At 45.6% G+C, this 59,294-nt stretch overlaps 3 protein-coding genes across 3 annotated transcripts; all 3 read left to right on the top strand.

The window, feature by feature from the left end:
* Positions 1-2,766: 2,766 nt before the first annotated feature.
* LOC311317951 (E3 SUMO-protein ligase ZBED1-like) lies at positions 2,767-4,963 on the top strand (the record flags this gene model as incomplete). Its single annotated transcript, XM_084449107.1, has 3 exons — positions 2,767-3,882; positions 4,082-4,541; positions 4,686-4,963. 3 exons carry the CDS (start codon positions 2,767-2,769, stop codon positions 4,961-4,963), a joined length of 1,854 nt encoding a protein of 617 aa, XP_084305233.1.
* Positions 4,964-25,829: 20,866 nt separating this feature from the next.
* Positions 25,830-45,418, top strand: gpm6aa (glycoprotein M6Aa; the record flags this gene model as incomplete). The annotated part of the gene is made up of 7 exons (XM_084448798.1): positions 25,830-25,866; positions 41,181-41,373; positions 41,629-41,785; positions 42,771-42,924; positions 43,206-43,282; positions 43,548-43,613; positions 45,266-45,418. 7 exons carry the CDS (start codon positions 25,830-25,832, stop codon positions 45,416-45,418), a joined length of 837 nt encoding a protein of 278 aa, XP_084304924.1.
* Positions 45,419-49,585: 4,167 nt separating this feature from the next.
* Positions 49,586-54,235, top strand: lrit3a (info leucine-rich repeat, immunoglobulin-like and transmembrane domains 3a; the record flags this gene model as incomplete). Its single annotated transcript, XM_084449307.1, has 4 exons — positions 49,586-49,701; positions 50,420-50,886; positions 52,628-52,933; positions 53,223-54,235. The coding sequence occupies 4 exons, from the start codon at positions 49,586-49,588 to the stop codon at positions 54,233-54,235; spliced, it is 1,902 nt and encodes a 633-aa protein (XP_084305433.1).
* Between the last annotated feature and the right edge of the window lie 5,059 nt (positions 54,236-59,294).

Raw genomic sequence — 59,294 nt, 5'->3', positions numbered from 1 at the left:
AATTATGTCATTTCTAATGCAAAGTTGACATTATTTCAGATTTCTTTGTTGTGACAACTTGACATTAAAGCTCAGTGAGATCACTTTTTTATAGTTCAATATTCACCTTGCGATTAGTTTATGAATTGGCCTTAGCAAGACCCCAAAAATAATTTTCGTGACATGAGACTGCATGAGACCCTGTGGATTTATTATCTTAGAATTTTGGTGTACTGGCTAGTACACTGGCGGGAATCTTGTGGTGGAAACAGAAGTGACGTGTTCTGCGTGTCACAATATCAGGAAGACAACACTTCGCCCAGCAAAACGAAATCTACAAGCACATAAAATAAAGAAGACAAATATTTACCTGCATTGAAGCCATCCTTCCAGAAAGTCCATTGAAGTAGCCTAGCTACAACGTCCAATCCAGTCTGCTCCACACGCGTTATCATATCTTTTTCCCCATAATTATAGCGAGTGAGTGGGGGTTTGCTGGAAGTGTGGTTCTTAAAATGCAGTGCCGATTTTATCACGACCAGAGGGCCATAGTGCTGAGTTAATTCACAGTAGCTTTAACCCAGACGACATGTCAATGTCTTTGTTATGACAACTTGACATTAACCAAGACAACATAACCTGTCATAAATGTGGTCTACTGTAGCAGGCCTAATTATCAAAAAGGGGTGTCCATAAGACATTCAGTAGTCTTTATGAATGTTAATGACTGTTAAGACAGTTGTGTCAATCAGTCAATGATGTCATTTCTAATGCAAAGTTGGCACTGTTTTAGATGTTTGTTATGATAATTTTTAACAACCATGAACGTGACATAGCAGGCCTAATGGTAACGCTTTACCATTAATTTGTTCAACATTTAAAACATGACAAATTTTTACAACATTTATACATTTTACTAAGCTATTTATAAATTAGTATTTATGTACAGTATTTAGAAACATGTTTCAAATTATTTTCTAATGGTGCATACAATAATTTATAAGGTATGTGATAATGGTCTGCTCACATTTAATTAATAATTTATAAATGAAATAACTAAACCAATTTTAAATGATTTACTAATGATTTGTATAAGGTATGTGATATTGGTCTGCTCAACATTTATGGGTCACTATGACCTTAAAGGAGTAGTAAAGGGAAAATGCATGTTTAGCCCTGTTTTGAGGTTACTTATGATCATATACAATGGTTCAGATCAAAACGTTGACAAAACTAGCACTTTTGAGAAAGTCTGATAATTGCTCTACCACCGTTTTGGTCATAGAATGGATGTGGGTGGGCACCTTGAAAACCCTCACCGAGGGGGAAGAAGCTGTTGCTATAGCTACAATTATCACAACAATATGAACATTCAGTTGAACGTTTTCCATCCACCCATCCATCACTGGATGAGGAATAAGCACCGCAAAGCGATCAATTCTCACGCAAGCAGGAGCCAGGCTGTTCAGTGCATTTCTCCGATCCGGTGTTGCGACCCAGTCTCTAGAAATGTTTTGGACGAGTTGCCGACAGTTTGCGCGTCCAGCCAATCAGCAGCCTGCCTATGCCGTAGCCTCAGACGTGCACCTCGTAGCTAACGTTACCGGCTATAGCCAGCCAGTGGAACTGTCGTGTTCAGACGGCTCTAGCTCAAAAAGTATTTATGTCAGCTTAGATATTTAGATGGCTAGAATCAAGACAAATAGACGAACAGTTTGATGTATAATATGTCCCATAATACTTTCGGATGTATTATATTATGGAGCTACGAACACACAAAAAGTCTCCAATGGCACAGGGAAGAGAAACACAGACATCAACGCCGACTCAATCGGCCTTCACTGTGGTAAATCTGGAATCTGGAATATGATTGGACTAACAAAATGTCAATATCTGAATCCTGTTCAGACAGGGCCGGAGTACTGTCCTCCCTTGCGGTAATTTTTCAGCGTTTTGGCCAATCACAAATTAGCAAGAAAAAAGGCATTACATTGATTTAAGAGAAAAGAACCCGCCCTAAGGGAGGCTAGCCTCCCTTCCATAGATATCTATGGGTCCTCCAGCTGCATGTTATAGATGTCACTGTTGGAGCTTTAGAATTTCAATAATGGGTTTTTATCCATAGGGAAAACCTGCTTTATGAACAGAACTGAGATAATATTAATTATAAATAAATAAATTCATATATTTATATTTTAATCCCTCTCTTCTCTCCAAAAACTGAGGAGGACTGTCCTCCCCTACCTCAATGGACGAGCCTCCACTGGCAGCTATATACATATATTCCATAGATCGATATATTAGGGACTTTATGGGGGGCGTGGGGCGGCTGTAGCTCAGTTGGTAGAGCGGGTCGTTCAGTGATCGAAGGGTCAGTGGTTCGAATCCCAGCTCCGACTGTCCACATGTCGAAGTGTCCTTGAGCGAGACGCCTAACCCCAAATTGCTCCCAATGAGCAGGTTAGCACCTTGTACGGCAGCTACCGCCATTGGTGTGTGAATGTGTGTGTGAATTAGGGCTGGGAGTCCGAACTTCGGGATTCTAATATAATTTGAATATTGACAGAAATACTGGTATTCGAACGAATATTAGGCAGCCCTTAATATTCGAACCTGTTATAGGCATAATTTTTTGTAAATGTGTTGGCTAGCAAACGTTGCTTTTGATTCAGATTCAGAGGGTTTTTCACGCCTGGTGAAGTTGCAATCGCGAGCTCATTAGCAAGGCTATTGGACACCTGGGCTCCTGTAGGAGGTGACGTTAGTTAGCACTTAGTTAGCAGAACAATGGCCTCGCCAACGCCCACAACCACGCTGGAGGAGATCGAAATCTTTACCCCTGACAATTTGAAGAGCGACGTGTGGCCTTACTTTGGGTTCCCCAAGAAAAGAGGAAAAATAACTAGCAAGGACAAAGCAATATGTAAAATATGTAAGGCCGAATTTAAATATCACACGACGACCAGCAACTTGAGGGCCCACCTGTTAACATTACATCCCGGCAAGCTAGAAGAGGAGGAGGGAGAGGGATCTGGGGCGAAGCAGCCCAGAATCGACTCCATGCTGCCTCGCTCTGATTCACGAGGCTTCCCGGCTGCCCGTCAAAGAAGAGCGACAGAGATGCTGGCACGGGCCATTTGCAAAGATATGAGGCCTATTAGCCTGGTGGAGGGGAAGGGGTTTGCAGCTTTCATCCACGAGCTAGAGCCTAGATACAAGATCCCCTGCCACAAGACCATTTCCGACAAAATAGCGAAGCTGTACGACACAACCAAAGAAGGAATAAGAGAAATGATGCGTGGAGAAAAAATTGCGCTGACCACTGATGGGTGGACGTCTCTAGCTACTGAGTCCTATGTGACGGTCACAGCCCATTTCATAGACGAGGACTGGGAAATGAGAAATGTCGTTCTCGACACGTCTGAGCTTCAAACCGTTCACACAGCAGAGAATGTCTCCACGTGTATCGACCGTATTCTACGAGACTACAACGTGGACCGGGAGTCTGTGCTTGCCATCACAACAGACAACGCGACCAACTATGTCAACGCTGTAGAGAGGCACCTGGAGATCACCGATATCCCCTGCATGGCTCACACAATCAACTTAGCAGTGAAGAAAGGGCTTGCAGAGCGTGCCATTGCAACACCAATTAGTCGCCTGAAGGCTGCTGCTCAGCATTTCAAGCACTCTGCTACAGACAACTACCTCCTCGAATCCAAGCAGAAGCTCCTTGGTCTCAAACCTGTCCAGCTCATCAACGACTGCCCCACCCGCTGGAACAGTACCTACGACATGATCTGTCGGGCAGCAGATCAACAAGCCTCTGTTGCAGCGGTGATAATGGAGAAGAAACTCAGCCGTCTGGAGCTCAGCAGTGTGGAGTGGAGCCTGATGGAGAAGGTCAGTAGAGCCTAATGATGTTGGGTCTAATAATATACTTGCCTATTATGAGCCTAATGTTAACGTTACTGTTTACAAACATAGCACGTTACAGTTTGTGTTTTGTTTACGTGGCTGATAGTACTGCGCTTACTAGCAGCATAGCTAGCTAGCTAGTGGCGCTAGGATTAGTTATCCTAATTGTATGTTTGTCCCGCAGGTGAAAGACGTGCTGAAGCCGTTCAAAGTAGCCACCGTGGCGTTATCAACCGAAAACTACCCAACAGCATCAGCGGTCCTCCCCCTGCAGTACGTTCTTCTGTCACAACTACAGCCATCCACCGATGACCCGACAGGACTGAGGGAGATGAAAAAAATAATGTCAAGTGATCTAAAGGTGCGATATGGCCCCGGAAAAGATGCCTTCTTGCTACTTAACACCGCCAGCTACCTCGACCCGCGTTTTCACCGGCTGGTTCATTTGAAACGAGAGCAGCAGCAGGCAGTGCGAGAGGTGGTTCGTGAGGAGCTAGCAAAGCTCAACGAGGAGACACACGAGGAAGGCCAAGAGGAGAACGCAGTGACTAGAACGGATGAGCCACAGCAGCGCCAGAGGAAGAATGCTCTTAGCGCCATGGGGGACCTCTTTGGCGATGTGTATTGCCAAAAGTCACCAGGAGGTAATAATAATTACAAAAACATTTAAAGCAAATTTTATTGAGTGCCTTTCATAACTCAAACTCACTATAGCCCTACTTGGAAATATAAAAAGTGCATTATGAAACTTAAACAGCACAATAACACTACTATTTTCTTTTAAACAGTTACTAAGCCAAATGAAGATGTGCTCCAAAGAGAGATGATGGTGTACGAGAGTGAGACCCCGCACCCGTCTGACAGCAACCCGCTGTCCTGGTGGGAGGAGAAAAGCCTCAAGTACCCCCACCTCGCCCAGCTGGCACGGCGCTACCTGGCAATATGTGGGACCTCCGTGAGGGCGGAACGAGTGTTTTCCACAGCGGGGAACATAGTAACAAAGAAGCGCTCTTCTCTAGAACCAGAAAGTGTGAATCACCTTGTCTTTTTGGCCAACAACCTGTAGATGGTTGAGGAGGGTTGTTGAGTCTTACATACTGCAGCCAGATAGCCCATAATGGCAAGTTCTGATTTAGCCTAGGCTACATGTTTGATTAATGGGATATACATCCTACTACCTTTTATTTGTCTTTCAGTACCTAGCCTGACTGGATTATATTTTTTATTTATTTTTGTCAAACAGTGAAAACCTACTGTTCAAGCCAGGGTCTGACATAAATTAAAAGAACGGTTGTTGACATTGTGTGTTGTATTTGCTTCTGAAAACATCATTGCTTATCAATATTGCCTATGATACAATGCCCACTAGTGGACAGAATGTGCACAACTTTATTTTAATACCTAGGTAGGTCTTTCTGTAAGAATTTAATGGTAAAAATATTATTAATAATAATTCAAATATATTCGAATATTATTATTAACAAATAAACGAACTTCGAATATGATTTTGCAAAAGTCCCAGCCCTAGTGTGAATGGGTGAATGAGAGGCCATTGTAAAGCGCTTTGAGTGCCGCTAAGGTGGAAAAGTGCAGTCATATATAAGTGCAGTCCATTTACCATTTAAGCAGCGGCGGTTTGGCGGACGGCTACGGCGTTCGAGAACTACTTTTGCGCGTCCCTGAGATCCTAAGAATTCTGTGCCGTTGCAGCCCAACTACTAGTCTACTACAGAGAACAGCTGACCTGCCTTAGTCCCTAATACATCTCAGCATTTCCAGGTAAATATCTAATTCTATTGTATTTTAGACAGTATTTTTGTTTAGATTATGTTCTACTAGTAATAGCCGTATCGATTATAAGTGTATTTGATAGATATACCCGCAAATTTGACCGATTTCCTTGTTTGTTTTACAGAATAACGTTACCACTCCAGCTAACGTTAGCCGCACACAGTAAGTAATGGTAGCTATCTTAAGTTAGCTAACTAACGTTAGCTAGTAACGCCTACTGTGTATGTGTAGGCTATTCATACATCGATTAGAAATATGATTAGGTAAGACAGCTAGCTGACATTTAGCTAACGTTAGCTGTAGCAACTAACTAGTAGTTGCCCATGCACTGTATCTCTATAGGGGCCCCATGGAGTGGACAGGGTGACATGCCGCTATGCTGGCTAGGGAGATACTGGTGTCAGAGCCCTTCAGGCACAAAAAGGGTAGCATTGAGAAGGGAAAGGCTTGGTCGGTGGTAGCAGAGAACCTAAATAGTTCAGAGGAGCTGAAGATCAGGGTGTCCCAGCGCTCTGTGAGGGAGAGGTTCGCTCTTATACAAGAGAGGTACAATAGGAAGAACAGTCAGGATGAGAGGAGTAGTGGCACAGCAGTGGAACCTTATAGAGGAGATCACAGAAAAGGAGAAGGCAGCCGAAGAGAAAGGGTGGGATGACAGATTCATGACAGATGACAGATGACTGCTGATTCGTACAATGTAAGTATACATCTAAGCTGTGTGACTTATAGTTTTCGCTGTATGACGATTTGTTCGGCAACTGTGCTCCCCATTGAAACGTATGGCGAGTGAGTCAGTGAATTCTGTGTGTTCTGTGCTTTGGTGCTGTAGAGCTGTGCAGCTGCGCTGTGGTTGCTATGGTGACAGTTCACAGGAGAGAGCTTGAAGGTATCTTAAAGAGATTTGCGTTATGACCATTTGTTTGACGACCATGCTCACCATTCAAACTAATGGCACTCCACTCTAGCTTTTGAGTTGCTCATTCTGAATTCGTACCTGTTTTCTAACCTGTCACCACTCCTACAGTTTTTAAGATACATTAAATTACATGTACATTACAGTCATTCAGCAGACGCTTTTATCCAAAGCGACTAACAATAATTGCATTTAACGTAGGAAAAGCCAATGTACTACTACTTGCCAGAACTCACAAGTGCATCTTCTTTCTAAAACTAGTGACTAAGAACATAATCTAGTGCTGAAGGCAAAGTGCAAGAATAGCAATCTAAAGTACAGTGCAATACAATACAATACAATAAGTGCTTAGGAGGGAGGATTGTTGTAGTACTTCTTGAAGAGATGAGTTTTGAGCCTGGGCCGAAAGATGGGCAGCGACTCTGCTGTCCTGACATCAGTGGGCAGTTCATTCCACCACTGCGGGGCCAGGACAGAGAAGAGCCGTGACCGTGTCGATCGACCGCAGTCGGAGTGACGGGGCAACCAGTCGCCCCGAAGTAGCAGAGCTTAGCGGTCGGGAGGGGGTGTAGGGTTTGACCATGGCCTGGAGGTAGGAGGGGGCTGTTCCTTTCATTGCCCTGTAGGTTAGCGCCAGAGTTTTAAACTGGATGCGAGCCGCTACAGGCAGCCAGTGTAGGGAACGGAGGAGGGAAGTTGTGTGGGAGAACTTGGGGTGGTTGAACACCAGGCGAGCAGCAGCTTTCTGGACAAGTTCCAGGGGTTTAATGGCTGACACTGGGGCCCCAGCGAGGAGGGAGTTGCAGTAGTCCAGGCGGGAGATGACCAGGGCCTGGATGAGTACCTGCGCCGTTTCATCAATGAGGAAAGGGCGAATCCTCCTGATCTTGTAGAGCATGAATCTGCAGGAGCGTGTGATGGATGTGACATGTGCGGAAAACGACAGTTGGTCATCCAGGGTCACACCCAGATTCCTCGCAGTCCGAGTCGGGGTCATCACTGTGTCTTCAATGGTGATGGCCAGGTCCCGGTGCGGCAGCCCTTCCCCGGGAGGAACAGCAGCTAAATGGACATATTATATCTCAAAATGTTCAGCTGGTTCCCAGGATTCCTATGGTGTAAACATCTAAGCTGTGACATTTATACTTTTTGAGCTGGAGCTGTCTGAAGCTGGTCATGCTTTCCCATGCAAACAATTGATGGGATGTCAGTTGTGATTTGAATTCGAGTGCATGCCTCCTCTTAAAGGTACAGACACCCTTCTATGACTACTGTAGCATTATATTCCTACCTTCAGATGAATGATACAGATTAGATGTAACTCTTAACAATCTGGAGCTCAGGGCTCTCAAGACAGTGGAGATGATTGGAAAAAAACAGCCACCCCGCACCACACGCACGCACACACACACACACACACACGCACGCACGCACGCACGCACGCACACACACACACACACACACACACACACACACACACACACACACACACCTTAGTATTCTAAACAATCTGGGAATTAGTCTCACCACACACAGTCTTCACTGGTGAGCGCAGGTGGGTAGCCCGGAGAGGGGTACACTGTCCCCGTCCTGCTATGACATGAAGGGACCAGTTTCGCCATCACGCCACTAACCACGCCACGGACCCCTCAACTCAGCCCCTGAGTGGCCTAGAGACACACAGTCTTCACCGGTGGGGGCAGGTGGTTGGCCCAGAGAGGGGTACACTGTCCCCGACTGGCTCTGACCTGAGGGGGCGGAGTCTCCCCACCACGCCACTATCCGCGCCACGGAACCCACAACTAAGCCCCTGAGTGGGCTAGAGACACACGGTCTTCGCTGGTGGGTGCATGGAGATTGCCTGGAGGTCATTGCACTGCCCCCAACCGGCTCTTACCTGAGGGGGCAGAGTCTCACCACCTGAGTGGGCGAGAGACATGCGGTCTTCACCGGTGGGGGCGGGTAGGTGGCCCGGAGAGGGGTACACTGTCCCCAACTGGCTCTGACCTGAGGGGGCGGAGTCTCGCCACCACGCCACTGTCTACGCCATGGACCCCACAAATCAGCCCCTGAGTGGGCTAGAGACACACAGTCTTCGCCGGTGGGTGCATGGAGATTGCCCGATCCATAGTAGTACTAGCAGTAGTTGTTACACACAGCTGCTGCAGCTAGCCCACCTCACATTTTCTCCAGGAAATGTACTTTCTAGTTCTTGGAAGAAAGACAACATTTTCATGACATGGTAGGGTTAGTGACATTTTTCTGAATTATATCTCAAAAACAATTTTTGACAGTATTTTGAATTCTGTACTCATCCTGTCCCCCTGCAACTATTGCTCTCATATGGAAAAAAATACACTACCCATAATCCTATAGTGTAACAGCCCGAGCTCCCCCAATCAGAGATGTCGCTGTTGTCAACCTCGCCCAGCCCCCGCCTAGGACTACATCCGGCCAAATTGATTGATTGGCCACTGATTGAGCACAGCCGCAGTTAATCTGGAATTAACAAGACAAAAAACCTTTCAAAACCGTTTGTCACGCATGAAGCAGATAGATAGATAGATAGATAGATAGATTGATTGAACGAACATACATACATACATACATACATACATACATACATACATACATACATACATACATACATACATACATACATACATACATACATACATGCATAGAGGCAGTTGGGATTTGAATTTGTCGCAGTGAATTTGTGACACCAGTTTGAAGGCTGCCACATGTCTCATGTGATTTACGTTTGTTTGAGAACTGTCTTTTGTAGAACCTAATAAGTTTTATCAAGCAAAGGCCAAACTGTCAGCTTCTCACTTTGCAGGTAGGGTAGCTCAGCAAGAACATGACCTTCCCTTTTTGTCTAAGGTTGTGAGTTCAAGGCCTGGGTGATGCAGGATAAACCTGCTAACGCCGACTCAGGCATTACAGTGTGGATCTCAGACACATTATTTTGAAGATATTTTTAATTTAAGAAGTTTTAAATAATTATGGTCTGGGCAGAGACCCTCATGTATTTGTCATTTGTCTCCTCCTTTTCCTCCTTCTTCCTCTTCCTCCGCAAAATCAGTTTCGGGTCCTGACTGAGATCTTCAACCTGTCTCTAGCCCAAGCAAAAGTTCCCACATGCTTCAAAACCACCTCCATGGTTCCCGTCCCTAAACACGCCTCTCCAGCGAGCCTCAATGACTACCGACCCGTGGCACTTACCTCCACCATCATGAAGAGCTTCGAGAGGCTAGTCCTGGCTCATCTCAAATCCTGCCTCCCACCCATACTTGACCCCTACCAGTTTGCCTACCGCCAGAACAGGAGTACGGACGATACCATCTCCGCAGCACTACACCCTACCCTCTTCCATCTGGACCACAGGGCCTCTTCTCTACTCCTTCTTCACCCACAACTGTAAACCAGTGCATAGCTCAAACTCCATTGTCAAGTTTGCAGACGACACCACTGTGGTGGGGCTCGTCAACAACAACGATGAGTCGGCCTACAGAGAAGAGGTCCAGCACCTGGCTGAGTGGTGGGCCAACACACCCTTTCATCACATCAGTCTACGAGAAGCGATGCTTATGGAGAGCACGGGACATCATCAGAGACGCTTGTCACCCCTCCAACGTGGTACTCGCTCTGGGGAACGCTACCGCAGCCTCCCCGGCAGAACCACTAACAGCTTCTTCCCCTCCAACGTGGTACTCGCTCTGGGGAATGCTACAGCAGCCTCCCCGGCAGAACCACACTTCTGCTTCCCCTCAGCTGTCAGACTATTGACTCAAAACTCTGCTCCATCTCACTCTGATCCCACACAGTTGCAGTTGTGCTTGTGTGAAGATCATGCTGTTCTACTGTAACCTACTGTACATATGATCAGAATCAGAATCCTTTTATTGCCATTTGTACTTGACATACATAGGGATTTTTTTACGACATTGTGGAGCCAACACAACACAACAATGTACCAGTGTATAATCAGGACAGTGCAAAATACACGGTGTACAAAATACATAGTGCAAGACTAGCAGTGCATTTGGCCTGGATGGAACCAGGTGGTGATGGAGAAGGTGAGGATGGAACCAGGTGGTGATGGAGGAGGTGAGGATGGAACCAGGTGGTGATGGAGGAGGTGAGGATTGAGGAGGTGAGGATGGAACCAGGTGGTGATGGAGAAGGTGAGGATGGAACCAGGTGGTGATGGAGAAGGTGAGGATGGAACCAGGTGGTGATGGAGGAGGTGAGGATGGAACCAGGTGGTGATGGAGGAGGTGAGGATGGAGGAGGTGAGGATGGAACCAGGTGGTGATGGAGAAGGTGAGGATGGAGAAGGTGAGGATGGAACCAGGTGGTGATGGAGGAGGTGAGGATGGAACCAGGTGGTGATGGAGGAGGTGAGGATGGAACCAGGTGGTGATGGAGGAGGTGAGGATGGAACCAGGTGCTGATGGAGGAAGTGAGGATGGAACCAGGTGGTGATAGAGAAGGTGAGGATGGAACCAGGTGGTGATGGAGGAGGTGGTGATGGAACCAGGTGGTGATGGAGGAGGTGAGGATGGAACCAGGTGGTGATAGAGAAGGTGAGGATGGAACCAGGTGGTGATGGAGGAGGTGAGGATGGAACCAGGTGGTGATGGAGGAGGTGAGGATGGAACCAGGTGGTGATGGAGGAGGTGAGGATGGAACCAGGTGGTGAAGGAGGAGGTGAGGATGGAACCAGGTGGTGATGGAGGAGGTGAGGATGGAACCAGGTGGTGAAGGAGGAGGTGAGGATGGAACCAGGTGGTGATGGAGGAGGTGAGGATGGAACCAGGTGGTGATGGAGAAGGTGAGGATGGAACCAGGTGGTGATGGAGGAGGTGAGGATGTAGGAGTAGAATCGTACCATCATGGTCCATGGCAGGTTGAATTTCTTAAGCTCATCATAGTGTACATAGCCCATCCCTGTGGATCATAGCCCAGGCATAGATAGTAGCCCAGATAGATAGTAAAATGTATATAATGTATATCATCTCACTATATATAACCATTGCACATATATAACCAGTTACTTTATATTGCCATTGCACATTGCGCTACCATTGCACCTTACTGTATAGATTGTTGTGAATAATGCTTCCTTATCATTGCAATATAATTGCTGTTTGTTGCACTTCTGGCTTGACACACGTAATTTTGTTGCACTGTGTTGTGCTGTGTAATGACAATAAAGTGAATCTGATCTAATCTAAAGAATCCATCCATCCATCCATCTTCATCCGCTTATCCGGGGTCGGGTCGCGGAGGCAGCAGTTCCAGCAGGGGGCCTCAGACATCCCTTTCCCTGGCAGCATCAACCAGCTCTGCCTGGGGAATATTTAGCCGCTCCCAGGCCAGTGCGGAGATGTAATCCCGCCACCTAGTCCTGGGTCTACCCCGCGGCCTCCTCCCAGCCGTACACGCCTGGAACACCTCCCTAAGGAGGCGCCCAGGAGGCATCCTCACTAGATGCCCGAACCACCTCAACTGGCTCCTTTCGACGCAAAGGAGCAGCGGCTCTACTCCGAGTCTCTCCCGGATGACTGAACTTCTCACCCGATCTCTCAGGGAGACCCCAGCCACCCTCCGGAGAAAAGTCATTTCGGCCGCTTGTATCCGTGATCTCGTTCTTTCGGTCATGACCCATCCTTCATGACCATAGGTGAGGGTGGGGATGAAGATAGACTGGTAGATCGAGAGCTTTGCCTTTTGGCTCAGCTCTCTTTTCGTCACAACAGTGCGGTAAAGCGACTGCAGAACCGCACCAGCTGCTCAGATTCTCCGGCCAAACTCCCTCTCCATGGTTCCCTCACTCGTGAACAAGACCCCCAGATACTTGAACTCCTTCACTTGGGGTAAGGACTCATTTCCTACTCAGAGCGGACAGACCACCGGTTTCTTGCTGAGAACCATGGCCTCAGACTTAGAAGTGCTGATTCTCATCCCGGCCGCTTCACACTCAGTTGTGAACCTATCCAGAGAGTGCTGGAGGTCGCAGGCAGATGATGCCATCAGGACCACATCATCTGCAAATAGCAGCGACGTGATCCCTAGCTCACCGAACTGCAAACCCACCTCCGCACGACTACGGCTCGATATCCTGTCCATGAAAATCACAAACAGGATTGGTGACAAAGTGCAGCCCTAGCGGAGGCCAACTCCCACCGGAAACGAAGACGACTTACTGCCGAGGACACGGACACAGCTCTTGCTCTGGGTGTACAGGGATTGGATGGCCCTAAGTAGGGATCCCCTCACCCCATACTCCCGCATAACCCTCCACAAGACCTCTCGTGGGACCCGGTTGTAAGCCTTCTCCAAGTCCACAAAACACATGTAGACAGGTTAGGCAAACTCCCAAGCCCCCTCCAAGATCCTTGCGAGAGTGAAGAGCTGGTCGGTGGTTCCACGACCAGGACGGAATCCGCATTGTTCCTCTTCGATCTTAGGTTCGACTATCGGCCGGACCCTCCTTTCCAGCACCTTGGAGTACACTTTCCCTGGGAGGCTGAGTAATGTGATGCCTCTATAATTGGCACACACCCTCTGGTCCGCTTTTTTGAATATTGGGACCACCACCCCAGTCTGACACTCCTTTGGCACTGACCCGGACTTCCACGCAATGTTAAAGAGGCGTGTCAAGCCCCTCAACACCCAGTGCCTTCAGCATTTCTGGACGGATCTCATCAGTCCCTGGGGCTTTGCCACTGTGGAGTTGTTTGACTACCTCAGTGACCTCCTCCTGGGAAATTGACGATGACCCGCCATCATCTTCCGGCTCTGCCTCGATCGTAGAGGGTGGATTAGTCGGGTTCAGGAGTTCCTCAAAGTGCTCCTTCCAACGCTCAACAACCTCCTCAGTTGAGGTCAGCAGTGTCCCTTCCTTGCTGTATACAGCTTGGATGGTCCCCCGCTTTCCCTTCCTGAGGTGTCTGATGGTCTTTCAGAAACACTTTGGTGCCAACCGAAAGTCCTTCTCCATGGTTTCTCCGAACTCCTCCCACACCCGCTGCTTTGCCTTGGTCACGGCCGAAGCCGCCGCCTGTCGATACCATGCAACTGCTTCTGGAGTCCCCCGGGCTAACATATCCTGGAAGGCCTCCTTCTTCAGTCGGACAGCTTCCCTGACCACCGCTGTCCAGCACGGTGTCCTAGGGTTACCACCCCTTGAGGTACCTATGGCCCTCAGGCCGCAGCTCCCAGCCGCAGCTTCAGCAATGGAGGCTTTGAACACCGACCACTCATGCACGATGTCCCCAACCTCCACAGAGATGCCAGAGAAGCTCCGCCGGAGGTGGCAATTGAAATCTCTCCAGACAGGCTCTTCCTCCAGATGTTCCCAGTTCACCCTCACTACACGCTTGGGTTTTCCAGGTCTATCCAGAGGTTTCCCCCGCCATCGAAACCAGCTCACCACCAGATGGTGATCAGTGGACAGCTCTGCCCCTCTCTTTATCCGAGTGTCCAAAACACATGGCCTCAGATCAGATGATACAATAACAAAATCTATCATCGACCTTCGGCCTAAGGTGTTCTGATGCCAGGTGTACTTGTGGGCATCCTTGTGTTCGAACATGGTGTTTGTTATGGCCAAACTGTGACTAGCACAGAAGTCCAACAACAAAACACCACTCAGGTTCAGATCGTGGTGACCATGCCTCCCAATCACGCCCCTCCAAGTTTCTCCATCATTGCCCACGTGTGCATTGAAGTCCCCCAATAGGACAGTGGAGTCCCCTGCAAGATCCCAGGCGCAGGGAGGCGACCCTCTCGTCCACTGGGGTGAACTCCAGCACAGAGGCGCTCAGCTGGGGGCTAGCTAGTATAGCCACACCTGCCTTACGCCTCATACCGTGAGCAACTCCGGGGAAGAACAGGGTCCAACCCCTATCCAGGAGTTTGGTTCCGGCGCCGGTGCTGTGCGTGGAGGTTAGCCCCACCAGGTGTAATTGGTATCGCTCCACCTCCCTCACAAGCTCCGTCTCCTTCCCCCCCAGCGAGGTCACGTTCCATGTCCCCAGAGCCAGCCTTTGCCGCCCGGGTCCGGTCTGTCGGTGCCCACCGCTTTCACTGCCACCTAGTTGGCAGCGCACCAGACCCCGACAGTTCCTCCCGCGGGTGGTGGGTCCACAGGACGGAGGAGATGGTGTTTCCACGTAGCTCTTTCGGGATGGGCCCGGCCGGGCTCCGTGGTAAGCCCGGCCACCAGGCGCCCGCAGGCGGGCCCGCCGTCTGGGCCTGGCTCCAGACGGGGGCCCCGGACTTCCTCCGGGCCGGGTCTCTCTTCCTCTTATTTTGTACTCCATCAGGGTTTTGCCTGTAACCCCAGGTAGGGGGGCTAGGGGGTACTACCACTTGCCCAAGGTGGACCCCCAGACTAGTGGAGGGAAGGAGGCGTCTTACTTCTCCATTCTAGTTTGCACTGAAACTAGCCACTGCCCTAATCTAAAGAATAATCAGCCTAATTTGGAGGCCTGAAGAAAAAAAAGATGCCTCTAAGTCGACCAAGATATTATTGGTTGAAGACAGCCCTACTGATGTGAGCAGTGAAACAGGCTAGTGATGAAGCAATAGGATATACACTGTATGACAAATAAATATGTTTGTTTGTTGTTGTCTATATTAAGCAGAAGCAAATAGCATATTGCCTATTCAATTCAATTGAATGTAGGCCCAATTGCTGCTAGGCCTAGTTTTGACTTGTTTGTTGTCTTGTTTTCATTTTCAGTAATTGTGTCATCATCAGTCTGAGACAGGTGTCTTTTTCAGCACCCCTCCTGCGTGCAAAAAATAAAAATAAAAAATAATATTAAAATGATATAGGAAATAATTTTCCTTTGGGGAAGAATACATGAATAAAATGTGTTTGTTACTTCTTAATGATCACAGGCATGGCAATCTTGCTACGGGTTCACACCGGCGTCACTACAGAAGTTGTTACAAATTCAGTTGCAAATGCAGCAAGAGTTGGCTAACGCAGTGATTTTCAACCCTTTTTGAGCCGCGGCACATTTTTTACATTTACAAAATCCTGGGGCACACCACCAACAAAAATGACACAAAATGACACTCTAACACAGTACATATAATACAATATAGTTTCTAAATGTATTTATACTCACTTAGTGTGAAACCTGGGCCTGTTTCGATGAACACAAAATGGATATCCTGGCAGGAATGGTAGAAAGACACACACAAAGCTCTTCCTCAACAGCTCTCAGTCTCTCTCTGTTTTTAGTTTTTATCGCAGTCAAGCTTGAGAAGCTCAGCTCACACAGATATGTGGTGAAAACGGGAGCAATGTCAAAATAGCTTTGTTGGCCAGAATGGGGAACTCCTTGGCAACAGATAACCAAAAACTGTCCAAAGGAAGATCAGCAAAGTTTAGCTTTAAACCACGATCTTGTTTCAGTTCAATGAGTTCCTCTTGCTCCTTTAAAGTCATGTCCTTTCCAGCAATGGATGCTGAGCTGTATGGGTCCCTTACCCAGTCAAGGCATTCTGTGAAAGCTGAAGAGAAATAAAATGACAACTTCTCCTCAAGAGTTTTCAAATGTGTGCCAATCACCTCGCACATTGCAGCAGTGTTGCCATCATGCAGTTTCTCGGTGAGTGGGAACATCTCAAGGTTGCCACGCTGCACATGTTGCCAGAGCTGCACCTTTAAACGGAATCCGTTCATTTTATCAGTGCTTGTAAGCAGGTTTTCATTTCAGCCTTGCATCCGTGTGTTCAGTTAATTCAGATGATGAAATATATCAGCCAGGTATGCCAGCTTTGCACACCACTCATCACTTGCAAGCAGCTTTGAGTAATCGGTCCTCTCGTTTGTCAGAAATACTTTAAGTTCCTCTCGCAGCTCATACACACGGGCCAGCACTTTGCCGCGCGACAGCCACCGGACCTCCGTGTGGAGCAAAAAGACTTTATGTTCCGCTCCCATTTCCTCACACAAAGACGCAAATAAGCGACATTTCAAAGGTCGCGTCTTCACAAAGTTCACTATGCGCACAACATCATCCAACACAGGAGCTAGATCTGCTGGTAAGGTCTTTGCAACGAGGGCCTCACGGTGCAAAAAACAGTGCGTAACAATAACATCTGGGTTTCTTTCTTTGACCCTACTTACGAAGCCTTTGATGCGCCCGACCATGGCTGCGGATCCATCAGTGCAGACACTTGTGCAGTTTTCCCACGTAAGACCGCTTTTGTCAAGATATTCCGACGTGACCCGAAATATTTCCTCTCCTGTTGATTTTTCTGGCAGTGCTTTGCAAAATAGGAAGTTTTCTCTAATGGCTTCTCCATCCACAAAACGCATGTTGGCCAAGAGCTGACAATGTCCACTAATATCCGTCGACTCATCAAGTTCCAAGGCAAATTTCTTACTGATGCGCATCTTTTCCAAAACAACAGTTTCGATGTCCGCAGACATGTCATCAATACGTCTGGCAATTGTGTTATCTGAGAGAGGCACTTTAGCTATCTCTTTGGCCGCGTCAGGGCCGAGCATCTCATTTACAATGGCTTTACAAGCTGGCAGTATTAATGTTTCTGCCACAGTGTGGGACTTTTTTGATTTAGCTACGAGTTAAGCAACAAGGTAGCTAGCTTTGAGGGCTCTCTCGTTTACCTTTGTGGTTTTTCTCAAAAAAGTTGCCTGTTCCTCATTGTTTGTACGTAAGCGTAAAAAATAGTCCATCGGCTTGTTTTGAACGGAAGGGTGTTTCGTTTGTAGATGGCGTTTAAGCTTGCTTGGCACCATGGCGCTATTGGATAGCGTCTCACCACACACCAAGCACAGCGGAGTCGGTGCCGTTGCATCCCCGGTGAAAGTAAATCCAAATGAAAGATAGCTTTCGCTGTATTGCCTCGAGCTCACCGTCTTGTCTTTTTTCTTTTGTCGACCACTCATACTAGGGCCTTCATCTGGGTCAGAATTTTGTCCAGGGCTCTGTTCGGCATTTGCATTTTCCCTTCTCAAAAACTTCTCCATCACTGTCACTTGCTCGTCTTGCTGTGATCCCAAACTGTCACTGTCACGTGTCGCGCAGCACTAACTCTATTGTCTTTACAGAGTGCTGCCACCCACTGAAATAGAAGAGTATTACATTATCTGCCACACTTTATTACAGCACAGACACCCGACAATGGTTAATTAGGTGATATTAGATAATTTCCCACGGCACACCTGACGATCTCTCACTCGGCACACTGGTTGAAAATCACTGGGCTAACGGATGAAGTAGCCTCACCTACAACATGACACAAAAATGCATCTCAGATTGGTTCATTGCCAAAAATGCTAAAACAGCCAGGACCATCTAGTGCCCGCCACCGACCAGGCTGTAGGAGCCTGCAGACCGTGTAGCTAGTGAGTTTTAGCTAGCGAGTTGGTGATTGCTGCCGCCGTGCAGAATGTGTGTAATGGTCAATATCATGTTTGTAGTAGGCTATGTATTTAGCCAGGAATTGGCAATGCTATGAGCTGATCGACATACTTTAATGACAATAATAGTAGGAAGGGCAATTTCCCATTGATAATGCACCAGTTGATGTGTTCTATCCATTAATGGCAGGTTTCAGGCTAGTAGTGCTGTGAAAAAGAGTGTTGTGTGCGTAACCGATCAGGCCTATTCAAACCTTTTGGTGTGTCATGATGTAGGGGCATGTGTGTGTGTCATTTGATTGAGTGTCTAGCTGATTAGCCTACATTACTGCATGCAGAGTGCTAGCAACAAATGTTACTTCTGATGTGTACATCTGTTTACATTAGCCTACTGCATGCGTTAGTTCTGATGTATTGATGTCAAGGGAAATATTAATGACATGATTATAATGATCTCATGACAGCCAATGTCAAACCCAACCAGACAGTTAATCACAAGAGTTATAAACATTCATAAATATTTCTTCCTGTGTCATGTCATTGTACAGCATCATGTCAGTCATATGCACACCCCTTTTTATAAATAGGCTTGCTAGGTCATGTTTATGATAGGTTATGTTGTCTTGGCTAATGTCAAGTTGTCATAACAAAGATATCTCAAGTAATGTCAACTTTGCATTAGAAATGACATAATTGACTGAATGACACTTAATGACAACATTCATAAAGATTATTAATGTGTCATGTCATTGTTATGACAGTGTCATGATAGCATCATGGCAGTGCCATGTCAGTTTAATGCACACCCGTTCAAATAAAGTGTTTAGCAAAAGTTCCTCAATCTTCTCCATGCAGGTATTACAGTGAGATGTTTATATTGCTCTGACTGGCATGGCAGTAGTAAGATTAAACGTAACTGAAAGGCAGTCCCACTATACTTCGATTGGGACAGCTCTTGTATACTGAAATCTATTTGCCACCCTTGGTGCTCAATTTACAATTGAGCTGTACACTTACTGTAAAAGGATGACAGGATAAGTGTTTGTGGCTGCCTGCCAGACTGCCCAGGTGGTCTAAAAGCTGGAGGTTTAGCTGATACAACAATGATGTGTTGATATGACTTCCCCTGGGCTCTCAGAAACCTCTCCAGCCAGAGATGATCAGTTTATCACTAACACTTAGCTCTAAGTAGCCTCATGTGAAGTAGTAGTACTTAGTAGTAGTAGAGTAGTAGAGCCCTCTATTTGAATCTTCCAACAGGGTCAGTCACAGAACATTAACATACTTGTTAATTCTGTTAGCCTACAGTAAGTCATTTTAACTGTTATAAGAAGACGATAAGATAAGATACTATGTTGTACACTAGGCTGTGATAAATCAGTAATACAATATCACAATAGAGGTATCCCCAAGAACCATTCAGAACCATTATTTTACTGCTTCAAAATGTGTATTGTGCAATGGAATACTTTATCAGGCATGTTTATCAGTGTGTTTCCAGCATTCCCGTTTGGTTATATTATATCAATCTCATAAATTATTTCAGTTAAAAACTAAATAAACCATCCACAAATCACATTCAGTCTCAACATTTCACTTGATTCGCAGCAAAAATGACTCATAGATATCTTCATCATCTTCCCATCCATGTTTTGTGAGTGTCTTTTTCTTTCAGAGATATGGTTCCAGTCAAAGTACCACCTCTTGTTACCAAGGATGTCCAAAAGAATTGAAGGCCTATTTAAGCATTTACTTCTCTCTCACTGGTGTGCTGTAAAGTTTGACCTCCTGAATCTTTCAGTGTCTGTTGATTCGTCTCAGCTTGACTGGGTGTGAACACACATTAGCACTCACCACCAAACACTCTTCTTTTCAAGTTGCCTGGTGAGTTGTATTGGAATTTGGATTTGTGTGGTTGAGCTGTGTGCAGTCGGGGTTCACACTGTGAGTAAATAATGACTGTCACTGTGTAAATGTACTGTACAATCAAACATATATGAATACACAAACAGTGTTTTTTATTTATTTATAGTAATATCCAGCAGAGATTCCCACAGCACAATAACCTATATAAACAATGTTATTTAATTTATTTGTTTAACATGAAAATGAAGTCAGTTTATGAATAAGGACTGATCTGTTTGTGTGTGGTTGTGTCTGGGGTCAGAAAGCTGGTGTTTATTCCATATCTGTCCACCTTTTCTATTGAACAATATCTGGGGGTAGGTAGGTGGGTTGCTATGGCAACTAGCGAGCGGCGCACACTGGCGAGAGACCGGGAGACGAGCTTCCTCTGAGCTTCTTCATTGGCTTCTCTTGATAATGAGAAAAGGCGCTGGTAATATAATTTCATACACACACACACACACACACACACACATACTCTTACACATTGGTTCATGGGTTCTCAGATGCTAGCCAAATGAGGAGAGATGCACACTGGCTAGATGCTCTCACAGAGGGTTTTACCATCTGCCGTTTCCCCCCCTCTGTGGGTACCCTCTTTGCTTAACAGGAGGGATTATGGGGGTGGGGGGGGGGGTTATTGAAAGCAGCGCAGACAGGAACACGACGAGCCAGGGGATATTCTGTGGCTTGGGTGAGCTAAGGATTCCCCAGAAGAAGAAAAAAAACAACAACCCCCAACAGCAAATCTCCCACCCCCATTAACAAAGCCTGTCAAGGCTGACGGAGCGCCGTGTTATCCAGGCCAAGGGTGGGGCGCTCTGTGCTAGTGTGTGTGTGTGTGTGTGTGTGCGTGTGTGTGTGTGTGCGTGTGTGCGTGCATGCGTGTGTTTTGAGTACCGTGGCGTCCTTTATAGCAGATGCAACAGAGTGCTACAGTATTATTTACTCAAACATCAATAATGAGCTGCTCTTGTTCATTTGCATATTTTATTAAATTGAATATTATTTTTATTTTACCTCATGATTAATTGATTGGTACCCTAATTTCTAATTTTGCAGTTATCCTGAAATGCCATGTGAAGTATCACTACAGATATGAATATTAACTGTACAGTATGTATAAATATTGTGAAAGTTATCTTTCTACCCAGACACCATCCAGCCTGGAGACCAGAGAATCAGTGTTATATTTACTATCACTACAATACTTTACCTAACACATGCAGGTGGTGTTGTTATCTCATGTATTCAATACAGATCCTGAGGTACATGACTCATAAAGCAGCAGCAGTACTTGTTAAATGAGACTTTGTAGAGTCAGCAGATAAAAACAATTGCAAACTCACATGTTGTGGCTCTGTGCGCCAAAACTGAATGGTCCATGCTACACCCTTCCAAGGTTTTGTGAAAATTGGTCTAGTAGTTTTCGCGTAATCCTGCTAACAAACAAACACACAAACATACGCCATGAACACACGCCACCGAAAACATTACTGCGTGTTTGCTGTGGCGGAGGTAATGATATTCACAATTACAATTATCTGATGACAATTTGGTACAGTAGGCCTACATAGTGGAATGAAGAGCAGATGATCTTCTAAGACTGTCAGTGACTGGATCACCACTCTGTCACTGTTGCCCCTGTGTTTAATTTCAGATAACTTGATGTTAATGACTTTGTGATTGTTTTAGCACTATTATTATTATTATTTTTATTATTATTATTGTTGTTGTTATTATTATTATTATTATTATTATTAGGTGGGCTAGCTTGTAGAAGCTAGCCCAACTTGTGATATTCCCACTATTTCTTTCTTTCTTTCTTTCTTTCTTTCTTTCTTTCTTTCTTTCTTTCTTTCTTTCTTTCTTTCTTTCTTTCTTTCTTTCTTTATTATACTGTAGTTCTCCACAGTTTTTTGGCCCTTTATAACTTCTTCATACTTTGTGCTATAAACTTCATTCAAACTTTAAAATGTTCATCGTCTTTAGCTGTTTCCCGGATGTATTCAGATTTTTTTTTTTTTTTTTTTTAAATAGTTTTTTAGTAATTTAACTTAAATTTTTGTGCCATTGAAACTGCTGGGGGAATGTTCAGTATCATGTTTTTAGAGTGGTGGCAGCTGTTACACATTTTGTAAACTGCTGGCACTCCTACAGTTTTGAAAGCTCACACACTTATTATACATCAAAACATTCACACAACTGTGCTGATTCGTACAATGTAAGTATCTAAGCTGTGTGACTTATAGTTTTCACGGTATGACGATTTGTTCACCAACTGCACTCCCCATTGAAACGTATGATGCCGCACTAACTTTTGAGCTGCTAATTTTGCATTTTTACCCTTTTTCTAACTTGTCGCCATGCCTATAGTTTTAACAGCTCATACATATATTATACCTAGAAATGTTCTGCAAGTTCTCAGGATTTCTATGGTGTCAATATATAAGCTGTAACATTTATAGTTTTTGCGATAGAGCTGTCTGAAGCAGACCATGTCTAGTATCAGAGTGTCAGTTGGGATTAGAGTGGTGGCAGCTGTTGCTTTGAATTTGTGTGCATGTGCAGCCTCTCTTAAAGGTACAGGCACACTTTTATAACTAATGTGGTAGCACAGAACTCAGCCAAAGTGGAATAGAGACACATGATCTTCACTGGTGAGGGCTGGTGGGTAGCCCAGAGAGGAGTACACCTTCCCTGACTGGCTATGACTAAAAGGGGTGGAGCCTTGCCACCACGCCACTATTCACGCCACAGAACCCACTTTTCAGCCCCTGAGTGGGCTAGAGACACACAGTCTTTAATGGTGGATGCATTAAAATTGCCCGGAGGTCACTGTACTGTCCCCGACTAGCTGTGACCCAAGGGGGCGGAGCCTAACCAGCACGCCACTATCCACGCCATAGGCCCCACAACTCTGAGTAGGCTAGAGACACGGTCTTCACCGGTGGAGTCAGGTAGGTGGCCCGGAGAGGGGTACACTGTCCCTGACTGGCTCTGACCTGAGGGGGCGGAGTCTCACCACCACGGCACTATCCATGCCATGGGCCCCACAACTCCTGAGTGGGCTAGAGACACATGGTCTTCACCGGTGCGGGCGGGTAGGTGGCTCGGAGAGGGGTACACTGTCCCCGACCAGCTCTGACCTGAGGGGGCGGAGTCTCGCCTCCACACCACAGACCCCACAACTCAGCCCCTGAGTGGGCTAGAGACGCACGGTCTTCGCCGGTGGGTGCATGGAGATTGCCTGGTCCGTAGTAGTTCTAGCAGTAGCTGTTACATACAGCTGCAGCAGCTAGCCCACCTCACATTTTCTCCAGGAAATGTACTTTCTAGTTATTATTATTATTATTTATTTTATTTTTTATTATAAATTATTAATTAATATAAATGATTTATACATTTTATTACACTCATTGTGATGTCACAATCATTCCATTGGGAAGTCACACTCATTGAGATGTCACAATCATTCCATTGTGATGTCACATTCATTCCATTGTGATGTCACATCCATTGTGATGTTACAGTCATTCCATTGTGATGTCATAATCTTCCTATGGTGATGTATCATTGTTATATCAAAATCATCCCATTGTGATCTCACAATCATTCCATTGTGAAAGCCCTCCACATAACGAACACAGCAATACCTAAACATGTCACACTCAAAGCCAAAACAAACCTTTGAGCACAGTCATCCCATTGTGATGTCATAATCATTCTGTTGTGATGTCACATTCTTTATGTTGTCACTGTAGCATTCAATTATGAAGTCACATTAATTGTGATGTCATATAATCATTATATTGTGATGTCACATTCATTGTGATGTCATAATCTTTTCCAGTGTGATGTCATAATCATCCATTGTAGTGTCACAATCATTAAATTGTGTTGTCACATTTATTGTGATGTCACACGCATTGAGATGTCATAATCATTCCATTGCAATGTCACAATCATTCCATTGTGATGTCATAATCATTCCATTGTGATGACACATTAATTGTGATGTCCCAATCATTCCATTGTGATGTCACGTTCATTGTGAAGTCACAATCATTCCATTGATGTACAGTATGTAATGTGTATATTTTGTATATTAATTTGTGTCTCTGTGTTCTTAAACACAGTCTTCTACAATGCCCTGGAGATGCAGGAACAACAGGCCATAAATTGAGTGCCTATTCATTCTCTCTATAGCAAAGTTAAATATAGCATGGCACTGTGAGAAAATATGAGGCCAGGCCTGCCCTTACTGCACATGTACTATGTACTGTAGCTAACCTGTAGGCCTACTGGAAAGAAACCTTCGAGATATGAGCCTGGGCTGAAATGATCAAAATGTTTCATATTTCAGAGAGGACTTTCAGACACAGAGACAAGAATCATCCAATCACAGATTTACTTTATTTTTGTGATGTAATGTTATGTTACATAATACTTTGCATTATTAATAGTTTATATATGATAATTTATGAGCCAGTCCTACTGTAGTAACAGCAGTACACACACACACACACACACACACACACACACACACACACACAACACAAAAACACAGACACAACACACACATATACACACACGCACACACAGAGAGAAACAGGCCTGAATACCAGCATGACGCAATAACACAAACGTCAACCCATTACCTTTGACTAAGACAGGCTGACAGATTTTGCTCCTGCTTGTGTGCACGTAGGTTTTTATCCATCATCCATCCATCTCTCCATCCCCATTCATTTATCCACTCACTCATCCATCCCTCTATCAGTTGACCATCCATCTGTCCATCTGTCCATCCATCTACCTGTCTGTCCATCCATCTATCTATCTATCTATCTATCTATCTATCTATCTATCTATCTATCTATCTATCTATTGATCCATAATTCATCCATCAATTCATCCATCCATCCATCCATCCATCTAATGATCCATCCATTAATCCATACTACCACACTTCACATTGCTCTTGTTTATGCTCTAAAAACGCACATTCAGTTAAACATAGTACATACAAGCAGCCTGATACACATTCAGTTAAACATAGTACATACATGCAGCATGATACGCATTCAGTTAAACATAGTACATACATGCAGCATGATACGCATTCAGTTAAACATAGTACATACATGCAGCATGATACACATTCAGTTAAACATAGTACATACATGCAGCATGCCGCACACATGATAACAATCCCATGAAAACTCCATTAATTGAATCTGTATGATTAATGAGATTAAGACGATCCATTTTTGATTTCTGAAAATCTTTATTTTTCAATGAAGGAGAGGTACAGTTAATGCAGCAGAACACAGCCAAGGGGGCGAACAGGCTCAACCATTCCAACTGAACAAGAGGGGTTGTCAGGGTGGGCTGGGTATGGGAGGGGTGTCTCTCACAAAACACCCCTCCTCTATCTGGGCGTGGTGTGAAAATCTATTTTCATAGACTGTGTTCTAACCGAGTGCTTTTTGTTGTGTTTTTTTTTCTTCTCTCAAAGCACCTGCCTCTAGCCCCTCCCTCTCCCTAGCTCATACACTCCCTCCTGCCCCCCACCGCTGAGATCACCCTTACCACCCTCCTCCTCCTCCTTCCTCCAGTCTCCACCAGAGACAGGGTTTAAAGCACTCGCCACTGTGGCTCGGGATGGACAGCACTAGGCACAATCAGTGATCCCTCTCACAGCACAGCGACTTGACTCAAATCACAGCTGACAAGTGCTCCTGACACAGAGTAGAGGGAGAGAGAAGAAAAGAAACGAGTCCTCTCTGGACTATCCAACAGCTCATAGCACCGAAAAAAAGAAACGGCGTTTGAACCTGCAAAGCGAGGAGCTTTTCTTTTTGTCACATCTCAATTTGCTCCAAATCTAGAATAGCCACAATGGAAGAGGACATGGATGAGGGGCAAACCCAGAAAGGTAACGGAATAGAATATTACTCTTTTTTAATATATTGTTGGTGTAATTGCCCTTTAAGTAAAATTCTGGGTTTCTTATTTGTCTGTGTCTATGGGTATGCAGACAGGGCTGAAGAGACATTGGCTTAGTACTCAGTGTAAAAAAGAGCAGCTGTTTTGGTAATTCCTTTGTCCATTGAATGTTTGCTTGACTGAGAAGTGTGTGTGTGAGTGTGTGTGTGTGTGTGTGTGTGTGTGTGTGTGTGTGTGTCTGCTGCTGAGGCAGTCAGAGGGGTGTGAACAGCCTCTGTGAGGGTGGACTGAATGCCTGCCGAGGATTGTCTTTGTTCACTCGATAAGGCTTCCCTGCCTGTCGAGACCGATGAGAGAAAGACTGAAGAGAGGAGATCTCAACCCACTTTCAATGCCACTAACTCCCATTGTGTTCAAATTCCCAGTCATTGTCTCGGAATCGCATTGTTTATCGAACACGTATCGGGATTTGACGCATGACATCTTTCCCTTTTCCATATGCAGAGGGGTTGTTTGCTTTGTGCAGAGATGGACTGCTATTTAGAATGCAGCCGCCCACCCCTACCCCAGCCTCTTGAGTGCTGTTTGAGTGTATGCTTGGGGAAAATAGGAGTGTATAAATATATTCATGTTTGCCAGGGGCAGGCATCGTTTTTAATATATGCATTCATCCACTGCCATATTCGTTCAAAAGGTTTGTTTTAGGAAAAGAGAGAGAGAGAGAGAGAAATATAGAAAGAGAAAGAAGCTATGGTTCCACAGAGATGCATCTCCCCCTCCCTCCCTCCCTCCCTCCTGCTTCCCCTTCAACCCAGGTTTGGTGAATGTGACAGAGCCTCGTATGTCTGTGCCTGTCTCCCCCTCCTCCCTCCTCCCTCTCCTCCCTCCTCCCTCCCCTCTCTCTACTCCCTCTCCTCCCTCGCCTCCCTCCTCCCTCCCCTCCCTCCTCCCTCCCCTCTCTCTACTCCCTCTCCTCCCTCGCCTCCCTCCTCCCTCCCCTCCCTCCCCTCCCTCCCCTCCCTCCCCTCCCTCTCCTCCCTCGCCTCCCTCCTCCCTCCCCTCCCTCTCCTCCCTCTCCTCCCTCTGCCTCTCTCTCCTCCCTCCCCTCCCTCCCCTCCCTCTCCTCCCTCGCCTCCCTCCTCCCTCCCCTCCCTCCCCTCCCTCTCCTCCCTCTCCTCCCTCCCCTCCCTCTCCTCCCTGAAAACCAGCGCTTCACAGAGAGCATGACTGAGAGCTCAAACAGTTGCCATGGCAGTGGCCAAGTCTAGCCGTTATCCCTGCAGCCACTCGCTGTCCACCCTGGTCCTGCGGATGACATTTTGGTTTCCTAGACACAGCGCACCCTGTCTGTGTGCCTGTGTGTTTATGAGTGTGTGTGTGTGTGTGTGTGTGTGTGTGTGTGTGTGTGTGTGTGTGTGTGTGTGTGTGTGTGTGTGTCAGAGAGAGAGAGAGATCCTAGGCAAATTTGACCTATGGATACAAAGTGATCTAGGTCTACAGATTCTGGTGACCTAGGGCTAATGATGTCATTGCTGTTATTTTTTATCTTGACTTTAAGCAATATGTTCTCCGCAGAACACTAATCTGTTCTCAAAATTGATCCGACATTCAGAACATGCACCATCTCCCTGGTACCAGTTTAGACCGAATATCTCTTGGTTGCCATTTGTGTGTGTACTCACACAACAGTGTAACTGCTACTGTAGCCTTGAAGCCAATCTGCAATATCACTGGTTACCCGTCTCCCAGTAATGCTTGTTCAACTGAAAGAGGCTACCATGCAAGCTATGAATGCAGGTCTGTCCTGTCATGCACAGCATATGCATTCATCTGGGTGAGACATTACACTTTCTCTAATGACTCAGTTGGGCACTTCTGCACCGCTAGCTCAAATGTGCACTGGCACATCCCTTCTCCATCAAAACTGGAAAGCTGTTCATAAAACATGCAGCCAAAGCAGCCGGCTGCGGGCTGAGTGCTCTAGATTAAGGTTCCTCTTTAGTGCTTTCTCAGAGAGTTGACATGGTGATGAACTGTATCTACCTCAGAGACCTCTGTGCAAAACAGGATGGAGCTGCGCCAGGATTCCCAGAATGCTCACCACTTGAATAATACCATGCCTGGGATATAGCAATGAGGATAACCGTGTTATATCGATATTTCCATTTTCATATCCCATGCATTTGAACTTTCATTCTGTCATTACGCAGATTCTATTACTTATATAAGTTCTAGAACAGCATGCGGTTCACCCAGCCCAACATAGCAAATAATCAAAATTAAGTTTGGTGTTGATATTTGCAGTTTTGAGCCCTGTGCCCATACAAAAAGTGGTCAGCTCAAAAGCAAGTGAACAAACACAACCAAACCAGGCCAGGTCCAGTCTCGCTTATATGCGTGGCTGGCTTGTTTCTGTTCAGGACTGGTAGAACGGAAGCTAGTCATGCCACTGAAATAGCTGTGAATTGAAATTAAATAATGTCTGATAAATAAAGATGGGTCTTGTCACCTGGACACATCAGTTCCACTGCTTCCAATGCTAATCCAGCACAATAAGAGTGGGATAGCCAGTTAGCTCATGAGTTCACAACAACTAGCAGCAGCTTCCATTACATTAATCGTCGCTGTCAGTGGCTAAAGCAGTTACACTGATGATTCCTGTAACGGTAGCTATTTTGCTGCAATTGGTTCAACTTCTGTTTCCGGACAAAGGTAAGGGATAAAAAGATTGGAGTGAAAGGATGAACGTGTGGAGGTTTGGGGCATAAAGTCATCCCCACCGGGTCTTGAACCCTGATCTCCTGAGTGGGAGGCCAATGCTCTCACCACTACTCTATTTGTGCAGTGGAGATTGGTGGGTTAGTTTTGGCGTCCTTCTTCCAGTGCCTAGTGTGAGTTGGGGTTCGAATAAGGGTTTGGGTTGGGACAGGATCTGATCTATAAGGTAAGGGGTAAAGGTCGGAGTGAAAGGATGAACATGTGGAGGTTTGGGGTATAGTCCCATAAAGTCATCCCCACCGGGGCCTTGAACCCCCATCTCCCGGGTGGTAGTCCAATGCTGTCACTGCTTGTCTACTTGTGCAGTGGGTGATCAGTGGGTTGGTTTTGGTGTCCTTCTTCCAGTCCCTAGTGTAGGTTGGGGTTAAGAGTCCATTGTGTGAGAGTCCATTGCTTTCACCGCTAGTCTACTTGTGCAGTGGAGATGGGCGGGTTGATTTTTTTGGTCCTCCTTTATTTTGGTGTGCTGGGACTACTGCCTCTTGTGGTGCCAACAGAGAAATGCAGGTCAACATTGAACAGAGGGAGGGAGTGATAACCGGACAAACGCTATCCTAGGTGCACTGGCTTACAGCCACGCACAAAAATGCCTTGACATTTCAAGAAGGGAAATATGAAAAACAATATAATCTGACAACATCTACGGCACCACACCTTGTACATGAATTATTTCATCTGTTGATTTAAAGACCCACAGCCAAGTAGTGGCTTTTTGCCTGAATGAGGAAATCCTTCAATGGTACATTTTGGGCAGCTGTTGTTATTGAGCCAGGGCACATTGGTCACCCTGCCTTTATGGAGGGCCAGTTTATACTTTATAAGACAAGTGGGATTTAGCACCCTCTTGGGAGTTTGGACAATTAATGATCGTATTAGTCTTGGAGACCTTTCATAAGGTGAAGCATTTCCTGAATTGTCTCCTATGTCATGGGGTTTCATCTGTTGCAAGCTATATTCATTTTTAGTTTTGAACATATCTCATTCACAACAGACAGACTCAACCTCAGCCCCAGATCACCCATGTCCATGGTATTAAAAATGATGAGCCATGTCCATGATATTAAAAAGAGAAGCAGATTGAAGTGGACTTTCTCTGGGTTACCTCACCAGTAAATCCCCTCTCCGTCCACCCCATCACTGATCCTTTATGTTTGGATAAGGACTGAGGACTGTCCTGTCATTGGGTCTTTATGTTTGGATAAGGCCTTTGGGTCATCTGAGGACTGTCCTGTCATTGGGTGTACAGCAGAGCAATAGCTAAGGGATGTGGTAAAAGAAGAATGATATACCGGCTAATTGGTTACAGTATGACCCTCTAATGATGTGGAGGTGGGCAAAGTAAAAGAAAAGAAAAAAATAAGGGGAAAAAGCAGCATAGGACTAAAATAAGTCTTTATGGCTGTGAGTAGAGATGTGGAGACATATAGAGATGTGTTGAGATGTAGATGTGTGTAGAGATGTGGAGACATGTAGAGATGTGTAGAGATGTGGAGACATGTAGAGATGTGTTGAGATGTAGATGTGTGTAGAGATGTGGAGACATATAGAGATGTGTTGAGATGTAGATATGTGTAGAGATGTGGATACATGTAGAGATGTGTTGAGATGTAGATGTGTGTAGAGATGTGGAGACATGTAGAGATGTGTTGAGATGTAGATGTGTGTAGAGATGTGGAGACATATAGAGATGTGTTGAGATGTAGATGTGTGTAGAGATGTGGAGACATATAGAGATGTGTTGAGATGTAGATATGTGTAGAGATGTGGAGACATATAGAGATGAGTCGAGATGTAGATATGTGTAGAGATGTGGAGACATGTAGAGATGTGTTGAGATGTAGATGTGTGTAGAGATGTGGAGACATATAGAGATGTGTTGAGATGTAGATGTGTGTAGAGATGTGGAGACATATAGAGATGAGTTGAGATGTAGATGTGTGTAGAGATGTGGAGACATATAGAGATGTGTTGAGATGTAGATGTGTGTAGAGATGTGGAGACATGTAGAGATGAGTCAAGATGTGTAGAGATTTGTGGACATGAAGAGATAAGTAGAGATGTGTATAGATGTTAATGATGAGTAGAGATGTGTAGAGATGAGTAGAGATGTGTATAGATGTTAATGATGAGTAGAGATGTGTAGAGACAAGTAGACAAGTAGAGATTATTAGAGATGTGTATAGATGTTAATGATGAGTAGAGATGTGTAGGGATGAGTAGTGATGAGTAGAGATGTGTAGAGACAAGTAGACAAGTAGAGATACTTGTCCATAGGGCAGGAGCCGATCTCCTGATTCTTTAGCGTGAGGCAGCTTGATGTACCACTACACCCCCTGGACATGACGCTAGTATGTACCACTACACCCCCTGGACATGACGCTAGTATGTACCACTACACCCCCTGGACATGACGCTAGTATGTACCACTACACCCCCTGGACATGACGCTAGTATGTACCACTACACCCCTGGACATGACGCTAGTATGTACCACTACACCCCCTGGACATGACGCTAGTATGTACCACTACACCCCCTGGACATGACGCTAGTATGTACCACTACACCCCCTGGACATGACGCTAGTATGTACCACTACACCCCCTGGACATGACGCTAGTATGTACCACTACACCCCCTGGACATGACGCTAGTATGTCGCATGAGTTTAAATGTGTAGAGATGAGTAGAGAAGATGTGTAGAGCATAGTAGAGATGTGTAGAGCATAGAAGAGATGTGTAGATGAGTAGAGATGTGTAGAGGTGAGTAGAGATGAGTAGAGGTGAGTAGAGATGAGTAGAGGTGAGTAGAGATGAGTAGAGGTGAGTAGAGATGAGTAGAGATGAGTAGAGGTGAGTAGAGATGAATAGAGGTGAGTAGAGATGAGTAGAGGTGAGTAGAGATGAGTAGAGGTGAGTAGAGATGAGTAGAGGTGAGTAGAGATGAGTAGAGGTGAGTAGAGGTGAGTAGAGGTGAGTAGAGATGAGTAGAGGTGAGTAGAGATGAATAGAGATGAGTAGAGGTGAGTAGAGATGAGTCGAGGTGAGTAGAGGTGAGTAGAGATGAGTAGAGGTGTGTAAAGATGTGTAGAGAAGAGTAGAGATTAAACGTGTAAAGATTTGTAAAGATGAGTAGAGATAGTATGAGTTTAAATGTGTAAGGATGAGTAGAGATGTGTAGAGATGTGCAGAGACGAGTAGAGATTATAGGTGTTAGTGGGTAAACACAATATGCTGAGGCCCTTATGTCCTCCTGTCCTCCTCTGAGGAAGCAGATCTGAGATTATGAGTCAGTTGCACCAGGTGGGCTCTGCTCACTTCAGCTGTTTGCCAAATGTGCCGTTACACGCTAGGTGCCAAACCAGTCTCCACAACAGGGGAGCAACCAACGCCCTAATATGGAAAAATGCTCCTTTACACCTACGTTGTAAAGATTGTGTAATCTGAGTTGTGTCTATAATTTGAATCAATTCTTAATTATCTGTCAAGGCAAAGTTATGTCTGAAAAATAGCTTTATTTAAGCAGCATTTAGTTGATCATTAGTGCTCTGACTGGCCCAGCTTTGAATGGAAAATGTGAGAGAGGAACACCTGTTAGCATTGTCTGAGCCAAGATGCTTCTCTGCAAGCCATTGGTTCTCCTTCTGTTTGATCCGTTTTATTGGGCGTTCACTACAATACGTCACAATGCCTGCCACAAGAGTCAGGAGCAAAACACAGGCATTCTATTTTTATAGAAAAGTAGGATGTTGAGAAAAATAATATTTTACATGCATATCACCATGCATGCATTCAGATATTTGGTTCTCAAAATGGGTACTGTTTGTTGAAATGGATGCCCTTTGATACTATACAGTAGTTGAAATGTTGAAATGTATGCACATTCCTATCCCCATTTTGAGTGTTAAAATTCATGTGCAGATACTTCTCTCACACTGGGAGCTCTGTCCTTCCTTAGTACAGTGAGACCCTCGGTCTCCTTGTTCCTGACCCCTAGCTCTGTCCCACCCAGGGTGACCCTCGGTCTCCTTGTTCCTGACCCCTAGCTCTGTCCCACCCAGGGTGACCCTCGGTCTCATTGTCCCTGACCCCTAGCTCTGTCCCACCCAGGGTGACCCGCGGTCTCATAGTTCCTGACCCCTAGCTCTGTCCCACCCAGGGGAGCTCAAGAGAGTTCCACCAATGATTCCCTTAAGATTTCTTACAGCTACTGTATAGCTGGCCAACATCTGAAGGATTTCTCATTGTTCTCAACATAATGAGTCGCTAGTGTAAGTAGATTTGAGATAAGGAATAGCAGGTGCTTGAAAACATATTTTGAAGATTTTCCACTCATAAATTTGGTCCTTGTACCGAGTAAAACCATGGGCAACAAAAAAGTGAAACCTAGCAAAACACAAAGACTGTTGTACAAACCAGACAAAGGGCTCCAGCCTGATTTCACATTCATCTCTAACCTGCACTACTCTAGCTCCATAGCTCCACACAAGGTACACTGCAACAGTGAAGACAACAGGCACTTCCAGGTTCAGCAATCAGGACCATTTCAACGACCATCTTGGAGATAGAAAAGAGAGAGAGAAAAAAAATCAGTGCCTATCTGCAGGCTTTCAGACCTGGGTCTGTACTCCCGTTCGCCCCGGAGGGGTAATCTGTGTGAAATGTCTCGTTCACTATTGTCCCTCTGAATTTGCTGACGTACAGTAAGTGGGTCATGGCCTATTCTCATATTTTGCGCTGCAGTTGACATGGCAACCATACTGGTTGATTAAACATGCGCAGAGGAGTCGGGGGTGAACCTGCTCGTCCCGGGGGAGAGAGGGCCGAGCGCTCGGCTGCATATCAGAGTGAGGGACCGAGACACGTACGCCCCGACGCTCACAGACCAGGACGCCATGCCCCGCCCCCACGTACGCCCCGACGCTCACAGACCAGGACGCCATGCCCCGCCCCCACGTACGCCCCGACGCTCACAGACCAGGACGCCATGCCCCGCCCCCACGTACGCCCCGACGCTCACAGACCAGGACGCCATGCTCCGCCCCCACGTACGCCCCGATGCTCACAGACGAGGACGCCATGCCCAGCCCCCACGTACGCCCCGATGCTCACAGACGAGGACGCCATGCTCCGCCCCCACGTACGCTCCGACGCTCACAGACGAGGACGCCATGCCCAGCCCCCACGTACGCCCCGACGCTCACAGACGAGGACGCCATGCCCAGCCCCCACACATCACTTGTTCTTGTCAATCTGTAGCTGCCCCCCCCTCCCCCATCACTGAAGTCCACAGGCTTAAAGGACAATGCTCGTTTTTGACAACCTGGACCTTATTTACGACATATTATAAGACGTTTGACTCACCGAGATCACTTTGGTGTAGTTCGGAGGCATGTAGAAGAAATGTAAAATCCAGCGCGAGCCAGTATATCCATGTAATGGCGGTGGTCGGGGCAGTTAGAATGCAGTTTCTAAAAATCTATTTTCTGCCGCGAAACGGTTGTTTTCATCAATCTGTCTTGATGAATCGCTAGTTGTGCTTACATAGAGCATAACTGTTGTGGTTTTCACATGCCATGATCTTTAGAAACGTCTTTCGAAACGAAATAGCTTCCTCACTTGCTCCAGCACTAATGCGCACAGCGCGCAATCGTTGCTCCAGCACACTGTGCGCATGCATGCTGGAGCAAGTGAGGAAGCTATTTCGTGTCTAAAGACGTTTCTAAAGATCATATTACAGAGGCATGTGAAATACCACAACAGGCCTACGCTCTATGTAAGCACAACTAGCGATTCATAAAGACAGATTGATGAAAACAACCGTTTTGCGGCAGAAAATAGATTTTTAAAAACTGCATTCTCGGTGCCCCCACCACCGCCATTACATGCATATACTGGCTCGCGCTGGATTTAAAATTTCTTCTACAGGCCTCCGAACTACACCAAAGTGATCTCGGTGAGTCAAACGTCTTATAATATGTCGTAAATAAGGTCCAGGTTGTCAAAAATGAGCATTGTCCTTTAAGGATCTAATGAGCAACATTATTATTTATTATTTGCATCATGTGCAAATCTGCCTTGAGCACACAGCATGAGACACCACACCAGACACCAGTTTTCTTTCAATCTCTTTCTTGCTCCCTCCCTCCCTCACTCCCCCTTTCTTTCTTTTCGCTGCTTCTTCCTCCCTCTCCCCCCTGCTGTGCTGAAGCTAATGGTACTCTAGCTCTCTAGCTCTTGCCATGGTGATGGTGCTAATGTGTGTGGATCATATTAAGTTCTTTGCCTTCTGAATAGTCCTTTGGAGAACTGTTGCCTTCGAGATGCTTCAGCAAATGTTCTCATTGAGACAGGAGACTGATCGTTATGTAATGGTAGCCTCAACCTTTGTGAGAGTTTGGGGGTTGTATAAATGTGTGTTTGTGTGTGTGTGTGTGTGTGTGTGTGTGTGTGTGTGTGTGTGTGTGTGTGTGCGTGCGTGCGTGTGTGTGTGTGTATGTGCACGCGCTCGTATCCCTCTTGCCTGTCGGACATGGTGCTGACAGATGGGAGAGAGGTGGGAGTTGGGAGGGGGCATGGGAGGGGGGTGTCCTTTGTATTAGAGAGACGCCTTCTGTTGATTGGACGAGGGGGATATGTTTGGGGTCATGGCGAAATAACATGCTTCTCTTTTTAAAGAGCAGATTTGTGTTTCAGGGGACTATCGAGGGGATGGAGAGATCTCTTGATTCAGCATTTATTTGTGGGTTAAAACTAATCCTCACGTTGCCTGGATTTACTGTGACAAGCGCTTTCATCCATTTTATTTCTTGGTGCCCATAACTGAATATTTATTTGATATAAACACAGCTTCAGAACAAAGGACACAATGGTCTTGAATCCTGCCTGTATTTTGTTATATTCTTGGACTGATACGCCCCTCTCCTCCCCCCAATCCATCTATAACAGTTTAATAAGATCATATTTGGACATTTATGTTGCCCACAATATTGAAACAATTTTAACAAGCAACTATTTGAAAAGTGGGTGTGGCTATCATACCCTGTTTGAAAAGTGGGTGTGGCTATCATACCCTGTTTGAAAAGTGGGTGTGGCTATCATACCCTGTTTGAAAAGTGGGTGTGGCTATCATACCCTGTTTCAAAAGTGGGTGTGGCTATCATACCCTGTTTGAAAAGTGGGTGTGGCTATCATACCCTGTTTGAATAACTAACTCACCCTCTGGATGCCAGGGAGACGTCACTTTCCCTCTCAGTAACAAGGCCATTTTACTACCATTGAAACAAGCAGCATACTTGTATCCCTTTGCTTATTGATTAAGGGAGGCTCCAAAATACAGATTTCAACCAATCACCAATCAGTGCACAAAGCAATTTCCCATAGTACCTTTAATTTCCCATAGTACCTTTAAGCATCTGGCTGAAACTAATTCAGAGTCCGGTCTTTACCAAAGCAATCAAATTCCAACGCTGGCAGTGAGCCAGTCCATCTAGATACAACACACTCACATTCAAACTGCACGAACAATTTGCATCCTAGTTACTGTTCATTAAACAGGCGTCTTTCTCGTCCCAGGTAATGTAACACGAATCCAGCCAGCGTAAATAATGAATGTGAATGGCAGGCACTGGGCTGTGCTGCTGCTACATAATGGACCCATCACCAGCAGCTCTCTCAGTCACTTCACACACTGCTTGTCATTTTCACCGGCTCACATCTCGCAGAGTGAGTCAGGATCAATGGGGAGTGCAGAAAAGGATAATGATGACTGTGTTGAAACGGGACTAGGGGAGCTCTGTCTGACTTGATGTCAGATTGCAAATTTCTTGCAAATATCAGGTGCTTGGTGCCAAAGATAAGATATTATGACAGGCTACCGTGATTTAAAAAAATAAGAGTTACAGTATAATAGACAATGGACAACAAAAAGTAATAAACAATGACTCAAATCAACTAAGTTAACAGAAAGAAAAGAAAGAAAGAAAGAAAGAAAGAAAGAAAGAAAGAAAGAAAGAAAGAAAGAAAGAAAGAAAGAAAGAAGGAAAATCATTGTTTTTCATGTATGCAAATCATTCTCAAACAGCCATAGGCTACACGCTGCCATGACTGTGGCTCTCTCGACGCGGTTACTTGTGTGACCAACCCGATGCTTTCTCCTACCACAGTATAGCACCACGCAATCAATAAAACATCCCCTTCCTCACATCCTCTCCTTACTGCTCCGTGCCTGCCTCAGATCCTTATCCTTTTACAGTTGCCATGGCAACAACATCTCATTTCCTTATAGACTTCAGTCACGTCTCAAGGATACTGTATAAACTAGATCATTATTTGTGTGGTGGCTAGTGAGCCATAATTCAAACTAGTGTCTTATTGACTGCTCAGTCATAAACTCCTTGGTTGATCCCAGAGGCTGCCTACATGCAGCCTAAAAACACGAATGCAACACACACAACAGCCAGTAGGCCATAGTCAATACATCAGATGTAAACAGTGCTGTAGCCTACAACCTCATCTCTTCTGAAATACTAATGTGAGTTGCAGGAAGAAGGAGATGAAGGCTATAAGACTTTGAATGCACAGAGATGACAACTTGGTAGGCTATCAGTCTAAGCCTACACCTGAAATGGATGTTCTTGCATCCGCCCAGTCACGGGAGACTCATTTGAATAATGCAGGTAATAAAACCTTGATTAGTGACATGACTTGAATCATTTACGTCAATGAGTAATTGCATTGCAGTTGCTCTCACAATGCTCTCTGTAGAGCTAGGCGGTGTCAACGCTCGTTTTCATCGCTTTTCCCGCCAAAAGCGATAAGGACCCATTAAAAGACAATTGCGCCGAAAGCGACGGGGATCCCCAGTGCAGACAACAGTGCTGGATTACATCTGCGAGGAGACGGAATATATCCAGGACAGAAAAGGCGTATCTCCGTCAGCGCTGCGCAAGCCTGGCAGGCTGGAGCTGCTTGGTATTCAAAGCAGGTCCTACACAGAGACAGAGGCGGAGCGTGGAGGAGGAGGAGGGCTGTTCTCTTTACACCAAGAGCAGATCGCATGGGGATGATGATGGAGGAGATTTAATTTCAAACGTTTATTTATAATATTATAGATGGCAGGGATATGTCCGCGTCATTTATTGGGATCTTCTAGAATAACACTAGAAATCGACTGTGCGGTTGCGGACTTTTTGGGGGAATGAAAAAGATGAATGAGGAGAAAGAGGATTGAATCAAGGGTTCTAATGCGGGTGTAAAATTCTCCAGAGGAATCCTCTCTAATTCTTTGAGCATGAAATTACATTTGTGCATTTCGACACATTCTGATATGGCTCACCCAAATCAAAGCAGACTGCTAATTTAGCTATGTACATTGATTTGGGTGAGCCATATCAGAGTGTGGTGTGCAGTTAGGAAATAGCCACAGTTGGACCCCAGTTCTGCTCAATTCTTGGCTGAGATTTGGATTGGGATCAGATCCAGTCTAAAATTAGTTTTGTGTGATGGGCTGCAATGTAAGTTAATTGGAAGTATGGAATTTATTTTTTCTGACTGGACTGACTCACTATACTGACTCACTATACCTGACTCACTATACTGACTCACTATACTGACTCACTATACTGACTCACTATACTGACTCACTATACTGGCTCACTATACTGACTCACTATACTGACTCACTATACTGACTCACTATACTGACTCTATACTGACTCACTATACTGACTCACTATACTGACTCACTATACTGACTCACTATACTGGCTCACTATACTGACTCACTATACTGACTCACTATACTGGCTCACTATACTGACTCACTATACTGACTCACTATACTGACTCACTATACTGACTCACTATACTGGCTCATTATACTGACTCACTATACTGACTCACTATACTGACTCACTATACTGACTCTCTATACTGACTCACTATACTGACTCACTATACTGACTCACTATACTGACTCACTATACTGGCTCTCTATACTGACTCACTATACTGACTCACTATACTGACTCACTATACTGACTCACTATACTGACTCACTATACTGGCTCTCTATACTGACTCACTATACTGGCTCACTATACTGACTCACTATACTGACTCACTATACTGACTCACTATACTGACTCACTATACTGGCTCACTATACTGACTCACTATACTGACTCACTATACTGACTCACTATACTGACTCACTATACTGACTCACTATACTGACTCACTATACTGGCTCACTATACTGACTCACTATACTGACTCACTATACTGGCTCACTATACTGACTCACTATACTGACTCACTATACTGACTCACTATACTGACTCACTATACTGACTCACTATACTGACTCACTATACTGACTCACTATACTGACTCACTATACTGGCTCACTATACTGGCTCACTATACTGACTCACTATACTGACTCACTATACTGACTCACTATGCTGACTCACTATACTGACTCACTATGCTGACTCACTATACTGACTCACTATGCTGACTCACTATACTGACTCACTATACTGACTCACTATACTGGCTCACTATACTGACTCACTATACTGACTCACTATACTGACTCACTATGCTGACTCACTATACTGACTCACTATGCTGACTCACTATACTGACTCACTATGCTGACTCACTATACTGACTCTCTACCTCACCAGAAACAGCTACAGAAACACACATAGCTTGAGACTGTCCAGTCTGTCTCCACAGCCCACACATGCACACATGCGCATGCACGCACACACACGCACACGTACACACACGCACACACACACACACACACACACACACACACACACACACACACACACACACACACACACACACACACTGAACAGCAGCTGAACAGGGCTGACTCACCACGCTCCTTCTGGTAGAGGTGAGCAGGCTCATTAGGGGTCAGGGGTCGATAGTGCCCAGGTTCAGATGCTCAACATCAGGGGTGTGTTCAGTATGGGTCAGGGGTGTGGTCAGTATGGGTCAGGGGTGTGTTCAGTATGGGTCAGGGGTGTGGTCAGTATGGGTCAGGGGTGTGGTCAGTATGGGTCAGGGGTGTGGTCAGTATGGGTCAGGGGTGTGTTCAGTATGGGTAAACAGTATTATCTTATGGTTCCACTTCCAAAGGTTCTCTTGGCTGGGTGGCTCAGTGGTGTAGTGGTTCTGCTCAGTGGTGTAGTGGTTCTGCTCAGTGGTGTAGTGGTCTAAGCACTGGGTTCTGATGCAGCTGCCCGTCAGGGCCAGGGGTTCGCGCCCTGGTCTCGCCAGACCAGAACATGGCTGGATCCCACAGGAGAGCGACATATCGGGCTGCCACCCGAGTGGGGTTAGTTTATCGTTCGTCACTCTACAGCGACCCCATCTGGTGTCAGAGTTCACGGTCCCGGGTTTGAGAGAGTCGGGTAGCTGTCTCTCTCTTCCGGATCGCAGCACCTCCACAGCAGGGACAGGAAAAAAAATGGACAATACATCAGGTGAAAATGGGATAAATTCAGAAATACATTTATAAAACTAGAAATGGTGCTCAGAGAGCACAGGCCTCCACCCATGAATGCATTGTGTGGCTCTGTGTGTGCACACGTGCATGCGTGCAGGAACTGTTTGGTGTTGCTGCATCCGGTAGGTGGAATGCTTTATAGCAGTCTAGACCCTGTGTCTCTGTAAGTAAGTAAGTAAGTAAGTAAGTAAGTAAGCTTTATTTATATAGCGCTCTTCACAGCACGGATGCACAGAGTGCTTTACAGTAATAAATTAAAATGGCAATACAACACGAGACAAAATTAAAACGACACAGAACAGAAAAAAACAACATTGCGAGCAGCAAGGCGTTATAGATGGCCGAAGGCCTGCCTGAACATGTGTGTCTTAAGAAGTTTTTTGAACATGAGTTCAGTGGATGGCTCTCTCAGGGCCTGGGGAAGAGCGTTCCACAGTCTTGGCGTCACCGCCTCAAATGCTGGAACCTTCCCATGTTCATATTTGGCTGTTTCAATTCCCCCAAATAACAATGAATGAGGGGAATGTTTTGCTCCTGAGCCTACAATAAGTCCAAAAAATGAATGGAGGTGATTGGCCGGCTATATTTCGGCGGCCTGTGGAACCGGCACGTGATTTGGATCCACTCCAAAGTGTAATGGCCTGTAAGTTGGACCATGCTACACCGTTCCACTGACTGTCATGAAAATCGCTCTGGTAGTTTTTGCGTAATCCTGCTAACACCAATAAACGGACGCACCAACACGTCACCGAAAACATTACCTCTCGCCCTGCGCTGTCGCTGGGATGGAGGTACAAAATGGATACTCTTAACTACCCACTGTTTCACCACCAGACTCCTCCTCAGATCTACTCCAGGTCTCGCCTCAGACAGCTGACTGGTTCTCTCTCCATCACAGCCCCTGGGCTTGCCTCCTATTTTGAACGTTGACTTTATATGGTTCGAACCGTCTGACTGACAGCTGACCGTTTCTCTCTCTCTCTCTCTCTGTTCAGGATGTCTGGAGTGCTGCATCAAATGCCTGGGGGGGATTCCCTACCCCTCCCTCATTGCCACTGTCCTGCTGTACGCTGGCGTGGCGCTGTTCTGCGGCTGCGGCCATGAGGCCCTCTCGGGCACCGTCACCATCCTGCAGAACTATTTTGAGGTGGTGAGGAGCCCCATGGACTCTCTGGACATCTTTACCATGTAAGCACAGGTCCAGCAGCCCTCCGTCCCAGATAAACACACATGTTTTTATCTGTATATGGTGTGATGTATATGGTACAGATACCATGAAATGCACAGCCGTATTTAATGTGGGTCTCGAACCTACAACCCCAATATTACAAGTTTCAAGCTCTACCAATTGACAGCTGTCCCATTGTGGCTGTTTAGTCATGCCTGGTGACGGTGCTGCTCAACGGCTGCCTGCCGTTCACTCTTTTTCTGTCTTTGGTCCAGGATCGACATCATCAAGTACGTGATCTACGGTATCGCCTCGGCCTTCTTCGTCTACGGGATCCTGCTGATGGTGGAGGGCTTCTTCACCAGCGGCGCCATCAAAGACCTGTACGGAGACTTCAAGATCACCACCTGCGGACGCTGTGTCAGTGCCTGGGTAAGGCAGATCCCCTTCCCCTCACCCTAACCCGGGTCCGTATCCTTTTCCTACCCCGATCCTACCCCTGACCCTGCCTCTATCTGGGCCCAGGCACATTCATGCACACACAGACATACACCAATGTTTGCCATGTCTCTCCTATGATGTTATTAGCCTCTCTTACTCTGAAAATTTAATTTAATGTTATTTATTGCTCTGTAAATGTTCTTAGCCGGTAGACAAACATACTCCTGGAGCTTGCTCGATCGCCTTGTTGAGAGGGGTCAGGGAAGAATTTTTACAGCTCACTTATCTGGCCCCCGGGTGATTACTGTTTTTTTGCTTCCCTCTGGAATATGTAGGGGTGGGACGTCTGCCCTCCTCCCTTGTTCTCTGTAAAGCGCATTGTGTTGCCTCTGGGTATGAAATGCGCTATATAAATAAAGCTTTGATTGATTGATTGATTGACGACTGGTGGACGGAGATCAAGGCTTTAGGCCGGCACTTTGGCTGCCCAGAGTTGACGACTCAGTATCAGCTGTAACCGGTAGGCCTTATAGTCATTGAATCAGATGTATATAATGCCAGCCCACTTAATCTTTGCATAAATATTACTGTAATTAACCTGAAATTAATTTCTTATTCGTCTCATCCTCAGGCCATTTGAATAATGGAGGATGATGACATCTACTTTACACTACTTTACTTTTTAAGCGGATCACAGTTAGAGTAATTTTCAAGGAAGGAAGTGCGAGTCTCTTGGCTTGAGTGTGTCAAGTTCTTGGGTGCCTTGAGTTCACCTCGATAAATATACGCACTGTAATATGTACTGTAAATAGATATGTAGCCTATAGATATTATGCCAGGTGATAACTGACATCACAAGTGACATTCCTTCATAATGGTGTCAAAACGAGTCTCTATAACACTGCTCTCTATAACACTCCCACAGGCTTTGACGCCAGGACTTTCATCTGATTTCTTGTCCCATTTCTTCTCCCAGTTCATCATGCTGACGTATATCTTCATGCTGGCTTGGCTCGGGGTGACGGCCTTCACCGCCCTCCCTGTCTTCATGTACTTCAACATTTGGACCATTTGCCAAAACGCTACCGTGCTGGAGGGGGCCACTTTGTGCTTGGACCCACGCCAGTATGGTAAGGAAGGATACAGATACATATCTCCCCCCCCACCCCTCTCCCCTCTCTCTCTCTCTTCTCTTCTGCCTCTCTTTCTCTTTCTGTCTGTCTCTCTCCCTCTCTCTCTCCCTCTCTCCCTCTCTCTCTCTCTCCCCCTCCCTCCCTCTTTCTCTGAGCCTTTATTAGCATTTTCTGGAATATTGTCAACAGGTCATACATAGGTCATGCACAACAGAGAATGCACAATACAGTTTGCAGAAACAGTTACAGAGATGACCATAGTATACCTCTCGTTTCAGGTATCGTGCCAATTGCTGAGGCCAAAACTGTGTGTGCTGGATCTGAGAAGTTTTACAAGATGTGTGACTCAAACGAGGTGGGTAAAAGAATGAATATGACAGACTAAAACATTTAGCAAAGCATTGATATGAGCCTAATTAAGGATGCATGACGTTTATTTATTTTGAAAGCTTTTAAAGTGGTAACACCAGCAGAATATGTCCTTGTGTCAAAGGTTTCATAGACTATATGAGTAGTTATTTTCAAGTGATGCATTGTACCCTATTGTGAATGATGTGTGGACCTCCATGTTCATAATGCAGCCTGACTGAGGTGTCCTCTCTTGTGTGTGTGTGCTACAGCTGGACATGACGTTCCACCTGTTCATATGTGCCCTGGCGGGTGCAGGAGCAGCTGTTATTGCTATGGTGAGCGACATCAACTTCAATGTACCACCCTATCTTTGCTAGATACCACTGCTTTGATTTACAGTACATCCATCAGACTGTGATATCACTGATCTCATCTGATGAGAACTACAGTAATCACATCTACTTATCTGTATGAACCACTGCGGATGATAAAGCATGTTCAATCATATGAGAAAAATATGATTTTGTTAGAGTTCCCCACTGGGCTGTGAAGGTTTCTAAATTCAATTTAAGTCCATAACAAATGAGATTACAAGGTTGTTATTTGACATGCCCCTTTTTATTATGATGGTAAAAGAATGAATAGATGTGATGACGGGCCTGATAGAGGCATGTTATCATGGTGTTTAATGTGAGTGGGCCTGGTAGAGGCATGTTATCATGGTGTTGAATGTGTGTGTGGCCTGGTAGAGGCATGTTATCATGGTGTTTAATGTGTGTGAGGCTGGTAGAGGCATGTTATCATGGTGTTTAATGTGTGTGGGGCCTGGTAGAGGCATGTTATCATGGTGTTTAATGTGTGTGGGGCCTGGTAGAGGCATGTTATCATGGTGTTTAATGTGTGTGGGGCCTGGTAGAGGCATGTTATCATGGTGTTTAATGTGTGTGGGGCCTGGTAGAGGCATGTTATCATGGTGTTTAATGTGTGTGGGGCCTGGTAGAGGCATGTTATCATGGTGTTTAATGTGTGTGGGGCCTGGTAGAGGCATGTTATGATGGTGTTTAATGTGTGTGGGGCCTGGTAGAGGCATGTTATCATGGTGTTTAATGTGTGTGGGGCCTGGTAGAGGCCTGGTAGTTTGGTGCAGTGGAGAGACGGAGCTTTTTCTCTCTCCCCTGCTCGGAGACGCTGGGCATGTCACAGTGTTGTCATGGAAACTGGGAGAAGAAAGGCCCTGAGCTTGTTGAAAACATCACTTAGTAATTTGTGGCATAGGAGCCATTTTCTAAGAAAAGAGAATGCACTCGTTAGTCAAGGATGATGGTGAAAATTGTAGCGAGACAATGCCTCTCCTATTTTGTAAGAAAACAGTGGAGCAGAGATACAGAGGCTCGCCAACAGAAGGGTGGGTCCACACAAAGACCCCTAGTAGACTACAGCAAAATCAACTCCCATCTTTTTTTCATTTTTTTCATCTGCATTGAAAAATGTATGTCCTGCAGTTTCTATTAGATAATAACTCTCATACAAAAATGTGAAATAGCAAAATTCGACATGATTATTAACAAAATTGAGTCCGGTATTTTCATGTTTCATTTACATGTCCAGTCTAGTTGGCTGCAAAGCTCCAACGACCTAGTTAGTCATTGTGCATACATCAGATGAGCGGTACAGTCCTAAATGAGCGTGATCTCTTGTGAAAGGAGTTGCAGCTCACAAGTATAGTCGTTTCACACATTACATTCACAATGGCAGTGTGTCTCCATGGAGCCTTTGCTGCTGCCATGGAAACACAGTGGCCCAGCCTACTGCATGTACTGCAGTGCCTCCTGCCGACGCATGAAGGAAATAGGCCTACAGATTCACTGGTAATTAACTGCTCCATTGAGACAATGCCAATGTGGATGAGCAACTTTCAAACCATTTGTTTGCAACTTCTTCAGCATGACTGAATGGCTGACTGAGTGTGGTGTCCCCACTGTTTCAGATCCACTACTTGATGGTGCTCTCGGCCAACTGGGCCTACGTGAAGGACGCCTGCAGGATGCAGAAGTACGAGGACATCAAGTCAAAGGAGGAGCAGGAGCTTCACGACATCCACTCCACCCGCTCCAAGGAGCGTCTCAACGCTTACACATAAGATCAGCGTGAGGCCTGGCCCAGCCACTCCCCCCCCCCCCAGCCACCTCCCTCCCTCTCTCTTTCTCCCCCTGCAGAGGGGGGCTGGGTGGCGCCCAGGGCCCTCAAACGCCGCTGATGTCACTGGTGCGTCATATGACAAAATGGTCTGGGGAACCTTCACATAACCCCCACAAACAGCATTTCAGATGACAAAGCCCCATTACCTCCATCATGGACTTTATTATTATTATTATTATTATTAATATCAATAACAATAATAATAGCAACAATAATAATAATAATAATAATAATAACATTATTATTATTATTATTATTATTATATAGTAGTTGTTTATTATAGATGATAGTGTAGTGTAGAGTTGAATTAGAAGTAGCAATAGAATATTTCATATTGCTTTTTACATTGAATAATTTGCATTTCTTTCTTTAATTTTTGAATATTTTTTTATGATTTAAAGTGTCATCATTTATTTTTGTGTATTATTTATTTTTCATCATTCATGAGGTAATCAATTGGGGCTAAACAAGGGTTTCAAGCACATGTCTCATGTTTATGTGTTTTTAAAGATCTCATTTTAAAGAGCTACTGTGTGTACGTGAATCAACGGGTGATCAGTTATGAAGACTAAACATATTTTCAATCCACAGGGCAACTATAAAAAGCATCTCTAGCCTTTTAGATACCTTTGAAGTGAAAGGAATTTGAATCTTAGAACTGTTTTTCTAACTGCTGTTTCACAATAGCACGACAATACAATGATAGATACCAAATTATTAGCTGAAAACAAATATTATTTGCTAGCCGTGCCAAGCCTGTTTAACAGGAAATGTTGACTAAGGTCAATATCAAAGACAGGATTAGTCATTAAAATGATGGACTATTTTATGATACGGGAATTATTGCCAGTTTAAAGCTATGTATTGTAGGACTGAACGATTCTATTGTCTTTCATCATGAGCCACACAAGCACATGCAAACATGTTTTCATAACCCCTTTTTCATTTCTTAAAGTTGAACTTTATAAATATTAGAATGAAACAAGTTTTTGCAGGTATCTGCACTGTATATATTGATATATAAATGCATTCATATATGTTAAGCACTTCAATTTCAGGACAATTCATATGAGAAAAAAAAAAGAGGTCAATCTGGTTGAATCCACTATTCATGTAACAGTCTCACAAAAATCTCAACCATAAAAAATGTTTAAAAACAACACAAAAAAAGTTGGTGTAATGGCACTTTTTGGTGGATTTATCAAAAGTACGAAAAATGTGTCACAGTAAGTAATTTTGTTCATGACAGTAAAAGTCTGATTGTCTTGCTTACATGTCATCATGCCATAGGACTACAAATGTGGCCTATCATTTCATTGCCTGGCAATATTTGTTTTGTCAGTACTTCTAAGAGCTAGTTTCGTGCACTTATTTGCCCATTCCTGTGCTCTCTCTAGGTGTAAGCGCATTGGTGTTCAACTCCGAGTTGGATAACTGTACTGTTAGATAAAGACTGTGAATTTAGATGTTTTTCGTGGCATGAACATGCATTAATGGTAAAGTATTATTGACTCAAAAGTCATTTTATTTCACTTTTTTTTTTACACTTTGACTGTCTTGCTGGGTCAACCCTCTGTTTATATGTGCAGCACTAAAACTCCCACGCTTACCGCATTATGCTAATGATATTAGACTGTAGTGTTTGAGTTGTGTCTATTTAGTTTGTGATGAACTCTAAACCATGTCTTAAACTGATACTTGTACCAACGTTGCTTATTCAGTAATGACCTGACAAAATGCTTTCAGCTTCCTCCTTGTATTAGTCTTTTGTACTATCACTAAGAATGCTTAGTAGCAGGCTTATAATTGAATCTGTTTTGTACATACATGTGCCAACAGCTTGAAGTGGCTTTTCTGACCTGTAGGATCAAATTTGCTTGCATAAATAAAATTCACTTGTGTACTTGTTAATAAAGATGCACTGGGTCTTGTGTCTTTTTTATGCCTTATTGTGTCAATATCAGATTTTACTGTAGTAATTATTATTTCTTCTATTAATGAACACTTATGACAGAAAGTTTGAGTGCTAGCTACAGTACTTCACTGCAAAAAATATATAAAATGTCCTTGGAGTGAAACAAAAGACACTAACAAAGCAGGCCACATCCAGCCTGGCGTATGGCTGATAGGGCATCAAACACCTTTGGGATGAACTAGAACTAGAAGATTGTGAGCTAGGCCCTCTCATCCAATATCAGTGTCTGACCTCACAAATGCTTTTCTGGAAGAATGGGCAAAACTTCTCACAGACACACTCCAAAATCTTGTAGAAAGCCTTCCCAGAAGAGTGGAAGCTGTTATAGCTGCAAAGGGGGAACCAACTCTGTATTAATGCCTATGAATTTAGAATGGCATGTCATAAAAGCTCATGTAGGTGTCCCAATACTTTTGTCCATATAGCGTATTTTCTCATCGCATTGGCACATTACATCAGGGAGCAACAAAGCCACAGAGCGAGGGACGGTCAGCGTGATAAAAAAGAACATCTGCTAATATTGGGCTGCAGGCTCCGCCCATCAGACAAGGGAGCAACAAGCCAAGGGATAAAGGAACAATCGCTAATATTGGGCTGTGGGCTGCGCCAGCCCATCAGCCAAACAGGAAGTGCAGCATGTTTACCCAACCACCAGCAGATGTCCCTCTCTCACTTTGCCAAGTCTCTAAGAATCAAGACAGAGTCCATGTGATGTATGAAATAGCAACAAACCATGTTGCATACTGAATATGGTAAGCTATACAGACAACATACACATCGTCTGATAATAATAATTAAGTGTTAACAGTACCACTGTATAGGCTTCAAGGTTTAAGTTAAAAGTTTGTTCAAGTGGTCACCATTCAGTAAATGAAGTAGCCATTTCTAGACAGCGGATGGGAATATAACACTTTTTACTCTAGACTTCAATGAACAGGTGTAGCTCATTCATGTCAAATATTGTCTAAGCACAGCATGACAAGATGTACTGTATCTCATGTAAATAAAAACCACAATGTTCACTAAATGTTCACTTTGTCAGTTAATTGTGCCATATTGGAATTAATTAATTAATCGTTTCGGTATCTCATCAGGTTTGGGAAAAGAACATGTCTATGTTAGTACAGTTCTAGAATACCTGTGTACCAACAAACCTCAATTCGTTCCTCTCAGAATTGACCAATATCATACATCAGATGACCTAACATTCAGTCCAGAATATGTAGACCACGAGTTTCCTAAAAGCACCACATGTGTGTGTGCTTATGTCACAGTTCACCCAGTGTGTGTTCCTGGAGGGCATGTTGTGGACCTGTCTGCCCCAGGGTACAGTTGGGCCTCTTTAACCCACCCCCATCCCACTGGTTCTAAATCACACCCCAGACTACAGCTTGCACCTCTGTGCCACTCGGAGCTCCTTCACGCAACTTTCAGATTATCCCTCCTGCCCAGTGTGGGCGGTCATAGTGCCATGGAAGGTGGCAAAAAATGGCCGAGGGAGGAGCAAAGTCAATGGGCCTGGACAGGGTAGAGAAGGGCCTAGTGAAGAAGAGGGTAGGGAAGGGCCTAGTGAAGAAGAGGGTAGGGAAGGGCCTAGTGAAGAAGAGGGTAGGGAAGGGCCTAGTGAAGAAGAGGGTAGAGAAGGGCCTAGTGAAGAAGAGGGTAGGGAAGGGCCTAGTGAAGAAGAGGGTAGGGAAGGGCCTAGTGAAGAAGAGGGTAAGGAAGGGCCTAGGATGAGGCAAGGCAGGTTATACAGGGACTTGGTTGAGGACCGTGGGTGGGCGTGATAGGCTGGGGTGTATCTCACGTTGGGAAACCTCCCGGCGCTAGCAGATTAGCTCTTGTCCCCAAGGTTGCTTACCCCGCCCCCCGGCTTGCATGAAATCCCTTTGCTAATCTCGCCCCAACCTAACCCCTGTTTTTCCTCTACTCCACCCTCCTGAAGAATCCCCTGAGCCTTCCAGGCATGTGTGAACACTCGCGGACTACCTCTTTTCACTCATTTCCAAAGTTTAGTTGTTTTTTTCTGTGTATCTTTCTTCTCCTTTCTAAATGAAGGCAGATGTCTTTTCTCCTGCTATTTCTCCTGACCTCTTGGTGCTGTGAACAATTTAGGTTGGCTTGGTAAAAACTATGCATCGTCTTCTCTACGCTCATGTGTTCCTGTGCTGCGTCGGTGTGGCCCATACCTCCTGTCCTTCCCAGTGCACCTGTGTCTACCATGGACAAAGTGATGGAACACGCACCAGGTATTTGGAGTGTCTCAGAAAAAGCTCTTTGAACCTTTCACACTGCTGAGTCAAGCCAAGCTACAGTCGCACTCAAATGTTGTTGTTTTTTGTTTGTTTTTTATATGGTTGTTAAATTTCAGTGACTCCAATAACAAACTATTTTTGTTGAGGGGACATTTTTTTCAAATCCAAAACATCTACAGGCGTGGCTCTTTCCAGAATAGACCACTAGATTCAGTCAAAAAAATTGAATTAAAAATATTTTGCACTCAATTCAGACTTGTCTTGTGGCTTGTAGATAGGCCTGCTTCATGCTTCATGATTTGTATAAAGGATAGGCCTACATTTTTTTAAGAGGAGAAATGTTCCAAATAATAATTTAAGGGATGCGCATGTAGGATGACTTTTAAATAATGAATACATTCAAATTAATTCATTCCTACTTTTTTTTTTTTACAGCAGGTGTTATGCAGTGTAAACAAAATTGAGTCTTGTTTAAGAGGAAAGCCACTTGCTTACTATTAGAGATGGAATTGGAATTTAAGGTACTCACTAAGGCCACTTTGTTACCTCTGTAAGGCAGACAGCATTAATGACAAGAGCAGGGCCGGCTTTTGGATTTAGGGCCCCCCGGAGCGGGTCACAGAAGGATAGGAAAGGTGTTTACACAGTTGGATTAATGTCAGGTCAAAACCTAGGCCATCTAACCCCGGCACTCTGTATGTCCTCCACTCAGATCTGTGCTCTGCAACGACCCGGACATGTCCGATATCCCCGTGAACGTCCCTGTGGACACAGTCAAACTGCGTGTGGAGAAAACGGCCATCCGGCGAATCCCCACCGAAGCCTTCTACTATCTGGTAGATCTACGATATCTATGGATCACCTACAACTCCATCTCCTCTGTGGACTCTGGGAGTTTCTACAACTTGAAGGTCCTCCATGAGCTGAGGCTGGATGGGAACATGATCTCCATGTTCCCCTGGGAATCCTTGAAGGAGATGCCCCGCTTGAGAACACTGGATTTACACAACAACAAGCTGACTAGTGTGCCCATTGACGCAGCCCATCACTTAGTCAACATCACTTACCTGGACCTATCCAGCAACAAGCTGACCTCATTACCCTCAGATCTCATGGATATCTGGCCACCATTCAACGGCATCGCCGTCTCCTCATACGTTTCCCAGAAGGTGCTACTGGGTAAGAGAAGAGGCTGATTGGGTTGGGTTAAGACCTAATGCTTCATAAGTGTCATACAACACGTCTCATACAACATACAAAAATGTCAGCAAATCAGACACTTTCTGCATCTCATGTTTTTGGCTGACACTCTAGGGTGAAATACTAAACCTAGCCGACACATCACATCATCTCTATGGTATTTTTTAAAATAATTTATGTAACAGACCTTTTCGGAAGCTTTCATACAGCCAACCAATCAGACTATGGAACAATCTATAACGCCATCTGCGCCCTTACAGAATTCAGGAGACACAAGATAGGTCTGCGACACCCTAATCAGACATTTAAAAAAAAAGTTACTGACAGACGCTATTTTTGTTTTGTACAACAATGTCTTAGGAAGCATGAATTGGCCTTTATGTGGTAGATCAGGTTTGAGCAAGATGTCTTGTGCCATGTGGGGAATGCTTTGCTTCAGACCAATCAAGCAGTTGCAGTGCATTCTTGGTTCAACTTATACCTAATACCATTTTTCAGGTTAATGTAGTACCTAATGTAGGCCTCATTTTTTGGCCCCCACCAGCAGAAGTCTCTCAATTGATAGAGAAAACCATAGATGACATCTGGCAGTGGAATTAATTAGTTGTGAAGAGCTTTTTGGAGATGTTATTTCCATATTGTGAAACCACAAAAAAAGTATCACTTGTTATAATAATCACATACAGTACTTGGAAATCCACAAAGAGACGTGGGTTCTCATTGTCTGGGGCCTCTGTCTTGTCTGGAGAGCTGGATAATGTTAATAGGGTGTTGAAGGGCAAGCCAGCTTATCCTGCAGAAAAAGCTGGATGTGTGCACCGGCATACTTGAAGGAGAAACTGGATTAGTCTTTCCTTAAGGAGGAAACTCTATGTCCTGTGTATGGAATAGATACATGAGCTTCTTCAACATCACAAAATGGAATTACAGTACCAATGTATGTGATGTGAACACTGGGCTTATGCCCTATGCTTTTGTTTTCAGATAATTAGTAACAGTAATGTCACTCTTAGTCAGGCCTAATGACCCCAGAGGGTTAACAGTGAAACTGTGAAACCAAAGCAATACATTTTACCTTCTCTGGCATTTTTGCTGAAAAAGGACAATACAATAAAGTAAAATAGAGGGGCCTATCGAAAGATCAGTTCGTGTTGGGAAAAAGATTGGTTCATGTCACGAAAAAGCAACAGCTTACGTGTTTGTAGTTAGCCTCAGTTAAGAGCAAACTAATCTGGTTATAGGGTTTCCACACACAGTGATGCATGCCTGTGTGTGTGTGTGTGTGTGTGTGTGTGTGTGTGTGTGTGTGTGTGTGTGTGTGTGTGTGTGTGTGTGTGTGAAATGAACACGTGTCAGTGTCTATGTGTATTCTGGGAAAGTGTTTCTGTGAAATCCTCTTATAAGTTGGCTTTACTTCAAAAGGCTCTAAGTGAGACCCATCCTGCCTTATTCACCTGTGCAAGACACTCGTGTTGTTAATGTCATTTGTAAGAGATGACTCCAAATCTATCCAACTATATCTGACTGGCGAAATCCTGTTTGCTAACATTATGTTATCTGCTTTTTATCAGCTTGTCATTCAAACGCTTTTGACACTTAAGTCAGTATTAGTCATAATAAAAGCAAAGTGGTAACTCAACTGAAAACAAAAAGACAAAAGTCTTTACATCTTGTCTTGAAACTTGAAAATCACAAGCTCTTCCTCTCACGTCACCAACAGGTCTCCAGGACAACCCTTGGTTTTGCGACTGCAGGATCTCCAAGCTACTCGAGCTCTCCAAAATGACACAAACGGCCGTAGTTCTTATGGACCTCTTACTGACATGCACTGCTCCAGAAAACCTGTCCGGTGTCCTGTTTCAGCGAGCCGAGTTGGACCGGTGTCTGAAGCCATCTGTCTTAACCTCAGCAACAAAGATCACATCTTCCCTGGGCAGCAATGTGTTACTGCGCTGTGATGCCACGGGCTACCCAACGCCCAGCCTGGTCTGGACTAGGTCAGATGGTTCACACGTCAACAACACAGGTATGAACCATAAATAGCTGTTGAAATGGAAATGCATAATGTGATATATTTATATATTGGATGAAACTGACTGATGAGTTATATTCTCAATTGAGAGATGAGTAAGGCTTCTTGGCACATTTTTGGGTAGTCAGAAGTTATGGTATTGTAAGGAACCTTGACAGCCTCTATTTCACAGGATTTCCTGTTGAAGTCTGCAGTAATTCCTTATCATCTGTGCTAAATCAAAGGTGCTAAGCCAGACAATGGTCTTCAGTAAGTCTCTATGTGTTTATGTTTCTACCCACAGTTGTTCAGGAGTCTCCAAGTGAGGGTATCCGATGGTCCATCATTAGCCTGCAGGGGATCCTGGACAAAGACGCTGGGGATTACATCTGCAAAGCTAAGAACGTTGCAGGAAATGCAGAGACAGCCATGACGCTGTCTGTGGCTGGAGCATACACTACCACCGTTGCTCCACTGAGGACTGAAGCTACTACGCCCATCCCCCAAAGTGACATCTCCAACGCCTCTACAGTTCCGTCTACTTCCACCACCACCACCACCACCACCCGGACAGTGACCACACCACCCTTGCCTGTAAAAAGGAAAACGACACCCAGCACCAACCTGCAGAGAGTATCACCCAAACCTGCCAGGATCCAGCAGGACAACAATGGCAAGAAGCTGGCGGCAGATGAGAAGAGCAAGAGGAAGGACCCCTCTAAGTCCGTCAAAGACCTCAAGATAGTAGAGGAGACCACGGAGAGCGCCGTGCTGCTCTGGACAGCTGACGGTGTACCGAGCGACACCCCTCTTACTGTGGTTTACTCTGCTCATGGGGATGAAGACACCAAAATGACAGTCGATACAGACGCTGGTAGCGGCAAGGTTCTTCTGGAGGGCCTGTTGCCTGGACTGAGATACTCGGTTTGCCTGGTAGCCAAGGGAAGTCTCGCAGGTGAAGACCCTTGTACAGAGTTCTTTACTCTGGACTTTTCTGACGACGATCATCAGTATCAGCTTCTCATGATTGTAAGTGGTGTGGCCTGTGCAGTGGCTTTGCCTCTTATTGTCCTGCTGCTCTACAAGATCATAGCTCTCAAGAGGAGCGGCACACCTCTAGAGGACGAAGAGCTGGAGAAGGAGAGTTACGTGAAATTTGAGACATTGTCCCTCAAACAGAGGAGCGTGAACCCCAATGAAGTCTGGTCCAGGAGACAGACTCAGGAGTCGGAGAGAAAGCTTCTTTGCTCCAGGTCCAGCATTGACTCTCAATTGACATACAAGAGTGACAGCTCCAGGTCAGAGTATCTGTGCTAACAGCAGAGCACCACACTCTAAGACTCAAAGCTTTGAGATACACGGGAAATCTTTTTGCTGGAGACCATTTGCATCTTCATGTTAAAGTTAAATATCAATGATTGGCCGGATTCATTACCGCTAATGGTTGTAGCCTTAATTTCTATGAGAACTTTGAGAACATTGGCATTGCAGCACAATTGATTTCACAGATATCACTTACAGCACTCTATATGCCAAATTTCCCATGCAACAGCATATCAGGTTTGAAGCTATCACAGTTTGAAGTATCACTTCTGTATGTACTTCACTCACATTCCAACAACATGATTTAGATTTTAAAGATTTGCTGATAGCAACAGGGACTGGGTTCTCAAAATTGAAGCTTCAAGCTGATTGTTGCCTTACTCTACTCTCTCCAAGTATATATCAAACCTTAGTTTATAAAAAAAATTGACCATTTCAATAAAGATTCTGTGCACACTTTTGTATATATTTGTAAATGAATGATATTGTACACCTGTTTTTAATAAAAGAAAACAATATAATAGAAGATTTCAAGTGTCGTAAATCACAAGGGAAATATACCTTTATTCTCATTATTTATCCCCTACTCATAAGTCCTTGTTATCTCTATGCTGAGTTCAGATCTTATAGAAAATGCATGCATAGAAAAACTGTTTTGCCAAATTGTACATAAGGGTTTCTGTCTCGTGTAGTTGTTCCTGAGGTGATAATCTCTGGTTTTGCTGAATTAGTAATGGGTTTCGCACCCTGTCCTCACTAAGCAACAGGTGCATCTGTTACAGCTCTCTCTGTCTCCTCTCTCACACCTCTTCTTCTATGGTGTAACACATTTCAAATGCACTGTCTCAGTGTGCGGGTATGTGCGTTAGTCCATAAACACATAAGCACGGAAATGTACACATAGTATATCACCCATGTGTGTGTTCCTTCCTGCTCAGGCTGTCCTATACTGCGGGGTAGTGGGTGTGGAGTGCTAAATCAATGGGTCATGCCTGTCCGAACAGGCGGTACTGTGAATCCCAATAACATGGGTGTACCCGGAAAGTCATTCCCATGGTTACACTGTGCCACCAGCTGCAGATGTCTGGGCAGTGCCTGTCCATCCTTCCAGCTGTTCTGTTATCATGACAACACCCACTGTTTAACCAACAGATGTGATGGAGTGGTAGGGCTGCCCAGAGAGGACCTGCGACGGCGGAGACCCCCTTCCCAACCCTTAATGCTTTACGCAATCTCCCTCTCTCTCCCCTCCTTCACAAATCTCATTCGTTGAGTCCAGCTACTTGTGTGTAACATGGCCCCACTTTGTGGCAGCTTTTTCTACTATGTGGCAGCTTTTTTCTTCCATGGCTCATGGAGATGATTTCATGGATTTGTATGAGGTCTGAAGGCTGAAAAATGCAAACAAACAACAAGGATTAATAATAAACGATGGAAACCATGGGAAAAGAGCAATGCCCTGGACTGGGGGCATTACCGGCTACAATAGCTGGCGACTCAGGGTAGCTCTCTGCCATGTTAACCCCATAAACCAGCTTTATATGTGATACTGTTGCTAACAATATGCTAGTCATGGTGAGTATGAATAGGGATTTTAGATGGATGAGTCTAATGGTTGTTATCCTGCCTAAACAGAAAACAAACTGACAGTGTCCTCCACTCCCCCCTTCTCCCCGTTACTCATCCAGACGGATTCCCTGAAGGACACAGAGTCGTCCTTAGAGGAGAGACAGGACACAGAGTCCCCCTTAGAGGAGAGACAGGACACAGAGTCCCCCTCAGAGGAGAGACAGGACACAGAGTCCCCCTCAGAGGAGAGACAGGACACAGAGTCCCCCTTAGAGGAGAGACAGGACACAGAGTCCCCCTCAGAGGAGAGACAGGACACAGAGTCGTCCTTAGAGGAGAGACAGGACACAGAGTCCCCCTTAGAGGAGAGACAGGACACAGAGTCCCCCTTAGAGGAGAGACAGGACACAGAGTCGTCCTCAGAGGAGAGACAGGACACAGAGTCCCCCTCAGGGGACAGACAGGACACAGAGTCGTCCTTAGAGGAGAGACAGGACACAGAGTCGTCCTCAGAGGAGAGACAGGACACAGAGTCGTCCTTAGAGGAGAGACAGGACACAGAGTCCCCCTTAGAGGAGAGACAGGACACAGAGTCGTCCTTAGAGGAGAGACAGGACACAGAGTCGTCCTTAGAGGAGAGACAGGACACAGAGTCCCCCTCAGAGGAGAGACAGGACACAGAGTCTCCCTCAGACGAGAGACAGGACACAGAGTCCCCCTTAGAGGAGAGACAGGACACAGAGTCTCCCTCAGACGAGAGACAGGACACAGAGTCCCCCTCAGAGGAGAGACAGGACACAGAGTCCCCCTCAGAGGAGAGACAGGACACAGAGTCCCCCTTAGAGGAGAGACAGGACACAGAGTCCCCCTTAGAGGAGAGACAGGACACAGAGTCCCCCTTAGAGGAGAGACAGGACACAGAGTCGTCCTTAGAGGAGAGACAGGACACAGAGTCGTCCTTAGAGGAGAGACAGGACACAGAGTCCCCCTTAGAGGAGAGACAGGACACAGAGTCGTCCTTAGAGGAGAGACAGGACACAGAGTCGTCCTTAGAGGAGAGACAGGACACAGAGTCCCCCTTAGAGGAGAGACAGGACACAGAGTCGTCCTTAGAGGAGAGACAGGACACAGAGTCGTCCTTAGAGGAGAGACAGGACACAGAGTCCCCCTTAGAGGAGAGACAGGACACAGAGTCCCCCTTAGAGGAGAGACAGGACACAGAGTCGTCCTCAGAGGAGAGACAGGACACAGAGTCGTCCTTAGAGGAGAGACAGGACACAGAGTCGTCCTCAGAGGAGAGACAGGACACAGAGTCGTCCTTAGAGGAGAGACAGGACACAGAGTCGTCCTTAGAGGAGAGACAGGACACAGAGTCCCCCTTAGAGGAGAGACAGGACACAGAGTCCCCCTTAGAGGAGAGACAGGACACAGAGTCCCCCTCAGAGGAGAGACAGGACACAGAGTCCCCCTTAGAGGAGAGACAGGACACAGAGTCCCCCTTAGAGGAGAGACAGGACACAGAGTCGTCCTTAGAGGAGAGACAGGACACAGAGTCGTCCTTAGAGGAGAGACAGGACACAGAGTCGTCCTTAGAGGAGAGACAGGACACAGAGTCGTCCTTAGAGGAGAGACAGGACACAGAGTCCCCCTCAGAGGAGAGACAGGACACAGAGTCGTCCTTAGAGGAGAGACAGGACACAGAGTCCCCCTCAGAGGAGAGACAGGACACAGAGTCGTCCTTAGAGGAGAGACAGGACACAGAGTCCCCCTCAGAGGAGAGACAGGACACAGAGTCCCCCTCAGAGGAGAGACAGGACACAGAGTCGTCCTTAGAGGAGAGACAGGACACAGAGTCCCCCTCAGAGGAGAGACAGGACACAGAGTCCCCCTTAGAGGAGAGGCAGGACACAGAGTCGTCCTTAGAGGAGAGACAGGACACAGAGTCCCCCTCAGAGGAGAGACAGGACACAGAGTCGTCCTTAGAGGAGAGACAGGACACAGAGTCCCCCTCAGACGAGAGACAGGACACAGAGTCGTCCTTAGAGGAGATACAGGACACAGAGTCCCCCTCAGAGGAGAGACAGGACACGGAGTCCCCCTTAGAGGAGAGACAGGACACAGAGTCCCCCTCAGAGGAGAGACAGGACACAGAGTCCCCCTTAGAGGAGAGACAGGACACAGAGTCGTCCTTAGAGGAGAGACAGGACACAGAGTCGTCCTTAGAGGAGAGACAGGACACAGAGTCCCCCTTAGAGGAGAGACAGGACACAGAGTCCCCCTCAGAGGAGAGACAGGACACGGAGTCCCCCTTAGAGGAGAGACAGGACACAGAGTCCCCCTCAGAGGAGAGACAGGACACAGAGTCCCCCTTAGAGGAGAGACAGGACACAGAGTCGTCCTTAGAGGAGAGACAGGACACAGAGTCGTCCTCAGAGGAGAGACAGGACACAGAGTCCCCCTCAGGGGACAGACAGGACACAGAGTCGTCCTTAGAGGAGAGACAGGACACAGAGTCGTCCTTAGAGGAGAGACAGGACACAGAGTCCCCCTCAGAGGAGAGACAGGACACAGAGTCCCCCTTAGAGGAGAGACAGGACACAGAGTCCCCCTCAGAGGAGAGACAGGACACAGAGTCCCCCTCAGAGGAGAGACAGGACACAGAGTCGTCCTTAGAGGAGAGACAGGACACAGAGTCCCCCTCAGAGGAGAGACAGGACACAGAGTCCCCCTTAGAGGAGAGACAGGACACAGAGTCCCCCTTAGAGGAGAGACAGGACACAGAGTCGTCCTTAGAGGAGAGACAGGACACAGAGTCCCCCTTAGAGGAGAGACAGGACACAGAGTCCCCCTCAGAGGAGAGACAGGACACAGAGTCCCCCTTAGAGGAGAGACAGGACACAGAGTCGTCCTTAGAGGAGAGACAGGACACAGAGTCGTCCTTAGAGGAGAGACAGGACACAGAGTCCCCCTCAGAGGAGAGACAGGACACAGAGTCCCCCTCAGAGGAGAGACAGGACACAGAGTCCCCCTTAGAGGAGAGACAGGACACAGAGAGACATGCACATGCACATTGACTCTGTGCAGTTGTTCATAAAGGTGGGTGGGTGCAGAAAAGCTACATAGAATGCAGTTTTTTAAATTAATGTGTCACTGAAAAATGATTATTTTTATGCCTGGGTAATGTTAATCTGGGTATGTCATTAGGCTAATAGATGTAGTCAAACATGTCTGTCAGAGGTCATCTTTTCAAGATGAAGGAACCGCGAAAGAAGCAGATCCATTCTATGACTGAGTCTCTCTCTCTCTGTTTCTCTCTTTCTCACACACACACACACACACACACACACACACACACACACACACACACACACACACACACACACACACACGCACTCACGCTCACACACATACACACACACACGCACTCACGCTCACACACATACACGCACGCACACACTCACTCACACTCACACTCACTCACTCA

This window comes from Borostomias antarcticus (genome assembly GCF_949987555.1).
Source record: "Borostomias antarcticus genome assembly, chromosome: 14".
NCBI classification, from domain to species: Eukaryota; Metazoa; Chordata; class Actinopteri; order Stomiiformes; family Stomiidae; genus Borostomias; species Borostomias antarcticus.
The sequence above is the reverse complement of the archived record's forward strand: the minus strand, read 5'-3'. Positions and strand labels throughout refer to the sequence as shown.